This window comes from Haplochromis burtoni, unplaced genomic scaffold (genome assembly GCF_018398535.1).
Source record: "Haplochromis burtoni strain Fernald_Lab_line unplaced genomic scaffold, NCSU_Asbu1 Contig_66, whole genome shotgun sequence".
NCBI classification, from domain to species: Eukaryota; Metazoa; Chordata; class Actinopteri; order Cichliformes; family Cichlidae; genus Haplochromis; species Haplochromis burtoni.
This window is the reverse complement of record NW_024582427.1, coordinates 44,067-115,599: the sequence shown is the minus strand read 5'-3', so window position 1 is coordinate 115,599 and position 71,533 is coordinate 44,067. Positions and strand designations below refer to the sequence as shown.

The window sequence follows — 71,533 nt, the reverse complement described above, 5'->3', positions numbered from 1 at the left end:
CCCACTGCTGTAAATGGTTGCAGAGCTTATGATATACATGTGCCTTCTATTTTCTCTGGTTTTCTCAGCATTTTGTTGATGACTTCTTGGGATTTTCCATATGAAACAGATTCAATAACCATCAAGTGACCATATGTCATTTTTAAAACACAGGACTTCAGATCTGTACCAGTGATCGACCCTGCAATCTGACCTAAAGTGAGAAAGCGAGGCAAGCGCCCTAATTCACGAGGTAAAACAGATTGAATAGAGAGTGTGAAAAAATATGCTTGGAGGAAAAAGAAAATGAGTAGACATGAGCAGACATACACTTGGCTGCAAGCCTGACAGATGTGCACAGTCAGAAAACTGAAAGAAGATAACACTGACTGCAACGTATCTGTTACAAAACGTCTAGTGCACATGCTGCGCGTGAACAGCTGGGTTACAAAAATAAACATTGTAATTTTTCATACATATGTACTCACTTGGATATACTGAAGTACACATTTTTAAGCAAAAAAAAAAAAAATGAACGGAACTGCGATTCACTGATTTGAAGATGAATTACATGGAGCAAAGGGGATTCGCAACTGCAGCCTCCCTCGCATAGTTTCTTTAAAGAGTTCCCTTAAATAGAGACGGAAAACAGAAATGCGAAGGAGTTCTGCTGCTTTATTTAACCAGTTAGATTAGTGAAATTGCATGAAACGTTGGCTCCTTATCGTACCACCTCAGCCCCAGAGGTTCCTTCCCTTCCTGTCTCAGGAAGATTTCACTTAGCAAAGATTTTGGTGCAGGGGCACAGCAATCTATGCAGTGATCAGGGGAAGTGAATGGGTCAGTTAGACTTCCTTTGACCTCTGAGGCTTAAAGTGAAGGAAACACAACCCTTCGTCCCTAAGTCCCGCCCCATCGGCCCATCCGAGGGACATCACCAATGATTAGAGTCCAACGTGGTGAGATTACAACCTATTAGCACAGAGACAGATGACCAGCAGTAACCTCACTACAGTATTCTATTTAAAGACATCCTGCTCAGCTTTCTCTTATTCTTCAAATTCCCCTCCTTCTCTTTGTAGTGTCACTCGCGTCAGTGCACGGTATCGCTCTTCTTGCTCATGCTTTTCTTTTTTTTTCTTTAAAAATAAATAAATAAAAACAATTCATCAGTGCTTAATCATCCCAGAACACCACCTACCCTTGCTTAAAGTCACTCTCTTTTAGCCACTCATTCATATCTCTTTCTGCCCACACCTCATGACTTAAACCACAACTTTTTTCTGTCATGCTCAATAAGGAATACTTGCAGAGATGCTGTAATATCCGGTGCAGAAGAATGATCCTTTCCCCCACTCCTGCATCTCAGTCAAGGAGGGGTAGAGCAAGTATTGCTCATGCAAGAACATTTAAAGATATAAGGTGCAGAATAAATAAGTAATATGGATATACTGAGCAGAAGGGACTGGAATTTACAACATATACAGAATATGTTAAAAAAATGCAGCACTGTAATAAAAAAGAGAAATATCGAGCAAACAAAGCAGGCAGCAGATCTAAAAGCAGATGTGGTCTAGTCAGCGGCACTTACAAAGGCGTCGGGGAAGCCAGGCAGCCGGTGAGGTGTGATGTGTGTCTGTGTAGGTGGGTGTGTGTGCAGGTGATGTGTGTCAAGGGGTACCGGGCGGATATCACATTGCCCGGTGCAAACTAGTGATTACCTTGCCAGTGCCAACAGCCAGATTAAGCTGAGGCAAGCAAGAGGAGGGAAGCGAGAAGCGTTTTGGCCTCGTTTGAGCCTGGCTGGCTTCCGTATCACACCACCCTCAGCTCAACAGACGCTGCACACTCTCACCACACCCACCCACCCCTCCTCCCTGATGCTGTGTGTGTGTGTGTGTGTGTGTATGTGTGTGTGTCTCTCTTTCTGGCTCTCGCTGCCTAAACATGCAGACTCAACTCCTCCTTCAGTAAGTGGAAATGACACACACACACTGGCCTGGAATAGTGTCAAACAATACACACACGCGTACCCACCTATATGCAAAGAAACCTGTGCGCATTTAAACAAATCACACACACACACATCAACTGATGCTGCTCACAGTTTAATTTGACTATCAAAGTGAGAGAGAAAGCAGACTTTTAGATCTCAAGCTGGAGGGGTAGGATCATTAGCAAGTCACTGTGTGTCTGTGTGTGTATATATATGATTTTTAAAAAATAGAGCAACACCTTTTAACTGAAACTTCTTCCAGAAAGATGAAAACCCCCCAAAACAACACTTTTGCAAAAGTGTTAACCACAGTGTACATGCATAGTGTTGTGTTTTTACAGCCTTATTTTACAGTCTGTGAACTCCAGGCAAAGACAACCACCTTCACTCCTTTTTAGAGAGGGTGTTCTCCTTGCACACATACAGTTTTAGAGGAACGAGGAAACATAGGTATATTCTAAAACATGTTCTAAATGGCTGTTATTTTGTTTAAGAACACTTTCTTACTGACCAGCATGCAGCTGTAGATGCTCACAAATGTTTTTAAAGTCTTTAATCAGAAAGGGAGTTGATTCGTTTAAGGCTCATGACAGGCAATATCCAGTCAACAAAGATGGAGCATTTTAGAGTACGGTACAGTACTGCACCACTTAAAAAAACAAATGTATATGAGAAAGAGGGAGGCAGACAGCTGCACAGCACTTAATACTGAACCATCACCCATCATCCCACAATATGTGGAAGAGTGTGCACAGACTGCTGAAACAGCAAAAATCCATGCTGACATATGGCCCTGAGAACACCCAGACTGCCTAATTTTATTATTACTGTCTTCGGGGATATGTACTTAAGGTGTTGCATTTGTTTAATATATCTTCTATGCACCACTATATAAGGTCATGCTTGTTAGCAAATTTCCACCCACCGCTCCAAATAAAATGACCTTTCCTGGAATTCTCCTCACTCCTAGGATTCAGTGAAAGTGGTCAGTAACAAGCAGTTATTATTGCACAGCAGGAATTACTTAACCCTCAAGATTTGTCTTATAATATTGCCCAGTCATGCAGTTCTTCTTTAATTAGAGGAATTTCATTTCAGCATTTTCACAGTGCAACTTCCTTCATGTTGTAGTTTCTAATTTAAGAGGAAAAAGATTCTCGGTGTGAATAAAAAAAAAAAGAGCATGATGATGTACTGGATAGTCATCCAATTACAAGTCAGCAGTCCCCTGGTGTGCACAAGGCTTGTGTTACGTTAAACAGAGGAGCTGCTCTGCTTGGATACTAAAACACCATTGGCTGTTTCTTGGCAAAGGGCGGGGTGAAACCGCCCCTATCTATTTAATTAAATATTAAGGGAGGAAAAAGAATAGGCTTACACCATGTGTAGGGCTGCACTAGCTGTTGATTAAAATGCATTATTTATTCTAAGGAGCAGCAGGGCGTTGGGATGTGGTGACAGGTGAGAGGTGCATTGAGTGCTCCCAGGGGATCTTTATTTTCAAGCGAACAATTCATTTCATCTTAAATTTGGATCACAGACTCCAAGTGATTGCGTACAAAGCACATTCAAACCTGTAACTGCAACATGGAATATTAATGCGCACCAGTCAAAACGCCAGCTGTTACCACATGTTCGTCGCTGCGGTGCGACCTGTTCTTTGGAGGATTAATAACCTCCGCCTATTTGCCATTAAACCTACCGAGCTGGCACATAATCTACCGCCACAATCCTTTAATAACAAACAAACAAACAGCCTTCACTACCTGCAGTTTCTTTCATCATATGAGAATCCCTCAGTTTTTAACATCACAGCTCGAAACTGATGTTTTTTTAAGTACTTTATTTATTTTGATATTATTTATTCGGATGTCAAGCAATGGTGTCTCTGCTCAGCTCCAACACCCCTAAGAATCGGTGCGTAAAACCAGGGTGGGGGTCGTGTTGGTGAAAGCGAGCACGCCGTGCCCGGTAGTTTGCCGGTAGGCCGCAGGATTTCAGCACTGCTCGCTCATGGACAGCTCCGTCCAATCAGCGGCAGCCACTTGAAGCGCGTCATCGGTCTTCATCCTTCCTCATCCCCTCATCCTCCATCACGGAAGCATGGCGGACGACATCATGGGCGAAATGATGACTTTTAAAACCGGCTTTCTGCCCATCTGATGTGTTTGATATGAGATTATTGAAAGCGAGGTTGAAGTAGAGGCGCACAGCAGACGCGAGGGTGTGAATGGCCGGCTGTTGGGAGACGTGAGCTAACAGGGGGTGGGGTGGGGGTTTAAATGACGTGTGTCCGGGTTCTACGCACAATGTCATACGACCTTAGCGGCGGTCCAACCTTAAATGTACCCCTTTCATCTCTTCCAGCTTCCAGCCTTGTCTTTAATAGTTGGATTTAAGCGCAAAGCACACACTTTTACATTAAAACCCTGATACCCGGAACAGCCGCGCGGACCCAGCCGCATGGCAACCAGTCGTCCATCCCACTCCATACCTGATTAGAGGTAGCTAATGCCCACCTGAATGCATCCCTCGATGATGTTGGCCTGTTAATCTCGGAGTTCTTGACCAGAAATCCGAGCCCTGCGCTTCCTTGGAGCTAGAGCCCGCTAGGGTAAAATGCTAACGCCTGCCCCCGGGCTGACTTAACACACGTGTAGCCTGAGAAAATGAAAAAATGTCACCCGCGTCCTGCGGTGCAGGCAAACCGCCAAATGCAGCAATGGATCGCGACTAAAGATTCTTGCAGTGTCGTCTGTAAAAACTGAAATATTCAAGCACAGCCTCGGAAAAATAAAAAAGCCGGTAATGAATGAGACACGAATGCGCCTCGGCCCGCTGCGCGGCAGGTGCATCCGCTTTTTTTCTTGGCCTCCAGCCCAGCGACGCTAAATCGTTCAAATGAATCAAAATGACAAAGAGGCATTCACGACTCACCTAATATAATCCAGAGAGACCCAGAGACCAAAACGAATGCGAGCATGTCTTTCTCATTGAGTCAGCTGTCCCGGCGCAGGAGCGGTTCAGAACTGCAGCATCGACTGCAGCAAGTCGCCGACAATCTGGGAGATTAAGGAGGCAGAGAGGAGGAGGGGTGGGGGGGTTGACAATATAACTGAGACAGACCACAGTGGGGGAGCCGGGCAGGGGATGGCGATTTCCAGCAGCGTAAATTTCGCCTGAAAAAACTGAAAATGTTGACTGAGGAAATAAACCCCGACTCCCTATAGAAGCATCCTCGCTCTTAGTGGATTTCCCACCTTCACCCAGTTGGCTGCTGCGCAATGGCAGACTCCCCTGCTGAATATGAGGGGCTTGTAGGTCGTGCGGGAAGATCCGATCGACACCAAGGTTATTGGGGATGAACTATCCGTTCTCGCTGCATGCTCATACGCATTAAGTGGTCAGCTGCTTCTTTCATTTGTCGCAAAATAACTACGCAAGTGTCTAAAGCTGCATCTGCATGATGCATTTCGGTCATTCACATTTTTTAATTTCCCGATTAAATAAATTCAGCTAAAGCTTATATCTTTTTTCTCCCAGTGTTTATTTATTTATTTATTTATTTATTTTATATATTGATTTATTTCTAGGGGGGTATCATTTGGTACATCACGCCATCCCTGCAGCTGAGCACAGCTTTGACACAGAGTAACTTTGCATCAGGATCACGTGGTCCAAATAAGACACTCCCATTGAACTAAAGTAACCTTGAGAAAGGGCTGACAAAGAGATGATCAGACAGAGCGACAGAGAGACAGAGAGAGCACTTCTCGTGCTCTTTAAAATAATCGAATTGCTATCTTAAGCATCTTCATATGTAACTACACCACAGATTATTTTTGGAGGCTCTTACTTTTATTTGACCTTTTCTTTGTGTGTTTAGTTAAAACTGAAACCCTCATAAGTGTCTCTGGTAACATAGTGGCCTAAATGCTATTAATTCATCTTCACACATAACTCCTCAGTGAGCAGGCTGGTCACCACTGGAGTGACCAACAGGCTTATGGTGTTGCCATCATGTGACTGACCTTATTAAATGGGTCACTCCTCTCGACCAGTAATCTGTCACTCCCAGCAATGCCACCTTCTCCTTTTCTCTTCCTCCTGCGAAGAAGACACTGATGAGGCAAAGAGCAGGCGAGCCTTCAGAGGGAAAATTAGCCGGGTCCATTTATTCAAAGTGGATGAATGAACAAGCAGACCCACAAACAGAGGATGAAATCAAATTTAAGACTGTGAATGTCTTTTTAATCTCAGTGTGGTCTGTAAAAACGAATCATGTCACCTGTGGTGTGTCAGCTGCACGACACGAGGAGGACGAATGGAGTTTTTGGTGAGGTCACTGGAATTGAGTTTATTTATTTTGCAATGGGATCAAAGTACACATACGAGGAAAAAATAAGGGAAAAAACAGTTCAGTAGCTAAAAGATATCACTGCAAAATCATCAAAAGTTAGCATATACTATTATGGAATATAATTATATTATACTTACAGAAACATGGGGTGTACAAATATGTAGCCATGAAAATTGTATTTCTATTATTTATTTTCATAAATGTCAAAAGTTTTTAATTTGAAATTTGGATAGACAGGAAACGGGAAGTGTAGAAAACAGTGGGAAAAGCATGGCTACACCTTTTAGGCAATTTATGTTAAATGCAAAACAATCCTTCAGATGAGTCCTTCAGAAAGCAAAGGCTGTAAGTTCTATCAGTACCTTGTATGTCCAGAAATTAATAATAGTGTGTTTTGTGACATTTTTAGCTTGTAAGCTAATGATACAAGTGTATGTTTACCCGTTGCTAGCTTGTTGTCCGTTATATTAATACCAGATTGCATATCTATAGGATACTGATTTTGTATTCTACTGTGTTTTTGGATAACTATACTTATGTGCAGATAATATGATAGTCTATTAAGAGTTGTTTTATATGTCTTTCTAGTTTCACTCCAGTTCATTGATGTCAATTCATTATGTCATGTCATTAAAGGATCAAACACGCTCTCTTTCCTGGCTCTTGAAAAGGAGTTTGTCTGGCTGTTTATTAATGTTCACGCTCAAGGAGTTCAACACATAGTGAGAACAGTACATGGGGTGATTAGTAAGGAGTCAGAGGGAATAAAAAGCCGATATAGAGAGGGGAAAAGGCTCTCTAAAGGAATAGAAATCTTTATTTTAAGATTTAAAAAATCTTTCAGCCTCTCGTTCCATTATACGCACATATTTAACTTTACAGCAATAAAGTTAATAACTCCCTTTATTATTCTGCTGCGCTTTTAATCATCTGTTGCTTTATCAATAAGAGCAGAGGTGAACGTGTTTCTGCTGAATGACCAGATGGGATACTTTTATGTCATGTAATCAAGTGGAATTATAGAGTTTATGGATATTATTTCCTTTTATTGATACAACTGAGTCTGATGGGCCTGCATGCATTCATATTATTTAGTATCTTTTATTATCCTTCATCAGTCAGACAATTATTATTATTATTAGTAGCAGTATACAAGGTTACACAAAGCAACCAGCAGAATTGCCCAGATGCAGAATGGGGCAAAGATCATGGATGCTGGGATAGATAAACCAGAAATGATGTAAGTGGAGGGATAAATTAGGGGTGGGGGTGGGGCGGAGATCTTTTATGGCTCCAGAAGAAAACACACCAGAAGAAACCCTTGTTGGCAACCACACACAGGTAAAATGTTTCTTGTAGTTGGTCACCAGGTTTGCACACATCTCAGGAGAGATTTTGGCCCACTTCTTTTCTTCTTGGCTGCGGCCTGCAGACTTTTGTCAGATTTGCAAGTGTTAGCTGGCAAACTCATGTTGAGCAGGGTGACCTTGGAGTCACAGCTGCCTTCAGATCATTAGCATATCCCTGTAGTTTTGGACATCTTTCTCATTGTCATGCTCACCCCATGAAGCAAGACCTTGCATGGATCTCCGGACTGATAGTCATTTTATATTTCTTCCTTTTCCAAATGATCACAACAAGAAGCTTAGCATCTTGTCATCAAGCTTCTTGTTGAGCCCGTCATTCTGTCTCTCCATTAAAATGAAACTATTATAAAAATTAGACTGTTCTGTTTTTCCTTTTTGGAAATGAGAAAACGTAAAAATTCCACAGGGATTCAGATAATTATTGCCCCCCAATGTGACTCTTCATGAGTTGGCTTTGGAACCATATTTTGATGACACACACATAAATGGATGCATACAATGTAAAAACAATAATAGTCAACTGTAATGGGTAGAAAATGAGGCATAATGCAGGATAAAACATGGCTTATTTCCATAGTGGTACCTTATTGTTTTAGGGTTTTAGGCTTGGGAATGTTACATATTCTTTTTATATTTTAAATAATCTTATCATTCTAACTTTCTCTATTACCGTAATTTTTAGACTATAAAGCGCACTTAAAATCCTTTAATTTTTTTTAAATCAAAAATTGACAGTACACCTTATAACCCTGAGCTGCTTATGTATAAATTCTAGTTGTGTTTACTGACGTCAAACCGATTTTATGTGGTGCACGGTGCTCAAAAATCTATCAAAAAATGTTTTAGTATGACTTTGGTAAGCTAGGAAAGCGCACCGCTTGATGGATTGTTGGCGCATTAAGGCTACCATAGTCAGGAGCTTCGCGGAGTAATCTGGGTCCAAAACTCCGTCTGCTTCAGGTCCCAAAGTCAAGCGAACACTGTGGCATCACTGAGAGTTAAAAACTGTCTAAATTCTTTCATCTTTAATAAAATGATCAGTGTTGCTGCTTTACCAGGTTTAACTATGAAGTTTAACATCCAGGCATCCATGAAAACAGAATTTATTAAATTTAACAGAGTTAGAAGTTAGCAGGAAGTTAGTTCGCTAGTTTCCACCTAAGTATGATATAGCATGTTCTGACTGAGAGATTTGTGAAAAAATTAAAACGTACAGCTCTGCTATCACTTCCAACATAAATGAAGACAGAAAACTAAACAGCAGTGATGTTTGTAGGGTTACTGAAGTTGGGCTAGCTGGTATATATTAATGTGCTATGTGATCGCTAGCAACACAGCTGTGTTAGCATAACAAACACAGTGAAGCTGGAAGATGAACCCTAACCCTTTTCCACTCGATAAAAGTTAACACGAGAGTTCCCGATGGTACAAATGCAATCACATGGCAGGATGCTGTAAACAAACCAAACTTCAGTCAGTAGAGCAACTGAGATAATCCATCCACAATAGGAGGTTAGTCATTAATATACTGCAACAACATGGGAATAGAGCAGCTGTGAGAGAATTCAATATTAATGAATCGATGGTACAGAAGTGGAGGAAGCAAGAAGAATGAGTTGAGTAAAATCAGACTTTTCTGACTGTTTTTTTTCACTTAATGCGCCTTATAATCTGGTGAGCCTTATGCATGAAAACAGACGCGTTCATCGACGGTGTGCCTTATGGTCCGAAAAATACAGTAAGTGTCACTATATTTAAGAACACAGCACATGAGACAAAAAGTCCTTAAATTTGAGAAGCTGATAAGTTAGAAAATGTTTGCACTTTTGCTTAAATAATGAAGGAAATGAGCCTACTTATTCATTTTTTGCTAATGGTGGCAATCAGCTAATGAGGTATTTGGTTGGTCCTTTTACTTTAAGAATGTTTCTTCTTCTTCTTTTATCCTCTTCACAGTAGCTTTAAAAACACTTTTGCCTACTTAAATTTTTAATATTTTAAAATGGAGTATCTATTTTTTGTGCACAACATAACCTAAAATTCTTTACAATTCAGTGGGAAGTAACAGCTTCAACTGGTAGGTTCTTTTCAGATAAATGTTAGCATAACAAAAACCATTATTCACTTCAGTTTTATCTATATAGCACCATTTGCCAAAAAAAGTCGCCTCAAGATGCTTTATAAAGAGGCAAAGACCCTAAAATATTACAGAGATAAATGGCCTGTATTTATATAGCGCTTTACTAGTCCCTAAGGACCCCAAAGCGCTTTACATATCCAGTCATCCACCCATTCACACACTGGTAATGGCAAGCTACATTGTAGCCACAGCCACCCTGGGGCGCACTGACAGAGGCGAGGCTGCCGCACACTGGCGCCACCGGGCCCTCTGACCACCACCAGTAGGCAACGGGTGAAGTGTCTTGCCCAAGGACACAACGACCGAGACTGTCCAAGCCGGGGCTCGAACTGGCAACCTTCCAATTACAAGGCGAACTCCCAACTCTTGAGCCACAATCGCCCCACAAGAGAACCCCAATATCCAGACGTTCCCCTATGAGCAATCACTTGGTGACAGTGGGAAGGAAAAGCTCCCTTTAAACAGGAGAAAACCTTCAGTTGAACCAGGCTTAGTAAAGGGCAATCACCTGTCACAAACGGCTGGATTGAGGGGAATAAGAAGAGAGAGTATGAACTCAACTGTGGGAGCAAGAAGAGAAGAGAAGATTTAATTACATGCAGTGGTGGCATAAAAACACATGAGCAGTGAAAAGAGATGAGAGGAGAATTGCTCAGTGCTAATGAGCTAACTAATGGATAGTTCAGGGTCACCTGATTCAGCCCCAACCAGAAACTTTAAAATAAAAGAGTTTTATTCATAAAAGCAGAAAGGGGGGCTGCCTCCCAATTCTGGACTGAATTCTTGTCAGCGCTACTCTAAGGCAGGACATTCTAATTTTGGTAATACCATTCAGAAAGAAATGAAGAAGAATGAAGGAAGTCCTACATATTTGTTTGCACATTGAACAACATATCGTGATCAAAATTGGCTCCAAGGTTCCTCACAGTGCTGCTGGAGGCCAAGGCCATGCCATCCAGAGAAAGCATCTAGCTAGAAAACACGTTTCTATGTTTTTTACGGCTAACCTGAGCTTTATCACAATCAAGAGAACAGAATTATCAGCATTGAATGCTGCACTGGGGTCTAGCGGTACAAGCATAGAGACAAGTACAATGTTAGACACCAAAATAATATTATTACTGTCAATAAAAACCTCTAACTCTTGAGTTAAACTCTTCTAATAAACCATTGCTCTGCAAGTGATTTTAGAAACTAAAGGAAGGTTGGAAACAATGGACAAGGAGGGGCAAGCGGTCTAGGCAGGGTGGCACATACCTCTTCTGTGACGTATATGTGAAAATCACCGAAATGTAAATGAAGCAGGGCTGATTTTAGGATCAGAGCTTTGGGGGTGCTGAGCACCCAGAGAGCTGCCCAGCCAGGCAACATAAACTTTACTCGTCACGATGAGACTTCTTCCCTGTCTCTGTCAGTCCCTGCATCCTTAAATGTCTCCAGTTGTCCTGAGTTCCCTCTGAGTGTCTCCTTGGTGCATTTAAACCCCTGTTCCTCCCTGTCCTCATTGTCTGTTGTCTTCATCTCCGTTATTAGTCATCATAATTTTACCATCTCTGTGCAAGTCTGTAAATTTCTTTATTAAATCATAAGATTCTTAAATTCATCAAATCTCTCTGTGCCTGGGTCCTCGTCACAAAACATGACATCATTGTTTTGTACATTTTAACACAATTGAATCCCCACATTTGTGAAAGAAAAGCAAAACACTTTTTTAAAGTCTGTAACAAAACCATCAAATCAGATAAAGGTTATTTAAATGCTGCAAATGAAGAATGGATTGGATTAAAAAAATACATATCCTAACCTTAATTACTGGGGGAAAATGATGCTCATAGTAAATGAGAAGTAAACTGAGTGCATTTTTTGGACAGAGGTTCACTTTTAATGTGTATGTATAATACAGTACAGATATATAAAAATACACTCCAACTTTGCCTATGGTACAATGTATACAATGTATGAAAAGATCTTTACTGCAGATACTACTATGGCTCTGCAGATTTTTTTCTTTTATTTTAACCTATGTCGCCTCACCTTGAAGTTGGCAAATCTGTCTATCACTTTTGGTGGTCAAGTCTCTCAAGCAGTTTAACAGTTTCTGTTGTGCCTGTCACTATTCCCTGTCTGTTTTCTTACCTGGTTCTTCCTGACCTTGTACTTTCTCCTCACGTTCCCCTCTTTCCTCCTCTCTCCCTCTTTGGACTGACAATCACAATAGATTGTATTCAATTAGATGAAAAAATTACATTGATATGAAAAAAATATATTATTAAGATCACTAATAAAAAAAGTCCTTTCTCAGTGTACTTTCAACCAAAAGGCAAATAACCAAACCACATGTACATCTAATAAAAGATATAAATATTGAAACACTGATCCAACATTATCCTTTATTGATGGATCATTTGTTCTTACACTTGTACCTGAATGTGGCTCCTGGGTTTAATATTGGCACATGCACATATGACAAAATGACCAGCTTCTCTCATTCCATTTCAAACATGACAGTGGGAAGAACAGTAGGCTACGGACAATTATAAGTTTTAGATTTTAAATAGGCTGTATAAATTTCAATGGGAGCAACAGGGCGGTCAAATGTCGCTGATTTTACTACAGAGCAGGACGGATTGTAGGGTAGCAAATATCGTCGGAAAACACATTTTCAACACTGCAGGTTACCTGGGTGTAATGTTTTTCAGCTAAAAAGAAACATGGGGTGACTCCTACCTAACTATATAAAGAGTAACTGCAGGTTAAATGCAGCTAATATGTCCTGTTTTAAGCCAGGCACTTACACCTCTGCTCCGCTGCGTCTCAGCCACCATCGCTCTGGCACCAAGGGTGCTAGAGCCAGAGTAGGGGAGAGGTGAGCTGGAACAAACCATTTTTTTTGGGGGGTGGTATCTATACTTTTGTTGTTAAAATGTTACGTCTCAACCAAGTACTTTATGCTTTTTACATTTTTAGTAGTGTGTCACACAAACAGCAAATATTGTCAGAAAAGTAAGAAATCTTTGGGGGTGCTTTGATTCATTTTGATTTTAGCCCATTACCAAAAATGGGCTAAAATCGCCCCTGAAATGAAGTCAACAAAATATCCACAAAAACACTTTAAAACTGTTTATTGTATCTCTTCAAAGAAAACAAAGGCTATAAGAGGCTTTTGGACAAACCAGCAATTCATTTTTATCAGTATTATTTACCAGTAAGAGTTTGGAGGGGGGGGCTCTCTACAGCAGGGGGGTAGTTGCCCCCCCCCCTTGCCCCCCTATAGATCCGCCCCTGGTTGGAAATCAGTCTGGAGTTGGCTATGATAGTTGAATTAAGTAAAGAATTTTAAAGCAATGGTTTGTTTACAGCCACTTTAAAAACCTGTGGTACATAACCTATACAGAAGATTATCACATAGAATACACTGCAAAAAAAAAAAAAGAAGTCTAGTGGGGCTCCCCTGTCATGTTTCTGAAAATGATCAAGTTCAGATAAAAGCAGCTCAACATGAGAGTTGCCTCCCAACACAATTTCTAAAAATGTTTAGTTCATGTAACTGTTGGAGGCCCTGAAAGGCAAAACGTTTGACTATTTCACAAAAAGGGAAGGAGTAAAGTCTGAACAATGAATCCAGTGTGTCGCTAAAGACAGCTTTTCTTTCTTCCTGTCATATGACTCACAGCCCTCAAATTTTGAAACATTTTAGGATGACTTGATATCAAAAATAGGAATTCCTAGGAATTTACAGAATATACAACATTTGAAGCAGTAATATTGGGGACACCTTTGAAAGTACACTGTATTGGCAACAGAGCAAAGGCTCCGAGTACTGCTTGCATCACTTCTTATTCATTGATTTATTTTTATACTTAAACTATAATTTGAAATTCCAATTCAACTGTTGAATGCCTACAAAGTCTGATGTAACATGTTTCTTTCAAGCAGTACAGCAACTGGCCTGATGGGGGTGCTAAACTCTATAAAGCTCCACTGCGTGAAACAGATTCAGGAGGCCTGTTTGGGTGAAACTTGAGTAGTTGACCTGAGGGCTGAATTTTAGGCCGGTCTTGGAAAGCCAACATGCTTCCTCATGTCTGCTGGTATAGAAACTCATCCTCCCTTACCAAATAGTGGCAAGATATCTTTATATTATTTTTCTCCCCCACTTTAATTGCCTTCTATTATATACCTATAATACTTTAATTTTCAGGTGCTAAGTAAAGTATACAGGTGTTATCCCACTAAAAAGAACTGCGATCTGCATGTCCTTTGGAAGGTGACAATTGGGAGTAGTTGACATGAAGATTACTCATGTGAGAAAAGAAGCAGAAGAAAACAATCACCTGAGACAGAACAGTCTTCACAGTTAAGTCTTTTGACTGCAGTCAAAAGACAAGCAAACTGGATTTGCCGGTGAAACAAACACAATTATAAAAGCTGAAGAAAAACTTGCACCTTCAGTTTAACGTTTTGGCTAAAGTTGAAGGAAGGCTTTGAATCGCTCCAGTGTAGGTAAGCTGTCAAAAGGTGAGTCTAAGGCGAGATTGGTGACTAAATTACATTTTCTTGCTGCATGTAGGTGACCTTAATGTCCAGACTAGCTCGGGGTAAGCACAGAGTGCAATAGATTTTAGAGGAATTTGGTCAGTTGGGAGTGAAATCACATTGGATGCAGTTTGAAACAGACAGTCAAGTGTTTTAATAAGTCACTGGTGTTCGCTGAAAGCCTGTTTCAGAATTAAGGTGAGGTATAGGGGCTAGGTTGATGAACCAGGTAACTGTCATGTTGTAGTTATGTATTTTCAGGTATAATGGATTTTAAATAAGAACACACACACACACACACACACACACACACATATATGCGGGTTAGAAAAATTGGTTCACATCAATTGCATAATAACGCTGCACAATTTTAAAGATCCTTAAAAACTTAACATTATTATTTTTTTGAAATTTGTTTTTAAAGTGATTCTCTTAACTAAACTATGATGATGCTGGAGCTGGTTTTGTTTCATGCCAGCTGCAGTGAATTCCTATAATTCACCTGTTTCTTTGCACACTGGCACACAGGCTGCCTGCCAAAAAAGAGAGAAGAAGAATCGGTGGGAAAAACGGGATGACTTTCCCTTTTCCAATCCAGATCTCTGTATTCGTTTGGGAAATCCCACAGACCCCCGCTACCGGTGAAAACTCCGCGGGAAAAACTCCCTGCAATTCCCTCGCGGGTACGCGCAGGCGAGCGTCACGTAAAGCATGCGCGAGCACGCGAACTCGCCACACCACACGGGAAGCCCCTAAATGGACAGATACATTATCTGAGACAAAGCTTCATGTTTGGGGTTTCCCAATTTTCCTCCAAGTGAACTCACCCCGTTACATAAAAAGACCTGTGGGTGCAGTTACGCTATCAGGTGCAGTTACGCTATTTTTAAGCACCGAAATTCAGGATACAGGATACTAATGGTCATATTTCTATTCACTCTGCCAAATTTCCCTCCAAGTGAACTCACACGATTATAACTACAATGACCTTCAGCGTGTATTTGATGCAATCAAGCTAAGAGACTGAGTCGATATTTACGACACACGATATGAATGATTGCCATATTTCTATTCACCCCCGCAGTTTTGTGCCCGTTGTTTCATTACGTTGAATTTCGCGAATGCTTGATATTGCTGCGAGCGCGCGCCCATGCAGGATGTGTTGTGTAAAACGCTCCGCAGGTCCTGTATTTGCAGATAAACAGCTGCTGCTGCTTCCGCATCGTCCGATGCCGCTCTCTTTTCCCGCTGTCAAGGCAGTACAAGAGTTCAGTCTGCATGACCCATATCCATGCGCCCAGCAAGCCGGTATCACACTGCCCCCAGCGGCCATTGAAAATTGCTACACCATTTCTTGTAAATGCCTGAATTCTCAGGCAGGTCGCTGTTTATACTAAAGGGTTGGTCCCATGCACATGTTTGTCATGCCAGACTGTGGGGGAGACTTTTGGCTTGTGGAAGACGAATGCGTGCGCGCGTGCTTTGGAAATGAATGCACGCGCTCTCAGACTTTAATAGTGTTAACTTTGCACAACCTCCAAAGCAAAATTATTATAAGAATGCGTTATTATGATCACTATAATCGAAATACGGTGCATAACAGGTTGCGATAATATAACAAGTCGGCTGTTAGGGTTTAATGTCAAATCTTAATGTGAGTTAAATATAATTTGCCACTTGCAAATATTTGCACTATTTGCGCAAAGCACTATCTGTAAGTTGAATAGCTTACAAAGGAGGGAGCGGGGAAAGAAACTCGAGTGACACATGAGTTGGGTCATTTAGTTTGATGATCTAGTCTACGTGCAGCAATCAACTGTATTCCACGCGTGTTGTTTTTTAACTTCCTTCTAGCTCTCAACAGCGTGATTTCTCGGAAATCCTTTGCTACTTGCTGAAGCAAAGGATCACAGCGCATGCTCCAAACACACTGTAAAAAATGTCAGTCCTATTATAAGAGGACTTTCAGTCAATTCAATAATAAACCTTCAAATTGTATTTTTTTTAGTTATAACAGGGTGGTAATGCGCAAATATGCAGATATGACATTAATAAAGTAGCTACTGTAAACAACTACAAGGTTATCGTCAAATAACCAATACATTTTCAAAGGCTTGATAAACACACCTCTCACTTTTTTTTTTTTACTGAGGACATTTTTTATAGCACCAAGCCTCCTGCCGGGGAATACCCGCCACTGGAGTGGCTGTGTATAAATTCTGCACCCGAAGCTGTCGGTACTCACTTGTACTCAGAAAACGTTTACAAGTGGAACACTTAAAGACGAGAAGAAGCTTTTCTTAAACCAACGGGATTATTGTTGCATTTTTTTCCTCCTGGAATCACAAAGCAAATTAATCTGTAAGTATAGTGATACCAATTTAACATCCCTGCTCTATTTTTTAAAAGCTAAATGATGTTATTGGGATGATTTCTTTGAAAAAAATATTATCTATTATTACTTTAGGAGTCTCTCTTTCTCTCACGCTGTGTGTTTGAGAATGAGCATTGAATTAAATAACATGCAAATAGATGCAAAGTTTTTAATGCACATTTCAAACTCGAATTTTTTAATTCTGTGACATTTTTGCCAAGCCTGTGTTGAGTTGCGCTCGTTTGCTCTAAGGAATTAAGAAACCTTTTTTAGGGGGGGAATATTCGCTTACCATTCTAGATTTTTAAACTTTTGCGCTACAGGATTAATAAAATAACTGCATAACTGCATGAGTTATTTTTAGTTATTTTTTCTTCTTGTTCCTTCCAACCTTTCTAAACTAACGTTGACTCCTACACGTAAACACCTCCCTGAGCGCGCTGATTGCCCTGGCCATGAACTCTTCTGTCCCGCGCAGCAAAGAAGCAGTAGTAAATCTAAGCCGGGGCTGAGATGCGGGAGTTTATTTCCTCTTACCGCTGCGCTTCACACGCTGCATTACGGCATTTCTCTAAACTTTCTTCTGCTGCTGCATCTTTTTAGGCAAACATGCCAGTGTCAAGGATGAGAATGAGGCCATGGCTGGAGAAGATGATCGAATCCAATACAGTTTGGGGTCTGGCTTGGATTGACAAGGTGAGAAGCTTTCTTATCCTATTATAATACAGTGAACTGGTTCATGTAAATAGGAACTGCCTGCAAATAAGTAATGATAATTCAGAGTACAGGAATAGATATTTGGAAATCTATTTGTTGTAGGATTGATGCCTCTCCCCATGAGACAGGGAAGTGATTTCTGCAAAGCTGCACATGTTTTTATTGATGTTGTCCCCTTGCTGTGCATACAGTATTAGCGTGTTACAAACATTGACCTGGTTTGAAGCACTAGCTTGGGATGGGTCTTAGTGTTGCAGTGTTACTTTGAGGCGTGCTATAGTTAAAGCCACTTCACAGCTATGCCTGTGGCACTTCAAACAGGTGAAAATAGGCACGATGAGGTAGCTGAACGGAAGCTTGGTTTCTGCTTGGGAGATAACACATTACATTCTCTCAGTAAGCGCAATTACCCACGATCCAACTTAATATATATAAATTTTTTTATATTTCCCAGGAGAAAACAATGTTTTCCATCCCCTGGAAGCATGCAGCTCGACATGGCTGGGAGGTGGACAAAGACGCATGTCTGTTCAAAGAGTGGGCCAAACACACAGGTGAGAAAGCCTGAATAAGCCTGCCACCTGTTCAGAACAACTCTTCTTTACAGGATGAGGAAGTGTACTAAACTAGCATGTGCCAATGCATTTTACAGGGAAATATTCAGAGGGCCAAGTTTGTGACCCCAAGACATGGAAAGCCAACTTCCGCTGTGCAATGAACTCACTGCCTGACATTGAGGAGGTGAAAGACAAAAGCATTAACAAAGGCCACCAAGCTATGCGCGTCTTCAGGATGCTGCCTGCTAGTCAAAAATCTAAAGGTGAGAAAACTGACAGGAAATGAACGTTTGTTCTTTTTGGTGAATTAACATTGCGCTCAGTATCTTCAATTCATGTGCTCTACAGTCTCAGTGGTAAAGAAAGTAAGTGACCAAAATGTTTTTCTTTCCTCTGCACAGATAAACGGACTAAATCAAGGGAATCGAAGGGAAGGAAGAAGGTAAATGCTATCACTGTTACTATAGCTCTAGTGACACTTGTTTTTAAATAGCATACTCAAAATATTCCTCATTTACACTGATCTAGATACTGAATGTATAGCTTTGTAAAATAATGCTACTTCGTAGCTGTGCAGGAAACAGACATACACATATGGATTTGAATGTCTCGATTTTCATTTCAAACATCTCACTTAATTTCTCTTTGATTTGTTCTTGCAGAATTCAGTGGTTAAGATGGAAGAGAGGGAAGACAGCTACAGTGACACTCAGTCTCCCATCCCTGCACTGGTGCCAGAAAGCACACAAGAAAACAGAGTTGACAGCACAGTGCAGACAGAACAGCCAGGTGAGCAAGTTTGAAAAATCTGTACTGAAAATGTTCAGATAAACATTGCGTTTGAATCTAAAAGTCAAAGTGTACTCAATACGTTTGTTTGCCATTTTTGCAGATTACTTCTTTCCAACTGAGGTTCCTGATTGGTCTTCAACAGTTGAGATTGGCCCTGACTCCTTCATCAACAGATTTCAGGTTTCACCTGATCACAGCTCCGGTAAGACAACAACACATAGCTCATACTTGCTAGTAAATGACTTTGGCTTAGCTTGGAATAATTCAACTTAAATAGAAACTTAAATACTCATGTTCCTTTCTGTTTTTCTCCCCTTCTCATCGCTGTGATCGTGCAGACTACGACTGTCCAGAAGATATTATTGAGGTAAGCATAACCTACAGGTCTTACCCTAGTTAGAAAGCAACATTTCATTGACAGGAATACCCATGTTTGTCTTATTCTGCTTGGTTTGGCTCATGCAATAATACCCAAAACACTAATAAGCATGTTTTGTGTTGAAAAACTAGTTGGGCCAAATATAGCCATACTCAATCCAGTGTTACTCTTTCAGATTTGCAGAAAACTGGAGAAAGAAACTTCACACTGGATGACAACAAGCAGTTTAGACGACAGGGGGTTCCTGTGCAATGAACCATGCACCAGTCCAGGGAGCCAGTGGAGTGAGTCTTCATCAGGTAAATGTTGCTAGTTGGAAGCTGTCATGTAGCTGCTGCTTAAACACCACAGTCCATGCCAGCAATTTAAGAATTTAATTGTAGAATTTAGTCAACATCAATGAATATGGTTAGATTTTGTTGTAGATTACATTAGCAATCAAAATAATGCTACCAGTTTTAAGTCACATGACTTGGTTTAACTGACCTTGGATTTCGCTCTTTGTTTTGCAGTCGACGATGTAGACGACACACGGCCACAGTACACAACTCTTGCAGACATCCCAAATTCCACAGATGAATTCTGGAACAGCTTTTGCCAACAGATCCCACTTTTGCTTTAAAAAAGTAAAGGACATGACAGGACAATTCTTTTACACTGGACTTTTAAGAAGCTCCTGAAATCTTCTCCCATCAGAGCTCTCCTCTCAGCTAAATCATCCCTTCGCTAGGACACCATCCCACCATCCAGACTTCTACTGTGTGTTTGATGTTTGGAAGCAGTTTGCAGAGCCACCCTCATCGCTCTCATCCCATATGTGAAGTTGTGAACAGAAGTTATAAAGCGCACTGCTGTGTAAAAGGAATTCACATGCTCAACATTGTTTATAGTTTTGGCTGGTTCAAGGCACCATGCTGCTCGTTTTTTTCTCTGTTAAGCTCAGGCATGGTAATTCCATTATCTTAAACAACCTCTGACAATTACAAGATAGTTGTCATTAACCTCATCTTGCAGATATGCTCGCACTCAGTGCTTGTGAAAGTTAGTTAATGTACAGTGTAAAAAAAAATCACATATTTTTTTCTTTGTTTTTCCGTTATATGTACCAGTGAATTATATGCATCTTTACATCTTGTCGACAAACAGCCCAACAACAGGTGAAAGCTTTTCTATATTGTAAATAGTAATGTGTGCGCGTGTTTTTTTAATAAAATAAACAAAATATGAAACATATAAAAGAATTTTTGTTTTTTCATTCCTATAGCAAGTGGTTTTAAATGGTCTCCTGTTATGAAACTGATCATTTGTAGGTCATGTTTGTGTAAAAAAACATCTATTTGTAACATCTCTTTGAGCAAGTTAATAAACTTAAATTAGAACTAGCAACAATAAACTCTAAAATATTTTGAAGAATTCTAATCACGCTGGTCTAAATGATCACAGCATGCAGTTAATGATGTATTTCTTCAATTTAAATCATTGAGTCTCAAGAGCAGAAAAAAAAGTTGTGGTATGTGGTACTGTGAATAGTTGCATCAGTTTTTTTTCTTCCTCATCTCGGGTTCCCCCGATAATCCCCAGACAGTTTGAGGAAATAGTGTCATTGCAAAATATACCCACATGCACGCTATACATACTCTAAACTGGCTCGTTGACAAGGAGCTGTTACTGCAGGAGACCCCACAAATGGGATTCTTTAATTTTATCTCGTGTATGTTTTCAGGTTAGTCCAGACTGTTGAAGTAGACTCGTCAAACATCCTTAGAGATGAAAACGAGATAATAGCCATGCTTTTCTTTGGGACCTGAAAAGCCTTGCTTTACAGTAAATCATGTGACTTCATTTGAGGCAGGTGAAGGGTTTTCAATGAGAAAGCTCATTTGTTTAAACATAAAAACTATGGAATAAGCTTTGAAGTGTTTACGTTTTAAATTAAAAATTACTTTCAAATGTACACTTAATGTGTTCAAACTGTTTTTGTAGTCATTGACTTTTCTGTGGATAATAATGAGATTTTCTCAGCTCCTGCTTTCAATCCAGTTTCCAGATTTAATAGAGGTTATGTAGGTTATGTCAAAGGGAAAAAAAGAGTAATTTAGTCTTTATGTGTATTGTAAATTACTTCATGTCATTTATTATGTGCATACGTTTTTTTTTTTATATATAAATAATGCTTTGATCTTTTTTCTTGATGAAGGCTCTTGTGACGTGATTACTCTCTTTTCCCGAGGCACAACGAACACAAAAGGAATTCAAAACATTGTGTTTACAGCTTAAGCATCAATAATCACGCCTTTCAAATGATTCACTGAGGTTTCATCCAAACAACTGAAGGAATACCTGCACAATTATTCACTTTTCGGCAGAGAGGCAGAGACAGCTATATCCACAAACGGCATCTCACAAGTCACAATATGAAAAACTGAATCTCACAAGACTCCAGTATGTGTTTTTATTCCACTTTATTACAAAAAATGTATAAATGAACATTTATGTTAACACTCACCTGCTTCTAATGTGCAATCAATTAGAAACAATTACAGGTGATTCCAAAATCTACAGTTATCTTAAAAGCTTCTGACAGGTTTTCCAGAATGTACCCCACCTCTCACCCTGTGACAGCTGCTATGGCCTCCAGCGTGCTGATAAACGTATAAAAGTGTAGTTCAATGGGAGTTCGGAAATACAACAATGTTTCCTTAGTCCTTTGAAATCAAACACCTGTGAAAATGACCTGCAGCTGTTAGTGCAGTTACCGACATTAATGACTAGATAAAGTATAGGAAATTATAATATAGTATAATATAATAAAAAAAGCACAAAATAACTTTATGTAGTGATGCTGTCCAAAACATAGTAGAAGAACATGATTGGCTTCACTGAAACAAAGCAGCTTTGAGTTACACGTTAGCGAGGTCTTTTGCATACAGCTTTTTCTGTCATTTTAAAAAAAAATGGCTACACGCGAGGTGTCACGCAACAACTCGACTACATAATAAACAAATAATCATTAACTAATCCAAAAGAGGTCAGGTTGATGACACCCCCCAATGACAGCTGCTCATGCATAACACCTTTTGTTCGGTTTACGATGTTGTAGTTCATGAGTTTTTGCGAGTACGAAGTCCCGCGACAATACGGCATCAGCAGCAGAAGTTTAAACACATTGTGTTTTAAACAGTCAAAAGCTACACCATGAAGATACAAAGAGGGTGTGAGAGCTTCTGTGGTTTCAAACCCGAGACTGGAATACCATCTGGGAAATAAACCACACACACACATACACGCAAAAAAAGATGTGAAACTATAAGCACAGACTGCAGACTTCATTTTTCTGTATGTTGAAATGAACATATATTTTTCTAGACATGTCTTTGTCTGTTTCCTTCTTTGCTGAAGGCATAGTTCCTTTGTCGATAGACAACCATCAGACTCTGTCCTTCCTTTGTCTGATCTTCGATGTAGAGGTGAACCATGCCAGGGCTACTTTTGATCCACTGAAGATCATCCTTTGAAAAACACCAAGACCAAAACAAAACAAAGAAAACGAACAAACAAAAAGGAGGAGAGAGAGAACAAAGAATAATGATTAAATACAATTCCAGCTTATCTTAAGGCAAACGTCCAACATAAATGGCATACATTGACTCTATTTAACTTAATGTATAAACACCGACAACACAAAGAATCTTTTCCATGTTGCCAGTTATGTCATGCAGGTACTATTCATGTTAAATCATGTCCACGTGAATTTAACTGCTGTCGTTGTGTTCAGTCTCTAAATGATGAAAAGATGATTTGAACCAGCAGGAATAGCAAAAAAGAAATAATGGCATCTGCTTAGTACCAACATAAACCTTGTAATGGCAAAACAAACACTTAGAGGTCAAAGATGGCGCAATGACAAGTCAAGGCAAATAAGAAAAAGCATTTAGCAAGAGGCAGATATGGTGTAAGTAATGCGTTGTTATGCATTTGAACCTAGATTTTCTGCTGGGACTCCTGACACTATTAGCTCCCCGGTACAACAAAGAACAGTATCTATGTTGCATTCAGTCCAATTTACACAAGCTGGTAAGCTAAATTGCCTTTGCAATTAGTTAGCATTTAACCAACAAACGTCAGGGTCAAGTGCAAGATTTGTACCCTTTTTATTCAGGTTTCCTACCCACAAAATTTCCAGTTTCGGTGCAGACACATAATTTAAGGAATCACTTTATAATGTATCAAGAACTGAAAGGTTTCAGTAAGAAAGTGGTGAATCTAATGCTGATTATACAGGCAAAAAGTTACACATTATTACAGTGTAGAGACCTGTTTAGAGTGGACTAATTATCATTAGTTGAATATTATTTCCAAACTGTGAATGTACCAAATATTCTTTTATTTATTTACAAAACTGAGCTGAATAGGTGCTGATTTTATCAGGACACCCATGCTGAACATCAAGTTTGCTGCTTTCGAAGCACACAAACAAGACGCACTACCTTCTAACAAACGCAAACCTACACCACAGCAGCTCACTCTCTGGGCAGTATTTACTTTTAAGGGGATTTATTTGTATTTTCTATATATTATTTTGTCCCCTTTGTTCTTTTAATACACATTTTAACAAAGTGTAAAGTGTTTATTTGTTATTTGACTAGTTGAAACCCATTTCATATATACTAGACATAATTTGAGCATAATTATTTTTTTTATTTATGCAGATAGAGTATGTGTGAAGCATACATTGCATTGTTTGGTAACATTTGTTTAAATGATTAGTAATAAATATGAAGTGAAAAAAGTTTGGAACATGTTTATTTTGTTTAAAATATATACTTATTCAGGAACATTGTACATGCATTAGTTAAACGGTTATAACATTCTTTTGGAAGGATGTTGCTGCTTCATTTCACAAACCCTGCGTATCTCTGTTAACATGAGCGTCTATCTCTACATCTCGGGTATATCCCGGAAAGTACGGGTAAATATGAAGCTTATCTTCTGAAAGTCATGTTGGCTTTTTACTAACATAATTAAATATCAGCAAATGACTTAATCGATCTCTCTACAAAAATATTTGGGTGAAAGGCAATGGAAAAAAATGGCGTTCTTATCTTGCCAGTATGACAGATCATTAACGACTCTTACTTGTTATATACGAGCGTAACTACATAATTCACTTCGTGCTATCGCAACACATGACCTCTTGTTTGTTCTGCTAGTTCTTATATACTTTGTTTACGTAATAAAAGTGGAAAATGTAAAACTTTCTGTCAATTGTTGACCAAAACATCATGTTGACCTTGATGATCTTGTTGAATATAAGACAAATCTTAATGGATTGTTAACATGACCCCAGTCTAAACATAGATTTACCAGAATTAATTGAAAGTGCATCGTGCATACAAAGAGGAAAAAAACAGTAGTGAATCACCAGGTGGGAAGGTTGTGCATTTTTAGTTTAGTTCCTGTTACATGACACCATTGTGATTTTGTCTAAAGCATGCGGTTCTCTTTATTGTCTGCAGTTCTTAAATAAATGCATTTTCTCTTTGTTATCCCTTTAGAAAAGCTTAAATATGTCACAGAAGCACAGTCAGTTTCAATAAAATGTTGATACCTCTGACTGTCAAGGGTATGGAAGCTTGTTTCTGCCACTGAAAAACATTTTTTCAATACATAAGACCAAATTAAGCTTATTATGTCAAAATTTTGACGTCTGAGAAAATGACTCAAAATTGAAGAGCTAACTTGAAATTTTTGTGATCTAACCTTAAATTTTGACACACGGATGGCAAAAATGCTTTTATTCAAGACAACTCTAGAAGCACCAGATGGCAGATATTTTAATTAGTTAATTTAATTGGTTTAATTTTAACAATTTTAGGAGCACTGTGGCACAGTGATGATTCAGACCAGTGAAAGGCAGCTGAAGGAGAAGTGATGGTTTTGACATAAAGCTGAAAAAAATTGCTTGTGACTGTTCGAATGAATGTGTGGAATCATTGGATAAATATGAGAGTTCAGGAGAAACTTCAGCCTAATCTAAAACCTGGCTGATTTATTACAAAGTATATAAAGTCTGTGTGTAAAAAGTGACCAATAAGATGCGCAAAAAATGAACACAACTCATGTTTCGCTTCTGTTTTAAGCTGCACAAATGTAGACAAAGTTAATACAACATTAATCTAACATACATCAGATTGAGGCCACAAACTCTGTCTGTTGAAAAAAGCAAACTGGTGCCATGGCTGGCTGTAATACCCTAAAATTTCAGGCGATGACTCACTGGCAACCATAAGAGCCACATCAGGTGCAAAATAAGATAAATAAGCTGTTTGGTCCACCTTTGGAGAGCACATTGGAAATGTGCTTGCCAAGAGAAAATGGTTTGTGTTGGGATGTTAAAAAAAAGATTAACACTAAAATGTGCTTAAAATTCCGATCACGTGCTAAAGAAATATAGGCGTTAACACTGTCCCACGGCCAGGAAAGGGTGTAGCACTCAGGGAGGGATGCAGACGATGCAAAACTGTTCCTCCCTACATAGATGACACGGCCATGAAGAGATCTAACATGCAAAAACCGCAAGAGAGGGCCGAGGGGGGAGGGGACTGTATGTGTTGGTAATACACTTGGTGAATCTCTGGTGCTTTCCACCTAACAAGTATAACCATTAGACTTGTTTTGTGCTAATTTTAATGATGCTTCATCCTGAACCACTTTTGAGTGAAGCTCAACCAAAGTTGTTTTTTCTCTTTTCTTTCTTTTTTTTTTTTAACGACACAGATGTGTTTGTGAAGTTACTTCCTCAAAGCACTTGTAGACACATGCATACCACAATAACCAGCAGGGTAAAATCAAGCTGGCTTGGCATTTCCCTAGGATTTTCAGTCTTGTGACAAAGACTAATATCACTCAAACATTAACAGTTATTAATATTACAGCGAAGCAGCAGTTGTTGTGAAATCAATAAAAATAAACCAATTCTTAGCAGGTTCTAATATGATTTAACTGAAACCTCAGATGAACTAAAAAGCATGCAGCATAACATGCTGTCATGCCAAAATGCAGAAGCAGTGTGTGAAAAACTAGAACTGTAGAACCAAAGAGGGCAAGTTGCAGCCCGGTGCTGCTAGTCAAATGCGCTTGATTAATTAATTAAAGTTGTGGCATTTTGCTGGTCTGGAGTATTCAGGTGTGTTTCAAGATATCAAAAAGGAAAGACGTCAATGTTTAAGTTTGTGACAGTTAATTTAACAAAGGCTGAACAAGTATGGCTTGTTTGGAAAGGCTGCCAGGCGAAACCGCCTTATCTGAAAAAAGAACCTGGGAGCACAGCTGAAGTTTGCAAAGCTGCATCTGAACAAACATTTTTTGGATAGATGAGACCAACGTGGAGATGTTTGGCGCTAATGTACAGTGCCACAGTTGGAAAATACAAAGCTTATCAGCAGAAAAACACTTCATAGCACACTTCACGAGGGGTGATAATTTGGGTTTGGTTTGCAGGCACAGAAATTGGCCACGTTGCAGTCCGTGATTCTGTAGGCAAATGTTAGGCAAACAGCAAAAGTCTGGCCGAAAACTGGGTCATAAAACAGGAAAATGGTCCCAAGCACATCATCAAATCCACAATGTGAGAGATGAGAAAGAAAATAATCAAGATGTTGCATTGCTTCAGGTAAAATTCAGACGTTGGTTGGACTGCTTAGTTTTCCACACACTGCGTCTGCACATTGACTTCGCTGTTGTGAAACAATGGCATGATGTAATATGTCATGTCTTGTTGTTAATCTGAGTTTGTTTTTAATATTATTTAAATTTGATAAGGACCTGATGAATTTTTACGGTCCCCTGATTGACTCCTGAATTTAAAAGGGTGTCCATTCTTTTTACTATGACTGTATAGTAAGAGTAAAAGCCAGATATTTTGAATTAGTTTCACAAGTACAGTAGAAAATAGAATAGAAAATAGAATACGTAATATTCTAATTTTAGAAAATTTAATGTTATGGCAATAATGAACACAAGGAAACGCAAACACAGGAAGTCCCATTGCACAAGCATGACAACTCACTGTCTGATAGTGAATTATATGAAACAATTATTTATATCCAGGTTTGCTCGATTGCAGCAAATTCTCCAAGATTTTTTAGTGGTCGATAAACAAACTCTAGCTGTCCCAGCTCAAAGTTTTTAGGAGACTGTCTTGCATATAGGGTTCGTAAAAAAACAAATAAGAGACACTGTCCCTGTTATCCCTGTTTCAGAAGGATATACGACGACAGCGTGCAGAAACTTGTTTTGTCATCTATAACCCGTTGTGAGGAATTTAGGCAATGTTTGATCATTATCTCTTTTTCTCTCACTGATTACTGCTTTTCCAGTTTTGTAGTGTTCATATTCTTATGAATATAGATAAATATATGTGTGACGTTTTGTCTTTCTTTTCAATAATCTGCTTAATACACATAAAAATAAGTAAATAGAAAGATTGGCAAAATGTTTTTTTAGGCTCAGGATGGAAGACAATCTGAAAAATATTTCCTAATTAATGCCAGAATCTGTGCTGTACCACTCACACACCGAGGCTCAGAAAGCTTGTGGTGTATTTGAGTAAAATGAGACCAGGAAATAAATGATCTTATTCTGCTTAAAAGACTTTTATGATGGTTAAGATGGTTTGACCACAAGTCGTGTGCAAACATTGTAGGTTATCCAGGTTATTGACATTTTCCTAGTACTTTTCCCCTGTGGGTGTGGGTGAAATCAGTAATATCCTCCCAACCAAATTCATAACTTGGAGGCACATATAAGTTTTTTCACCACCGCTCATAACATAAAGCTGCAAACTGGAGCAGATAAATGAAGCCAATGTAGACTTAGTCAAAATCACAGCTGCTCAGATGGTCATTTGAAGCTCGCTCTAAAAATAACCCACCCTTATGTTAAAACTTAATAGGAGCAGAATAGAACTTTTAATAAATATTTACACTGGCCATAGAGACTAAAACATTTTTTTATGTTTAATCACTATAGCCCTACAGGTGGTGAATGCTTATATAAATTACATAAATTGTAGTGGTGTTTTAAATTATGGATACAGAGCAAATATAAAACCTGAAGATTTTTGATGTGGCCCTTGAGGCCTGGCGTTCCCCATCCCTGGCGTAACTACTGGGGGTGCACTAGACTCCTTGTTTAAGTATCATGCCAGATACCATGAATCAAAGCGTGAATTATTGATGCTTGTAATGTTGGTGCCTTTAAGAGCATTTCTACTTCTTATTTTTTAAAAATAAATGGCTTGAGGTGAGATTTTTTTGTGCTGAATGAACTACCATTCTTTAAAGACATGCTAAAACGTATTTGTTCCATTCAACAGTTTGGGTGAACATCCGTTAGGTGATGACTGTCTACACAGCTGATGGTAAATACATTATAATGATAAGGAACCCCCATAATGTCACTAACTGTATTATATTTTCTGGATTACATTTGCATGACCTCACAGAAAAATTACTAAAAGAAATTTAAAACTTATTCTTATCAACAGATCAACCAGTGCTGCTGAATGTGCCACTGAACCAACTGTTGTGGCTGCTTAGACAGCTAAAAGTCTACACTGTTACAGAGAGAAATAACATTATAGAAGCATGTTCACCAGCTTTGTCCATGGCCACTCTCAGAGCTGTGATTACATCAAACCATACAGATGCACCTAACAGCTCTGACTGTTTTGATTGTGGGTGTGACCCAGCAGCTAAACAGTGTAACACTGACTGCATGTAGCAGTTGTGTGGGTGCACTGCTGGCTGAGTGTAATACAATATGTTGTTTACACTGATAAAACGGCATGTGAAATTTATTGCAAAGGATGCAGAAATAATCCAGAATAAACCTCCAAACTATGGCCTTTTGTGGGTTCTGTAGAATTATACTACACAAAAACAGCATTAGCATTACTAATACTGCAGTTTAAGCCATCTTGTGTTGGTTTCCTTTGATTGCACAATACAGCCTTTTCCATAATTCTCGTATTCTGGTTCCAAATTTATCAAAAGATAAATAAAATAATTCCTAATAAAAAAAAACAAACAAAGAGCAAATCATAAGTAAATAGGGCTTGACTGTATCAACAGGAGGTAAAGTGCTGCAGTGTTTGCAGCTTTTTATACTCCACCTATTAAGTCACTCTTTGCCCTGTGTTTGTTACTTTCTAACAGGAAACTGCGTCATTCAACAGTCAGTCAGCTTTCTTCCCTCACCGTCTAGGTTGAATGTCTTAGTTTTCATTTTTTATTTTTTTTTTCCAATTCTCATTACACCGTGCCTCTGAAAATCTGCTGTTGGAGCTATTCAGACATGTAATGATGAGCTCCATGCATATTTTGCTTAATTAACTGCCCCAGTTCTGTTATCTTTTCTTTCAAATCATCAGCCGTGATTCATATGAAAGACATAGTGATTTGACTCACAGACATAATACGGAGTTTCTGTAAAGGACGAATGTTTTGAACATTCTTTGCGTCAAACAACCCACACCGTACACAAAAGAATTTGCAGAGTTGCCTCAGGGAAAAGTCGTGTGTTTTTTCTCATAATCTGGATCAAGTTGTTACGTAAAAATTAGTCAAGTTTTGTATTCACATAATCACGCCGCAATAGAGCTTCTTTTCATTGTGAGAATTAGGTTACTGTAGCCGTTGAGGAAGTCCAACATTAGCATCTGCGGTTGCTGCACAGTTGTTATTTGATCCACCTCTCAGCAGTGTAGATTCTCACCAGAAAACATAATGTTTGGTCTCATAAAGACTACTGTAACTGCTGTAAAATCACCAGCATGCTTTGCAGAAAATAGAGGTTGCATGTTGCAGATAGATGAATTCTACTTCTGTATTGCTTTGATTTAAAATGACAGTGATTTTGTACAAATAGCTACATACATGTACACTCAATAGTGATTAGCCTACTAATGAAATCATTCACTTGCGTTTTACTCCACCCTGTACTGTGCATGTTCTGCATTATAAAAAAAGGCGCTAGATTAGAATGAGTTATAAGTTTATTTATTTAAACCAGGAAGTGAAACTCTTGAGAGCAAGAATCTATCTTGCACGTGTTCCACTATGGGAAGAACAGGCAAAAAGCACGAAAGTTTTAAAATCATGACCCTTTTGCTGTTATGCAACAGTGTTGATCATGACCCACCTTACTGCCAGTGTGCACAGAATTTGCCCTTGTTAATCACATTTTTAGAAATATTAGAAATAATAAATGAACTTTTAACTAAACAGGGGTGTGGTACTCCTGGATTAATTAAATCTTTAGTACCTGAAGCCTGAAGACAAAAGGAGAAAAGCCAAACATCTGTAACACGGAACGAACCAGAGCGGGTGGATTTTCAGGTTTGACGATGTCAGCTTGTGCGGTTTAAAGTCAGGATTAAGCTCTCTGGCGGGACGAATGCGTAACATGCATACCAGCCCGAAGAGAAAACACAAATGGATGATGGTAGAACCGTCATAAAAGCTGAAATGATTGACATCATGGCATTTGCAATTAAAGGTGTTCTTGCATGAGTTCAGTTACTTTGGCAGAAATTGAATTCCCCAACAACGACAAAGTGTTTCTTGGGAACAAACTGCTCTTATTAATGTGCAAATGTAAAAATGTAGGTCACTGATGCTTTAAACTAGAACACACTCGTTACACAAGTGGCTTTGGTTCTTTAACAAAAAAGATGCAAATTAAAGGAAATAGTCATCGCTGATCGGACATCTTGAGCTACAGGCTGGACTGTGTGCCAGTGTAGTGTCTGATTTTTAAAAGGCCGTCACCTCTCGCTCCCAGTCGGTGTCTTTTCAATTTGGGTTTCAACTCTTAGTAAGACTTTGAAGCCAACAAAAGAAACAAGTTTTCAGCAGTTAAGCATTAGTTTCACAGTGAGTCAAACTGGAAGGCTCTGCTGTCTCATTACATGATACTGATAAGTCACACACATTCCAAAACAATCACCACTCATACTTGGAGTATCCTCTGGAAACATTTGCTCCACCTAATTTTTGTATGAAACCAGTGAAACAAGATGCAGGACTAAAATAATTTTAAGGTGCTCGATTTCAGCTCTATGTAGGCTTTGGAGTGTTTGTTACATTAACCCAAACAAACCATATTCTCGGCAGCAGAACTGCTTACAATACATAATCTAGAAGACAATTTGGAGGAACTATATTGACATAACTTCTGTATCCCAGCACTCGTTTGGCAGAAGTTGTTACTTTCATTCTGAGCAGCTGAAAACAATAGCAGGAAGCAGAAGGAGTAGATGGCCAACTGGTGGGCTTATCGTTGTGATCCATGCTCCATGTTTTAACATCCGCTCCTAGAAAATAGCTTGGTAGAATAGATTTTGTTTTCATCATGCACTGGATTAAGATTATTTTTTAGATGATTTAATGTTCTGGTGTTGGATTAGAGAAATCAGAGCTAAAAGGTATTTCCTGACACTTTCGGGACACAGAGCTAATAAAAACTGAGCGTGTGTAGTTATGGAAGTATAATCCCCATTTGGCATCACTGGGTTAAGAATGGACTTGAGTTGATCCTAACCGTTTATGTATATAGACTACTTTGGCTGCTCATTACCATAAACATCTAATCAGCCAATCACATAGCAACAGCTGTTTGCCCATTGCAATGCGCATGTAGACATTGTAAAGATTGGGATCTAGTGGGTTTTCCTCACACAACCGTCTCTCCAGTTGAATGGTCCAAAAAAGAGAACATACTCAGTGAATGTCAGAGGTCAAAGGTGAGAGGATAATGACCAGACTGCTTCACATTGAAAGGAAGGCAACAGTCACTCAATTAAACACTCATCACAACCAAGCTATGCATTGGAGCACAGGTGTCCTGCAGGATTTAGATCAACATGTCTTGAAGTTCTTCAGATGCCTGGCAGTGAACTAATCATATGATTCAGGTGTGTCGACCCAGGGTGAGATCTAAAACCTGGAGTTCGACACCCCTGCAATAGAGCAACACCAAACCTTGATACAGATTTGTTACAGCAGCAGAAGACCACACTGTGTGGATCTCCTGTCAGTTAAGAGCAGAAATCTGAGGCTACAATTCATACAGGCTCGCCAAAATTTCAAAACAATTCATGAAAATGTGTCTGATGAATCCAGATTTGTTCTGCAACATTGGGCTGGTAGGGTCAGAACTTAAACTACGAAAGCATGGATTGTCCTGTCTTGTATCAGTGGTTTGCGCTGCTTTGTGATGGCACAAAGCTCATAATCATCTCAAACTGTTTTTTTGAACATGATGTTCCCTGGCATTCAAATAGCCTCATCAGATCTCAGTCCAATAAAACACCTTTGGGAGTGGTGGACCAGGAAATTTGCATGTGCTGCTGACAGATTTGCAGCAACTGTGTGATCTTGTAACCAGTACCAGTATCTGTTGAATCTATGTGATGACGATTTAAGGCACCTTTGAAGACAACATGGGGTCCAACCTGGTACAGGCAAGGTCCCAAATACACATTGGATAAAGAGGCTCATATATGTCAAACTACATTTAGTAATATGAGCTAAATGTAATTAGCTCATATTACTAATTATCTGATTCCAAGACAATTTTGAAGTAATTTAATTTGCCAACCAAATTGTAGGCTCAAAGAGAAATAAAAAAAATAAAATTAAAACACAGCCGCTTCATCTACTGTTGTCTAACATAACTAGAGACCATATGTTGTGAATAACATTTGGCAACAACAAGCAACAAAGGAAAAAGTAACTGCTGGTGATGTAAAGCGGACACATTGAAGTTAATTATAAATATTTAGTGGGCTACTTAGATGTCTGGACTGCAGAATTTGTCCCGGTAGCGATGCCTGTTTAAAGATTACCAAAGTGCCTGACCTGACCTGCTTGAACAGTTGTGAACTCTACACAGCAAATTCAAAAGTGTTAAATTTTTTGGTGTTAATAGTCTCCTTGCAAAAGTAGAGTTAATTAATTTTACTCTAAGCAGAGTCACATTCTTTTAATGTAACTCTGAGGTGTAAAATGATAGTAGTTAAAATCGAGTGTTAAAAATGAGTGTTTCTCTGTCAAATCTGGAGGTGTTACAATGGAAACATTAACTCTTGACCTCTTAACTCTGAACTCCTACAGGGGCTATGACACCAACAGAGTAAATTCACAGACTCCGCCCCCAGCACGGCTCCAATCGAAGCTGAAGTGAAGCCGTTTCAGAACATTTTGCTCTACATATTTGAGTTGTTTGCCATGCTTGGTAAGTCATTTTTTCAAAGATTGTTTCAATTATTATTATGAGCTTTTACAGTTGAGACAAAGCTGTGTGAAAGGCATTAGCCATGTTGCTCGCTGATAGCATAATATTCTGTTTTAGCTAGCTGAAAGGTATTGTTTGCGGGCAAATACCACAGCCTTGAAAAAAAGCTTGCATGTGAATTTTCAGTCAAACTTTTGGTCAAATACACCTAAAACAATGTCTAGAATGTGAAATGTTGGTATAATGGTGCTACTTGAAGCCTGAAAACGATCGCCCATAAAAAAAAAAAAAAAACGAGCAAACAGCAGTAGCTGACGACATCATGGCCACCTGCCTAGCATTGTGCTGACTGGATTCTACGGTAGCATTTAGATCCCTCCAGAGTTTTGTGCACACGGTTTAGGTAAAAATTAAAAGGTTGAGGCTTTACATTTACTTCAGCATTACCTGTTGCCTGTGTCCTTGTCTTTTGGGAAAATACTTTACACAAGTAATGGCTCAAAGAGGATTCCTTTTTTTTTTTTACTGTGCTGCAATTGTTTACTGGATTATTTGTGCCATTAATTAGTGTCAACTAATTTTTATTCGATCTCCGCACAGGATATGCTTGTGAAGATGGAATATGGGGGAGAGCAGAAGTGCGTTGAAGTTCCACAAAGGGATGAATGAAGGACATGCATATTGTATTGAAGAAATAAGTGATGAGAATGCTGTTATTTGCATTTACCATGTCAGACCTTTTGATAAACAAAATTCTAATGAAAGTGAGAACATGTATACTGTTACATCTTTCAGAAAATGTTTTGAAATTGTGGTGCACAGTTCAGAATAAATGTTTTTCAAAAACCATTGCATCTTTTTAGTAAATGTTTATTTCCAAAAGAAATTTCTAGAAGTTCAGAACAGTAAAATTCCCGCTTTTTAGAATGAATTAGAAGATAACTCTTACGTAGTTAAACTAAAATACTCTTTGAGAGTTAATATATAAACTCTTAACACCAAGTGTTAAATTATCAACTCCAGACAGATTTGGTGTTTAACACTAAATCAGAGTTAACGTACCAACTCTCCAAAAAGAGTTAAATTAACACTCTCTGGTGTGGACCCATATAGACACTTTAATAGTGTTGAAATCAAATCCGACAGTGTTAATTTGGACATGCTGGATTTGCTGTGTAGTATCTTGCGTTTCACACCTTTTAACAGCACAGATAGTGACTGATGTATTTGTCTTAAAAGGTTCATTCAAGCCTGTATGCTGAAGTACAGACTACTGTGTAACTTTGGGCTCAAAGCAGACTCAAAGTACCTAATGCTGGTTGCTCTTTAGACTGTTTAGATTGTAGCAACTACCCCAGATTCTTACTGTCTGTGAGCTACAGAGACAAGTGGTGCTGCATTTTGCTCAGATAAATATTTGGTTTTTGTTATTAACTGTTTTCCCTTTGATGCAATTTCTTTTCTTCCACCATTTTCAGTTAACATGTTTTCATCCTGTCACATGAATCCTCAGTTTTTATTGATTTAATATGTTGTAAACTTGTCTCATTGACTTGACGGATAGTTTTATTCTCTGTTCTTCTATGTATGCATGTATGTGCATATGTGGGTGACCTCCAATGTTTTGAAATGCACCTAAAATAAACAATATTTCTAATTATTACTATTGTTACTATTATTACTATGCAAAATAGAGTTTTGTTAACCAACTGCAAAAATGCACAATTAACATAGTAAACTTTTTAAAAGTTTCTCAAAGTACACTTGCTAAGATCACGAAGCACGTTTTGGGATCAGATCATGATAATGTGATGCCAAAACATGTAGGTTTCTCCCTAACCTAATTCAAAACCTCCAAAGTGGTTCAATACATCAATATGTACATGAAGATAAACTGATGAATGAACGTTCACCTATAAAATGTTTATTATTACTTTGTTTATTGTCTCCTTTGTCTTTTTTATTGCCTTTCTTCTCTCTTTACATTTCCTTTACCTAACTGCTAGTTGACCTTCCCGAGCTTGGCTCTGCTGCAGGTTTCATTCTATTAAAACATAATGTTTTAATGCCTCGATACATGCAGTCGTTTGATTTCAATCTTTATTATTCTAAGATGTTTACCGTAAAATAAAGATAATAATAACAAAGTGCCCCGAGATAACTGCTGCAAATTGGTGACGTATGAAAAAAAACTGAACTTTGGTAGTTGGTCACATATGCAGAGGAAGAAAGACTGCTCTAACTGAGACTGATTTATGCACGCTGTGGGTATGCCGGTGTCTGTGAGTGAGTGGATGTGGGTGTGTGTCTGATAGAGATAAGGAGAGGGAATGAAAGAGCGACTGTGTGTTACAGAGAGTGAAATATTGGTCGGCTGATTTACTGGAAACACCAGAACTGCCTGTGGTTTCATTCAAACAAAAGATGATTGCAGTAAACCTTCAGGATACAACACCCTATAAAACGAAATACGAGCCATATCATCTCCCAGAGTTTAATCTAAATCAGACAAGGCTTTACATTTTTATAATATCCAGTTTAACCTTTAACCAATCAAGTGGGTCAAGTGGGATCACAACAGACTGGAAAAAGAAGTGCATGTATACTTCACCTATATCAGCTACGGCTAGTAAAAAGTTGCTAAAAACTGCTGCTTTAAATAAGGATATTATTAAACGATTACAGCTACTGAGCAGAAAAACGTATCGCTAACTTCTGCAATTCTGTTTTAAAAACATATATATTATTAGTGTATATTTTTGAGGTAAATCAAAGACTAGGTGGTGCACAGCCATGGTGGTGAGCAGGTGGCCTCTGTCATGTCACAGGAAGAAGGCTGTGGGTTTACACTTGCTAGCCGGTTGTTCCCATTTTGTGTGATGGTTGTAGGTGTATTGTAAGCAATGTAAGGTGCAAAGCTGTACTCTACCTCTTGCCAAGTGTTAAATGGGATAAAGCTCGGTGTGACAGAGTTTACAGACAAATATGAGTGCTCTACACATTTATGAGGTGCCAAATAGCAAAAAAACCCCAAAAACCTCTTAAACTCTGAATCTGTCTTCTGTGCATCCTTGGCCTCAACACCATGCACGGATAAAAAAAGGTGCAGGTGTTTAAAAGAAATTTGCATTTACCTGGACGTTGAACCAAATGATCCTCACACAGATACGATTGCATACATAAAGACTACTGGTGCATCTCAGAAAAATTAGAATATCATGAAAAATGTTTGATCAAGAAAGGGAACCTTCCTTGTATTTAGTAAGTATTATATGTAAAGTGAAAGATTTCAGGTAGGGGTTTTTTTGGCTTCTGTTTTAATTTTAATGATTAAGTTGTATAACTAATAAAAATCACAAAGTCATAAAAGTCACAAATATGGTACCCATGAATATTAGAATATTGTGTGTACAAGTAAATTACTGTTCAAACAGTATAAATACTGTGCATCACTCAGTCTAGTCCAGTTGAGGCAACCACAATCACGGGGAAAACTGCTGACTTGACAGTTCTCCAGAAGATGATCATCTACACCATCCATAAAGATTATAAGTCCCAGAAGTAAGTCTATTTATATAGCACTTATAAAAAACAAGTGTTACACAGTATAAACTATAACAATTAAAACCATATAATTGGATAAAACAATGTAAAAAACAATCCTGCACAGGTAGGTCCTCTTTTTTAAAGCTATCAACAGTGTCCACATATCTTCATTCCAATGGAGGCGAGTTCCACAATTTGGGAGCCACATCCTCAAAAACACAGCCCCTACCTGGGCCGAGTTACCGGCAACAAGCGCTGATCAGCTGTCCTAGCACTTAAGAATGGATGTAGTAGATGTGGGGAGGCATCTGACCATGAAGAGCGCTGAAAGTAATCACTGAAATGCTAAACTTACCCTAATTTTAAGGGGAGCCAGTGTAAAGAAGACAGAATTGGAGTTACATGGGACCTTTTGGAGGACCTCGTGAGCAGCTTTCAGTAGCATTCTGGACTTTTTGCAGTCGATCTCGGGACGATCTTGGCACGGATAACAGCCGACAACAAACGGCAATAATGAAGGAGTCATAATACAAACCAGTGTACAATCACTTCCATTTCACACTGAGGCACAATACATTTATGTCTGCCATGTTTCTCAAATGACAAACAAGTTTGTACAAGACGGTCAATGTATTTAGCAAAAAAAAAAACACCAAGTTGTCAGAGGCACAGATAAGAACTTCATTTCTTTCAGGCATGTAAAGACAAGACACTTATCTCCCATCCAGTTCTTTATAACATTAACGTACTCCTAGGGGGCAGGTAGTTTGGCACTATTCTGGGGTTTGAATGACACATACAACTGAATATCATTTGCGTAACAAAAGCAGCAACAAAAGGGTCGTTGCTGAAAAAAGTCTGCTAAGGTGCATCGTTGATTTGCAAAATAGAAATGTGTTCATTTAACATGAAAATCTGTTGGTTGAATTCAATTTAATCAATTTTATCATGGCAATGTGTGGCGTGATTAAATAGTGACTAAGGTTGATGTCAGCGCATGAAGAGCCACCATCATTTCTAATAAAAAGGAAATCCTGAGCCAGAGACAATGCCAAAAGCTACCTAAACAGAAGAGGAACTGGACTGTTGGTCAGCGGTTCTAAGTCCTCTTTTCAGGTGAGAGTATGTTTTGTATGTAATTTGAAAATCAAGTTCCTAGAGTGAGGAGAAAGGGCGGAGAAGCATGTCGCAATTCAGGTGTGAAGCTTCCCCACTCTGTGATAATTTGGGGTGCTATATCATCTGCTGGTGTTGGTGGTGGTTCGTCCACTGTTTTATCAATCCACAAGTCAAAGCATCCATCTACCAGGAGACTCTAGAGCACTTTATTCTTCCATCTGATTCCCTATCCAGCAGTACTTAGCACCTCCCTACAGAGTCAAAACCATGACCAAGGGTAGCTGTTGATGTTATTACTGCACTTGACTGGCTAGCCAACTCACCTGACTAACCCACAGAGAATCTGTGAAGTGTTGTCAAGAGTAAGCCGGAAACACCCAGCTCAAAAATATGCAAAAGCTAAAGGCTGGTATGAAAACAACCCGGACTTCAAAAACATCTTAACCTAGCCTCCATGCCACATCACATTGAAGCTGATGCCATTTCTAAGGTTGAATGAAGGTTCAATTGGATGGCATTCAAAATTAAATAAAAAAGCTTCCATCATGGTCTTCATTCATGTCAATGCTTGTTTACATATTTAATAATATTTCTCAGTGCCGCAGTCTTTTGAACAAAGCGGTAAAAAAGGAAAGTCTTTCTTCATCTCTATTTCCATCTTTGCATTAAAATTCAAACACGTTCATGCGTTAATATGAAATATTCCTGTTTTTAATTATTGATGACCAACTTTAACTTTTTTGTTTTTTGCAGATTTACACCCCTTATGCTTACTAGTCATAGCTATAGTTATTTAACACAATTAATTACACATGATTGCACTTATAATAACCCAACAATATGATACATAAGACGATAATAAAGGTGAGTTAGTTGCATTTCAATAATTTTAGCATGGTTAATTTAAGTATTAAAGGTACTAATACTCTCCAAATTCTCACAGGTTACATTTTCAAAGATGCAAAGTTTGCACTGGAGTACTTTTTATATGCCAATATTTCTAATTTCTAATTTCTAATAATTTATATTGTTTCTTAGTTTTTTTCTTTTCTTTCTTCACTTTTATCTAATCCCAAACAGTCAGGGTAGAAGGACTGTCTTCACGAGTCTGGTTTGAATAAACGTTTCTTTCCCTTACTGTTGCCGGGGACTTGCACAAAATGGATTTTTGGATTATTTGAGTCTTTTTCCACGCAGCTAGGTCTTACTTACAAAGTGCCTTAAATAAAATAAAATAAAATTCAATTTAATTATACATAACACAGAGAGAGAAGTCACGCAAGCAGTCATATTCAGTAGAATCACATCCTGTTTGACTGTCATACCTTTGTAAACAGGAGTTACCTGTATGCCAAAAAAGTTGACGATGTGCAAAAGCAATCAAGTGTGCATGTGGGTGTAAAGGAGTGGGAGCATTGTAGGCGTGGGTGACAGAGATAAAGAGATTTGGATGGAGTGAGGAAGGGTAAGACAGTGTGATAAGCCAAGGCTGTTTTTGGCTGTCTTCTGGCCACATATTGGTTCGATGCTTTATAAGCTTCTGTGTGTGTATGTGTGTATGTGTGTGTATGCACATACATGTTGTTTTTGGTTGGGAGGGAGCTAAATGAGTGAAAGAAATGAGACAAAGGAGAAGGCAATTTACTAGAGTTAGCTCATTTACTGGAAAGACCAAAATCCTTTCTGTTGCTTTTCTCTGTCTCTTGTTCTCTCACACAGACACACAAAGGAAGTGGATGTCATTTAGTGGCAGGATGATATAGCGCCCATATTTTACCACATTATGTTGCAAAATAAATGCTGCTCTGCCCAGTCAACAGGTGGATGTTAATCAATAGTCACATGTGGTTACCATAAGTGAAAAACATCCTGATGACTTCTTTTCTTAGGAGTGCAACTCACAATCAACAGTGCACTAAAAATAGTGATGTTAAATCACAACTCAAACAAGTCATCTATCATGCATGACTTATCTTTTTGAGACTACCATCATCTAAAGGCTTACTATGCCATGTGGGTCTTCTCAATAAAGTTATATATATGCCTTCTACAAGAAAATGCATGTTTTTCTGCAATCGTTTCTGATAAAGTCACACAGATAAACAGAAACAGTGCTGTGCTAAACAAAACAAGAGCAAAATGTGGTTTATTTTGTTAGTTAACTTAAAATGTTAAAGGCCTAGGAGCAGTGACAGCTGGTGATCTCCAGAGGAGCAATACCTTCTTCCTGTAACAGCCCAACCTGCATCATCACAGATTTTGTGTGTGTAATGCCATTAAGATGACATGCAAACAGAGAAAAAAATATCTTTTGTTTTATGAGCCAGGGAATGCTGTTATTATCCAGCCTGCCGAGCTGCTTTAACAAACACGTATGTGCATTATAGTGATTGGCACGGTAAAGCTGAAAAACAATCTATGCGGATGTAACAGGGTGTAAACCGTCTTGGACAATTTTGGCATTCCTGAGCATCAGGACACGACAGCTCCCAAGGAATGTGTTGCTTAAGAAGTCAAAGTGTCTTCCTCTATATTCCTCGAGAACATAATATCTTCCGCACACTTTTGGATCCATTAGACACATTTACCACCGCCCCAGTGACTGAATGAACTTTTTCCCTATTTTTGCAATCCACTTTCCAATGTCTCCAGAACCTTTTCGTGATATCAAATCTACTGCTGATAAAACATAATAGTAGTAAAAAAATTTTTAAAAAATGTGTCAACATGAGAATGAGGTCAAGAATACTTTGATGTGATGTACCAACTTTGAGGTCTTGGTGTAAGCAATATACACTCTTTATTTGTGTTCGAGCCTGTGTGTACAATAAATATCCCATTTACCCGAAATCACCCATCATTCGAAATGTCTTTGTGCTGCCGTGCCATCTGCTGTGGGTGTGGTCACAGGTGAACAAAGTTGTTGCTATGAAGCCAAACAGCAACAACAAAGACAGCAAACAGGGTTAAAGATAAACATGAAGGTTTAAAAAACAAACCTCATAGTTTTGTTTGTTTGGACATAGCAGACATATGTGTTAGTCTTTGTCCTGGATGCTGTTAATGTTAGCCTCAGGCTGGATACCTGAGGCTAACATTAACAACTGTGAGTTAATCCCTCCAAATATATTTTTTAAAATATGTATTTCCTTAATGTCAGCCAACAGTAGCGTGACATTAAAGAAATACACTTTATCATACTCTGAAAGCATAGCAAATTTATGGCAAGTACAACTTTTTATTTCTGGGTGTGCTGCAAGAGAACCTCTACACATGCAGTTACACATATGTGATTAAACAAACCCCAATAACTGAACCCAAAACTGCCATCTGTGACAGATGTCAAGTAATTCCAGAGCTAAAAGTTGAAAATATGCACTGGATAATTCATATAAATGGTCAGATAAGCGAAATAAAAGTGGACGAACACCCAATGCAATAAAAAAAAAAGCACCTGCTGAGTCAAGCCCTTTTCATGGTCTGTGTCAGCCTCAATGTGACCTGCTCTAAACTGGAGGCTCGATTTCTCTTAAATCACGTGACTTGAGAGAAGCAGACGCTTTGCATTTTTGTCCTCTGGCCAGTAGATGGTGCTGCTCAGAGAGAAGGCGAGGCATTTCTAATAAATCCGCCTGGAGTTGGGAAGTCAGGCTTCACCTTTCATGCTTTCATTTGAACTGTGGTTTAGCCGCAGTGGAATGTTTTTTTTTTTTGTTGCTTTTTTTTTTGCTTTTTTTGCACCAGGCTTTAAACTTTCAGCTTTGTAAGAAGAAGCCACAGAAACCACAGCATCAAAACAAAAACTCATCTCAAAGCATTTTTTGCAGGAGAGTTGCTTTTTGGGGGGAACTGAATGCTATTTTTTCCTCTTTCTTTCTTTCTTCTTCTTCTTTTAAATAAACCACTTCTTTTATGAATTATCATCTTTAGTGATGATGAGAGGAGCTCACGGACTCAAGTTTACTCTCTGCTCATCAGATATGGGTAACATTATACTTGCAAACGACCCTCTGCATTTGAGTGCCCGACATCCTTGCATCACTACACACTAGCTTAGTGGTCTATAAGATATCACAGAAAAATGACACAAAACAGAAGGAGGGTATGATTTTTCTATCATTCCATTACAGCAAACTAAAAAAAGCAATTAAAAAACCCACATAAGAAACAGTGCAAAACAAACTCTACCCGAGTGAGTTACTGGCATATTTGAGATTGCGGTCCTTATCTCATAGGAGGAGATGTATCACCAAATGTTGAGACCTGAGAGTTGGTACACATGTATTTTTTACTGTAAGAATCATAGTATTTATGACTCTTTGCACACGCAATGCCAGTTAGCAAGATCATAAATGATTAGATAACATGTTGTTTGTGGTTTAGTACTTCTAGGTGAATGCCACCCACTCACTGCCAGCTGTTTGTAAGTCGTGCAGTCATGGTTTTACTAAACGAGTAATGATCAGTGTAAACCCTTGAATTTGTGACCATACTGGGATTTAAAATCATGGCATGCAACACACTCACTCATTTGTGGTGTGTCTCTGAGTTAAGGTGTCATACCACTTAGCAGTGCACATGAACATCAAAGAGAACTTAAAACTTCTAGGGTTCAAAAAGTCACTCAATACTGGCATTTTCTTGGGTTAAGCATGCTGCACGTTCACAGTTAAATAATGGCTAAACTTTTGGATTGTTACCACAGTGACTTATTCAGTCCTCCTAGGTGTCACAAACTTAAAATGGAACCCCCCCCCCCAATGGCTGCATGTTATCTACATGAATTATCTGATGACAAGTGTTGAAGGAAGCATTCCACTTCAAATCAGATTATATGGAAACCAGACAAAAGCATACCTAAAGCTTAAGTATTTTTATGCCGTGACGCTGATACACATAGTCTGCTTAAGTTAAAGTGTTGTATTTTGCCGCGTTAAATATATTTTGCCTACTTTGAATGCTTTTGGAAGGCTTTCAGAGCAGAGGGTTTGCCTGGTGATAGCATGGAGAAGTTTTTTTCATCTTATGTTTTTGCTACAAGAGTTCCTGTAACTCTGTTATGTAAAGGTCGCTTCTGGCAGGCTGGGTTCAAAGTAGCACATCTATCGCTGCTGTAGTTCAGTCATTTCCTGTTTTTAATGTAGGACACTCATCATGCTGCTCTGCAGACTGATTGTAATAAAACAAAGAAAACTGTATGCTCTAAGACTGCTTTTATGTGGCGAATTGTTGCCTTGTACATATGTTAGCAGACATGCAAAATATAAACGTCAGATGATTAGCAAACAAGGGCAAGTACTCAGCTCATCATTAACACTCAAACCACAAAACTTCCTTTTCTCATGCCATAAGCAGAACACAGTCACCAAAGCCATTTTAACTAGGTCTCCAGTGCCACCTACTGGTTATTAGTGATGTTGTGGTTCTTTAAGTCTTGACCAATGGTGACATCTGGTGTTCATTTATTAAACTGCATGTTTGGCCTGTGAGGTTGATGAGTGGCACAAACAAACAAACATTTTGAGACTTTTTAGTCAAATTGATAAAATTTTTTCTAAATGTACTAAGAATTTAAAATAAATGTATCAGCATGTTTTGGTATGCTTTAGTGCTAATAAGTGTTGGAATACAAATATAAATGGAATGTTATGTTTATAGAAAACATAGCCTATCAAAATAATTAAAGGAAAATAATTGGAATTCCGATGTTTTGTGCATTTATGTGTCAGCAGTTACTTTGTGGCAAACCTCATGGGGGGATATACACTTTTTTTGGCTTGTAGCTTTTCTTCCAAGAAATGATTAAAAATATAAAAAAACGTTTTCTGTTTTAATTCTTTTCATTTGTCTGCATCACAGTCATTAAAGGTCCAAGTTATAAAATCGATGTAATGGATTAAAAAGTAGAGTGGTACAGTGCGGCAGTTATTTGCACTTTTATGCCACAGCAAGGTGTTCAAATCTACTGGCCTTGGTCAACCCAAGCATGTTAAGTTGACTGGTGATTCTAAACTGGGTGCTGGTGTTAATGGTGCTCTGTCTCTCTCTGTGTTAGCGAGTTATACAGCCAACCTGTCAAGGCTATACCCCATTTCTTCCCTTTTTACTGCTGGCATAAACTTCAGCTGCACCCGGACGCTGAACTGGATAAGTGGGAAAAAATGGATGGACGGTGTAGAAAGTGCCAAAAGTGTCAAATACTCAAGTAAAAATACTTCAGAGTAAAATACTTCTATACCTGGAAGTAAGACGGTAGTACTATTTTGAAGCTTTCAAAACTTTTGTAAGTGATAGAATTAATCTAAGTAAGTAAATACAATGTCATGAAAGTTCCTGTGTAAGTCCAGAAGGGAAAAGCACTCAAATGGTATGCCACCTAACTAAAAAAAAAAAATCATCCATCAACTCTGGGGCTGAAGCTCAGCACGAGAGACAGGGTACACTGTGGACAGGTTGGCAGTCTGTCGCAGGGCTAAACAATCCAGGAAAAAAATAATAATCAGCGAATAACAATCTATTTTCCACTTTTAGACTGCAAGAGCTCTTCAGCTAGCAATCTATGAATTTTAAACCAAAAAACAAACAAAAGATTATATCTCTATTTTCCACATTTCCTGGCCAAGCTACATAGCCCTGTAGTGGAGCGAGCAGCCAAAATATTAAACTCACTCTGTTATGTACAAGTTACAAAAAGACTCAGTTATAACTGTGTTATAATTCAGTGCAGCATCCTAGTTTGTTTTGACAGCAGTCTGTAAGTGTCTGGGAACTGTAGAGACCAGCTGCTGGACTTCTGCGAGAGGAATTCTTGCCTGTTTTGGGACTCTAGTTGCTCAACTGTCCAGGGTCTTTGTAATACTTTTCATTTCATAATGGTCCAAATGTTTTCAGTTGGTGAAAGGCCAGGGCTGCAGGCAGGTCAGTTCAGTAAACAGATTTTTCCACAAAGTCATACTATTGTGATAAAAAAAATACTTCATCTGGAAGGGAGTATATGTTGCTCTAAAAGCTCTAAAATATACCTTTCAGCACAGCTGGGGCCTTACAAGGCATACAAGCTGCCAATTTCATGTATCCACATACCATCAGTTATGCATTCAATGTTACATTTTGTATTAAACGTGGGACATTGTCTAGCTTTAGACATATGATATATTTTCTGTGTTCTATTGTGGATAAAATATAGGTTAATGAGATTTGCAAATCATTACAATCTGTTTTTATGTTTTACAGCATCCTATTTTGTTGATTTTCTGTATATGTATATGTGAGTTTTTCACATAGTGCCAAAAACGGTGTGCTTTAGTAAACAATATATGCAAAAGCTTTGTTTCATAGCCTTAAATCCTCGACCACTTCGTCTACGCAAAATATTTTATCTAATATGAGATGAAATACACAGTTGTGTATATCAAGGGTGTAGATTTGGTTTTGGCATTGGTGGGGACGGATGATTCAACCACCGAACACTGCCCCGTTTCTTTTCTTCTTTTTCCTTATCGTCTTTGCGTCTTGATAAAAAAAGGAGAAATATACTTGCCTACATATGCTATTTTACATGCTTTTAAACCATTTAAAATTTCAATTCATAGTTTTATATGTGAATTAGTTCAGTTCATTTTTATTTTAAACATGTACATTCACAATCATTACAAAATATCATTCCATTTTTTTGTTTGAAAAGGAGTAGACAGAAGTATACACTTATTTGTCCCGACCCCTCTCATTAATTTAATTTAATTTTAGTCTTAAATTAAACAAAAATATGAATATTAATTATATAATGTAAAATTACTATTAAACAAACGACTAAGTATTTTAGACTTTAGTTTACTTCAGCCATATTCCATATAAATCAGGTATCATACAAAAATAAAATTAGCTTCAAATACAGTAATGACCCACCAAGTCATCATCCAATTTCACCTGTGATCTTGTGTCACCATTGCTCTCTGAGCTTTGTGTTGGTTCTTCTGTCACCTGACAAATAGGACATACATGACAATAAGAATAAAATGTGTAGCTGCTTCAGTGTTTCTGTCAATTTGTGCAAAAATATTTTCTTATATCTATGTTGTTCCTTTTTCTGCCATCCTCCTCTCCTCCTTGCAGGTCCTTGCAGCGCAGGCTTGCCGCTGCTAAAACTAAACAGAGGTCCCTGAAAGGCACAGCCAATCACATTGGCCATATTTGTCACATGAGGTAGGACTCCAGGAGAGAACGTAATTTAACTCTTTCTGCACCGCTAGGTGAATGAGACGTTGACAGATCGTTTTTTTTTCTTTCTGTCGGTTTTGTTTTTCTTTACTCGAAGCGATCAAATTATTGGTGGGGACAATTCAATAATCGCTGGATACTGGTGGGGACATGTCCCTTCCGTCCATGCCAAATCTACGCCCTTGGTATATATTATTGTTATATTGTTATTGTATATATTGTTCTTAATTATTTGTAACAGTTTTTTTTTATTACAAAACAGTAGAAATTCGCATAAATCTAAACACTATGCTTAAATTAATAAGCGTAAGTTAAACACATTGAATATTTTTTGACATATTACAAAACGAATAAAAAAATGAAATAGTTGACTATGGCGACAACTAGCGGTTAAATATATATAGTACAGCTGTACAAAAAGTATTATCTAAATAGGGGATTGCCTGAGAGCAGCCATTTAAACAGTCACAGCTATAGAAGATTTACAATACAAACCCAGAGGTTTTTTCCTTGGAAACTGAAAGAAACCTATGAGATATTCTTAATATATTGCTAAAAAACCCTTTAAGATTAGCAGTGTAATGAAGGAATAGTTTGATTCTGCGGTTTTGCTACTTATTAAGGGCCTAGGAAGCAATTTTCCGTCTTTCCGAGAATCTAAAGAGTCATACTGAAAACAGATGTATGTGTCAGTCAAGATGTACATAAAAGGCACAAATGTTTTCATTTAGGCCTTTGTGGATTAAAATATTAAAGTGGAATTAAATACTGAGCACAGTCAATAGTAACGAATAAATACTCTTTAAGATTCATCACCGAGGGGAAAAGATGGGGCTGGAAAAAATAGTTCACTTTCTGTCTGTGAAGCATGACGATCCCTACCTTTTGGTGGTCATTTATTCATGTTTTGTTTTCTGTGCATATCGCGTTTCTTTATAATTTTCTAATGAATAGCACGCCAAGAATTGACAGAGAAAGTTGCATTGATTTCCGATTTCATATCTGTTAAGTGATGTAAGCTCCAGCTATTCCAGTTACATCAAGGCTGTAATGAAAAAACAGAACTGCCATATGGGGCGAAATGATGCGAGTATGCAGATTAAAAGAAAAAACTCACCTCAACATGTGCCTCCATCAATATATTCCGCATAAAAGATGAAAAAAAAAATCCATCCATATATGAATTAAAGCTCGAGTGGATTTGAGCAAAGAATGAAGCAGTTAGCTTGTGTGTTCGGTTTCACTTTTACTTTGCTCGGCCCTTCAGGCACAATTCCTACGCAAGACTTACCAGTAACTCCCATTTGCGGTCAGTTTTGTTCTTGCAGCTTCCCGAATCCAGCTTCTTATATACAAACAGTCCAGTCGATATTAATGATTTTTACGTTTTGTAATAAAATGTAAAACAATTACACTGGTTTACATTTAAATCGTGCCGTCGCATCTGAATTGAAAGCGAAATGCTGGCGGACTTTCCCCGGAAACTGATGACGCTTCATTTTTTTTTTAAAACGCTTATTTAAAAAACGCATAAAACTCTAGCTAACACCGCGGCCTTTTAAAAGACGCGCACAAAATAATTAATTAGCAGTTAACTAATTATTGCATGTCAACGTTGAAATGTGTCAACAAAAATATGTACAAGCATCTTACATCACACACTGTGTCCTCACACAGCCCCACGTAGCCTAAAGGCGTCTCATTGTCGCAGTAATAATAGCCTACTGCTGCGACACCAAGGTTTCCTGGATCTTTTGTTTTTGTTCGTTGCCTCCAAGCGCTGGTGAAAGCACGCACATTTTTTATGTCTTATTCAGAGATATGTATTATCTGATTATAGTGAGGGTGAATTAAAATGATACTTTATTAAATATCCATGTCCCTGTTCACACTGCTCTTACCCGTGGAACCTAAATTATTAAAAATAGTAAAATAGACTCATCTTAGTCTAGGTGGCGTTGTCTTTAGGTAGCAAAAAAATTCAACCAGTTATCCCACCCATTTACCACAATTAAATAGTTCGTACAGGGTCCAGAGAGACAGAATATTAGCACTATTTTTCTGTCATCACAAAAACGGAATTGAAAGAAAGGTCATACAGAAGTTGGGGAAACTATTTATTACATCACAGAAAGCTCAGCTTTTTTGTGCAGATGTAAAACGCAGTGAATAATAATAATAATAATAATAATAATAATAATAATAATAATAATAATAATAATAATAATAATAATTATTATTATTATTATTATTATTATTTTTTTTAAAAAGGATACACCAGTGATGCTTTGTGTTCATTTCATCTCCTCCTGCATTACCAGGTCTACCCAGCAGAAGTCCTCCAAGTCACCTCTCCTCTCTGCCTAGCTCAGGTTCAGCTGTCTAAATACAGCTTTTCAGAATCAGAATCAGAATCAGAATCAGAAAGGGTTTTATTGCCAAATGTTGAGCAGGTTTACAACATCAGGAAATTGCTGCGGTGCTTCAGTGCAAACATACTGTCATAAAAATATAAAAATAAGAATAAGAATTAAAAGTGCTAAGTGGGTAGATATATACATGATATATACATGAGTGCAGGTGGTGATCAGTGCCAAACATGGAATGATGCAGTGACACAGCGTAGGGTCATGTGTTAGTGGTGGGAACAGTCATACGGTTATTGTTCATGTGTCCGACAGCAGAGGGGAAGAAACTGTTCTTATGGCGAGAGGTTCTGGTGCGAATGGACCGGAGCCTCCTGCCTGAGGGGAGCAGGTCAAACAGACTGTGTCCAGGGTGAGAAGGGTCAGCTGAGATCCGAGCTGCACGCCGCAATGTCCTGGAGGTGTACAGGTCCTGCAGAGATGGGAGTCTGCGGCCAATCACCTTCTCAGCAGAGCGCACAACACGCTGCAGTCTCTGTTTGTCCCTGATAGTGGCTCCAGCGTACCACACGATGATGGAGGAGGTGAGGATGGACTCGATGATTGCAGTGCACCACAACAGCACCTTAAGTAATGTTTTACCCACCAGAGCAGTCAGTTGTACAGTAGGAGGATTTAAGCCATGGCAAAAGACATTTTAGAGTGATTAAAATCAGGCAACTCAAAGGATAGAAGCAGCTGGAAGAATTTCAGTAGGTGAATAGTGTTATCTGTCAGCAATACTACATTGCATTTAAGCATTGCTTTAAATAAGGTTTGTGCACATTCATCTATGCAGAGCTGTCCCTGAGATCCAGAAACACCATTTTAATCAGGTCGAGGTCTGGACATTGACCCTGTAATTGCAACACCTTCATTCTTTTGATGTGTTACTAAATAGAAGAAGCTTTCTCCTGGGCCTCCACATGAGGGAGTAATGCAGTGATGATTCTAAGGGCTTTATATATGTATACTAAATCATTTTTTCTGTATCAGTTGACTTGTTTCCAGGACAAATAAAGAGATTGAACCTTTGGCTCAGGCTTGGCTGTCCCCATACTGACACTCCTAACACGCAACACCACTGATATCTGAAGAAGGTGGGGAGTTCTTTTATGTCAAAAATGTGTGTAACTGTAGAAACCACACCGCCAGGAAATGTATTTTAATTCTAAACTATTTATTTTGTAATAACACGTTACCATTATTTGCCACATAGACAGAGGATTTTGGAGAAGTGTGCATTGTGCTGCATATTCTGCACGCTGCCTGTTGCAGGTGGTGAGAGATGTATTTGAAGTCCATTGGGACTCAGGATGGAGACATATCTGAATGCTCCACACCAGCAAATTTCCTAAATTTCTAGAGGTGGCTACATCTGCTGATGACAAGAAACATCACAATAACACAAGTAAGCTAAACAAACAAATACAGTACCGTTACAAAATAGTTCAAAATAAAAGACATAAAAGACAAAAATACTGAAAAGAAGGTTTAAAATGTATAACATGCTGTTTAACTGCAGAACGTCATGCTGCTTCATGATGTTCTGCAGCAATTGAATATCTGAAAAACAAAAAACAACAAACAAACCAAAAAATAAAAACATAGAGAAGCCAAACTATAATTTAGATTCTTTGAGCTGGCAAACAGATGGAGTCGCTTCATTTTCAGCCTCCTTTTCCTTTTCTCCTTTTCTCCTGCTAGAACAACAAGGTGTCATTTAGCAACAGTGGGGCATTAAATTTTTAACTGTGACAAAAATAGGTATTAAACATAAAGATTGTAGATATATTAATACCTAAACTTACCTGCATATCTGTGGCATTTGTGATATAGTCTCTGGCAAGATTTTTCCATTTGTTTCAGGCAACAACAAACATAAGACAGCACCACATATTGCTAGAACTCCCATTAGTATGTAGGGGAGTGCCTTGAATTCTTGTCCTGCAAATAGAAAATGCAAAATAAAATGGTAAGGACATCAAAACAAAAACAGACTATCTGTTGCTAGTAAAATAAAAAGAAGAAGAAATAAGCAAAAGTTATTTTTTTTCTTGTTAAAGAACATAAACCTTGACCTTTTAATACAACTTCAAGTCTGAAAAACAAAAACATCAATAAATACATAAATAAATAGAATGTAAACAAAATTATGAACTGAAAAATGTGCTTAATTTTCCAGAGTTCCAGCTGAACTGGTAGCATTGTTAAGCAGACAAATTGGAGAGAATAAGGGCAAAACTTTGGGATTTTGTACTATAAGTTGTTAAGACTTTTTCTCTGTATTATTGTGGAGTCTTTGCCTTACAATTGAGACAACTGTTGTTGTGAAATGAATTGAATGGAATTGGAAAGACAGAATAGTATTGACAGTAGCATTACTATGTAATAAAAGGTTAACTAAGCCAGCTAACTTTAAATACTTTGTTAAAAATAATCCTGGTAAAAGCCAAATGCCTGAAGAAGTAAAACAAACAAAAAAATCCTACCTAAGTAAATAATAAATGGGGAGATGATGGTCCCAATCCGTGCAGCCATGGAGCAAATCCCCATTGCTGTGTTTCTGATAACTGTGGGGAACAGCTCTGATGTGACAGCATACACCACACAGAATGCTGATGTGATGCCAAACTTTCCCAACATCTCAAGAAAAACAGCCACACCTGGTAAACCTATGGAAGTAAAAAACATTTAACATTACAGCACAACCTAAAAAGTCAAAAGAGATGCACATAACTAAGTATTCTTTCTAACTTCCTCATGTAGCTAAATATACCTTACTTAATCATTCGAGCTGTGCTAGTGCTAAATATTCATGAGCAGTCAATTAATATGCACTTTTAAACAATGCAGCCATGCTAAAGAGACTGCACTTAAGGCCTTTACACACAATACATTAGATCGGTCCAAATATTTTGTACGTTAAAATATCTGTTCTAATTCTCACCGACTGCAGAACTTCACTTGACGATTTGCCAGGATTTAGTTTAATGAACAAAAAACTTTTTTTCAGTTCCAAATAAATAGCTCTGACCAGTCAGGCCACTGCATCTGGCAACAGGTGCAATTGTAACTTAAAACGGACACTGTTACCGAGTATACAAATACTAAAAAAATACCATTTTACATCAGACGAACAGCTACAGTAGCAACTGCTCCGGGTCAATGGCCCTCTGAAATTATTTCTCTGCCTCCTCAGATGTAGTTCCAACTCTGTCAACAAGTGCTAAAACTGCTCAACTGCCCTATTTTGTCTCAGTACATTTTCTGGTGAAAATGCATTTGGAAAATTTAGAACTTTGTGTTTCTTTTTGCACGCGCTCAGTGTGTAATGCTCTTTAGACCCATGTCCGATTTGGTCACAGCGGAAGCTAAAAGTATTCAACTTGGTCAAATAACACGTCACATGCATTCTGAATACATTTTTATTTTATCAAGGTAAGTAAATGGGGTTTTGTTCCTGTTACATTTTTTGAGGACAAAGTGCAAACATTTGTTCATCCACAGTGTGAACTCATTAACAAGTGACTTGCTTGTAACACTTTAATCATTACCTATTGGAATGAGGTGGACACAGAGGATCATGACACCTCCGAGAAAGAGCGTGGAAGACTGGCAGAAGCGCCTGGAGCAGTACTTAAGCAGTACCAAGGCAATTATGTAAGCTGGAACTTCTACGACAGCAGACAAGAAGCTGTTTATGTAAGGGTCACCGTTCAGGTTGGAAGTGTTGAGGACTAAAGCATAGTAGCTGATGGTGATGATGATCCTGCACAGAAATTCAAAGCAAAACTTAATTTGACATAAAAAGCAATTATTTTGGTTTAAATCTTTTAATCTCCTAAATCATATGAGCAAATTCTAGATTTACCACAGAAGTGAACATATCAGTGTAATAGAGAATATATTGCAGCTTTTCACAATGACCAAAATGTTTTGCTTCTCCTCCTTCATTGTGAGTGCATCTTCAATCTGTGGCAAAAAATAGACAAAGTGGTACTTTGGTTAAACTTTGGATCCTGGACCTGCAGACTTCTGCATATGTGCTATAAAGCCATATAATGAATTTGTATAAAAAAAATAGGCTAACTTGAAATGCAAACCTAAGCCAAGAGACAAGCATAATCATGGTGCAAATGTCAAAGGTTTTAGTTTTATTCTAACCTAAGACACATTTCTCAAAACACATTCTGATTTAAAATCACCAACTTGCTGATGCACTTACCTCAGCTTGTGTAAAAATTGCCTGTGGCGGCTCTACTTTGTTCAGCTTTGCAGCGTGCTTCAGGATTGCTTCAGCCTCGTTTACTCTTCCTTGAGAGATCAGCCAGCGAGGAGACTCTGGGACTATCCTGAGCAGACAAACACAGTGGCAACATAATATTTTCAGAGAAACACAAACTTGATCATTAATCTGATAGTAAAGCAAGACATTGACGACATCCCTGCCAAAACATCTTGTTGAGTTAGCTGTTTGTTGGTTGAGGTTGAATAGTCGTTTTTGTTTAGGAACGATCCTAAAGTAGTGAAATGACCCAGTATCTGAATGGCAGCCATGACAAGAGCTGATTGATCTGTATAAATGTTCAGGAAAAGTGCTTCAGTGATTTCACTATTTGCGCATCTAGTGTAGAATATGCTGGACTATCCTTCACAAAAAGAAAGGAGATGATCATGTCCCACAGTTGAAGGCAGCACACCATTCATAAAAAACAAAACAAGTGATCAACATGACTGACAAGGAATTCAGATCACGTTGCAAATTTTGGGTCTGTTTACCATATAAGGCTGTAAATTTCTAATATGCTGACATGTTTTGGAGTCAGAGTTTAGCAAACTAACCGGAGAAACATCCGGCTGGCCTGGGCTACAGCTTGGAGGATGTTTTCAGTTGAGTTGATATTTTACTTATTGGCCTTTCAAGATGAAAATTAGCTATTAGCTAAATCTGGTAAAATGAACCTTTTCTCTTAGGGGATTAATGTTTTTGACAAGTTAAGTGGAAAAATGAAACAAAGAGTATGCAACATTTTTTCTATAAATTAGACAGTTTTAATACTGGCAATGAAAATATACACTGTTCCAAACATATGGTTTATAACAGTGAAAATGACAGTGTTACCCCCTACTGTATTTAACCTTAAACAAACAAACTATGAAGTAAAAGCTGGTGTTTTGCTATCTTGAACTATAAATTAATGTATTACCCTTCAATAAGAAATTATATCTTTTTCTTGAGTTGAAAACAACTTTCAGGACACAAGCCATAATGCAACAAATGAAAAAGTCTCACCACCACAGAGGGACGTAGATCAATCCACAGGCAGCCATTGGAATCAGCAGCAACCGCCATTCCCGGAGGAAGTAGGCTGCTCCAGGCATTGCCATGTACCCCAGTGCTGAGCCCATAAAAACTCCAAGAGAACAAAACGCCACTCTGGTTTTTGGGCTTAGAATTTCTGAACCTGTAAATGTCAAAAACAACATTTTGGAAAAGTTGTAATATCGTTATAATGAAAGTTCTGAAACTGAGCATTAGTGCAGTCTGTCTTACTGTCTTACTTATCAAATCAGATAAACCATTACGGTCTGGCATGAAACACAATGTAGTTTTTGAGGTTGTAACAAGAGCTGTGCATAAGTGATACATAGTATGTCTATATAACAGTTAGGAATTATGTTTGCTTATTTCTTGATTTCTTTATTCTTTCATTTAGGGCTTCCTAAATTTTATTGTACATCCAAGCAATTGACTTGTACTTCATGCACAGACAAAATTACTTAATGTCTGTGCAGCATAAAAAATCTCATTCCTTATTAGGAAAACATACCTAGCACAAATGCAATGATGTAGTTGGAGAATCCCCCAGCACCCACCAAAAAGAAAATGAAGGTGAAAATCTCCCAGCTCGGGGAGAATATCTGTGCTGTGATTGATACAGTTTGAAGCAGCATCATGATAAAGAGTATTGGTCTCCTTCCGTATCTGTAAGGAAACACAGTCTAGTAGACTAGATCAACACAAATACTGTTCAAACATTGTTGTGTGGAGTACAGACCTGTCGGACACCAGACCTGAGATCAACGCTCCCAGTAGCACACCAACATAATAAATGGAGCTGGTGAGTGGAAGTTTGTATGCATTCTCACAAACCAAGTCCCACTGCAAAATCAGTACATCGTTTTCACTCACTTACAATTTGTGGTATACATCTGCAAATCTGTCAACTAATAAAGAAATGACAGGTGACTCAGATCACAATTTAAATTAGTGGTAGGTTTTAAATCTAAGGTAATATGGTGATAAGTTCTGAAATCCCACTGTAGGCAACGGGGTCCTGCATGGGCTACATCTTGGAGGATGTTTTCATGATATGCTGATATTTTACTGACTGGAATTCTCAGTAACTAGTTGAAGACAAGAATAGAATAAGAACTCACAGCATCTATGACTTCTGAATATGTAAAGTAAGAGTAACTCTCCCACAGGTAGAACAACTTTTATTTTTTAATAGTTCCAGGTAATTGTTTGTGCAACAACACCAATAACTTCATTAATTTTTCATAATAACTATCAGTTAGTCTCCCCAGTTCGGGGAGAATTTAATCACACGTACAATTTGTAAAACACCTACTTTTAACTCATATACACATATACTGATAGAAAGTGAGAAAAAATCAGTTTATGTTTGGATAGTTATTGTTTTAGTCTTTTTATTTGCATGATGTAGAGGAAACATTGTGGTTTGATGTTGTTTTGATGCTTGAATGCTTTGCAATCACTGGGGAAAACAAGGAACTGTCAAACTTTATAAAAAATGTAAGTCAAAATCCTCACCTGTGGCATGAGAGAGATGTTTGAATAAGATGAAAAGGACTAATAAACTAAAGAGCATTAATCTTAAATCCATTGTAACTGTAATGCAACTTTAATTGACAGTAACATTAAAAACATGATGCAGGATGCTGCTGGTTGCTGAGTAAATTCAAGTGTTTGTGTGACTTCTTTCAGTTAGCATAATTCTTGAAACAGTCATCTTTAAGCAAGATTATATTTTAACAAGCATTTGTGTTTGTTTTTTTACGGCACTAATGTACAAATAATTACTTGCTCGACTTCTAGTTGCTGCTTAATTTCCCATTAATAATAATATCACACACCATGAACCCTGTGTATAAGAGTAGAAAATTAAAGTTTGGCATTTTGACCTGTTGTTGTTGTACCTGGTGGGCTGCCATAGTTTAGCAGTTTACATGAATTAGTTTTACTTTGCGTAATATCTTAATCATGTCATGGAAAAGTCTATGTAAAACTATCTTGTCTGAAATTCTTCACATCCAGCTCCATGCCAGGCATTTGACTTAAAAGCACATCTGGTAACACTGATAAGACTTTCTAGTTACTAGATTGGCAGATCAATGCTATACCTTGTGCATGCATGTTCTAGATAAAATCTATGATGCTAAATAAAATCATGACAAATTTCTCACCTCGGTAACAATAGTTGACTGGTAGATGCTTTTGCTGTGTAACCACCCATCTATACAACTCTCCCAAGGTATTTCACTAACGTTCACATCGACATTTGGGATAATATTGTTCTGAGAGTAGTTCCTGACCACATCCAAGTTAAGCCTTGAACAGGAACTCCGCTTTGCATTGCCACTAACAGTTTCCAATGGGATTGTCACGTTTTTCCACATCTCGCTGATGTTGTAGTTTTCAGGAATATAGCATTCGTGAGATGGAATAGCACCTATGAATACTATATAGCCACCAATAAATCCATTTGGGAGAATGCTTATGGCCAGTGCTAAAAAAATCCTGAGCTGAAAGGGTCCCCAAGATCCAAGAAAAGCTGTGATGGTGTCATAGTCTCTGATTTTTACCATATTCGTTACTTCACCAAAATCCTTCATACTTAAAAGAGTCAGTGCTGAATAGCCAGAAGATCGGATGAGCACTATTGGTCTAAGAGATTTCAGAGGTTGTGAACTGTAAAGCTGAGCTCAGGTTTTATATGCCTCACCTGATATGGGAGGTTACACAGTTACATAAAGTTTTTTTTACAACACTATTTGAGCTTTAGCACATGTTTTGTTGTGCTAAACAAGTGAATATCCTGTAGCTGAGGAGACTAGCACATTATGACCACAGTTACACAAGATTTTGAAAAGTATTTTATTTAGATTTTAATATTTTCAATGACTTTGATGTTTTCTTCACAGTAGTTTAGGTAAATTAGACATACCAAATACTGTGCACAGAATAAAATTTCAAAACAAAAACAAGTAAAATAGAACTTTTGAAATAGAACAGATACCATGACTTAATAAATTGGATTATTTCAGAATATTTCAGAATTATTTATTTTCATTACAAAGAGAATATTGCAAAGGTTTGAGGTGGGACCTTATCTTTGAATGCCCAAAAACCTGTGAACCATGTAACCAGGTTTATTGTCCACTACCTGGGCGGGTACATGCTGATGGGCCAGCATGCAAAAAGGGCTGGGAAACATAAAGTAGGCTGGATCTTAAAAGATGTTGGAAGCTTGAGATAGACAGCTGATGTGTTAATGATGCTGGGGATGTTGTAAAGAGAGAACCACAGTCTCCCCCTCCTGGACTGGAAGCAAAGACGGTTGACATCCCAATGAAGCTTCAAATGGTGAGGCGGTTAGTGAGCATACTTAACCTAAGGACCATGGGGCCTTCAGAAGGAGGGATTGAGGTAGTGATACAGCACAGGGCAGCTTTAAGCTCCCGATTAGCCCTTTCTTTTTGATTGTTGAACTAGAATCCTGAGAACAAGCTAACTTTTGTGCCTAGTACTTCACGCAAAAACAATATATAAATTGGGAATGTCTGTCTGTCTGAGAAAACGTGTGAGGGAATGCAGTTGGAATACAGAGGTGGCTGACAGGAGTGGTTGCAAAAGAGCTGAAGGCAGGAACGAGCCTTGCTTTTGAAACAAATTGAACAGGTTGCACATACTCTCTCTGTAGAGTGGGCTACCAAAGGTTAGCTAAGAGATGGTGCCACTTTAACCGGGGCACCAAGCAAATCTGATAATGTGCACCCAAGGCATCACTTGCATGTGAACGAAGGAAGGCGTGAATACATGGGTCGGGAACAGTAAGTAAAATCACAATGCAAGCCAAGAGTGAGTATGCTGTTTATTAAGTTAAGAAAATAGGGTCTTGGTGACATGATGATCTAGCAATGCATTTTTCTGAAGCATTACCTCTTGGGATGGCGTGGACACAGAGGATCAGGATGGAGGAGGAGAGCTGAAGACTCGGAGAAGGTTCTGGAGCATTACTGAAGCAGTACCAAGACACTTCTGTAAGCTGGAACCTCCCTCAGCAGATGAGAAGCAGCTTAAGTAATGGTTGACATGCTGGTTTGATGTGTTAGGGGTTGAAGTGTAGTAGTTAATGATGATGACAGCGATCCTGCTAAGACAGAGTACTCATAACGAATGAGTTACCCTAATTTAGTTATTTCAATTACAAAGCTTAGTTTTTTTTTTGAGGCAATGGGTTTTACCTTATTTTTTGAAGTTCTTGGAAATAATTAGATTTTACAGTGTAGAGACTTCAGAGTAAAATTGTAAGACTGGAAATGCAAAATACACAACCAAATATCAAACGAATTAGGTTCAGTTTCGAGACTTAAACAACCAAACGTTTGTACTGTATCTAGCTTATGCATATGACTAAAGTTTACATTTTCATCTCTTGGTTTTAATACTTTTCACATTATATGTGGAAACTGTACACATACCACAGAAATGTAATGTTTTTTTCTTCATAGACAACAAATCTTCAAGGTGTGGGGAGGAAAACAACAAGATGAAACTGTAGTTAAACTTTGGATCCTAGATCTGTAAATGAAACACGACTTCTGCACACATGGTACAAAGTGATATAATGAGTGACCTAACACAAACAGGCTAACCTGAAATGCAAACCTAAGCCAACAGACAACAGGAACTCGAGTCTCTTGGTGTAAGCAAGTCTTAACCAAATACTTTTCATATTCACCGGGAACAAAAATATTTATATTTAATATTTGTTTATAGAAATATTTGTTTAACCAAAAAAAAAAAAAAAAAAAAAAAGTCACAAAGCCCTCCTACAGCCTTTTCTAGCCTCTTCTGCTATATTACTTCCAGATGATAAAAAGGCCAAGCCGATGAAACTACATCATAATTAAATTATCTTTCATCTAGTTTTTAGAACCTTTGACCTTTTTAGCACCTTTGCAGATTGTGAAGATCACATATTCAAACAAACAACATATTTCCAAGACTCTTATTTTAGTTTGGGTCGAAATAGCCTCTGAGGGGCCTCTTACTTTATTCTTCTTAACAGCTTCTTCCAGAATGGCCTTTACGCTTCCCTGAGAGAGCAGCCAATGGGAAGACAACAATACTAACAATATAACTACAATATCTGACAATATCAATGTAACCAAACGATGACCTGGACACATCAAAGAAAAACTTAAATTGGATGTTAAAGTTTACTTTAAAATCACTTTAAAACAGTCACAAATTAAGCCATCACCATCGCTTATTAATTTCATATGATGGTGTTACCTTTATTTAGTAAATGGAAAAGGGACTGGATCTTATACAGTATTTCTGTTCTACTGGAGCATCAACGTGTTTTATACAACATGTCTCATTCATGCGTTGACACCCATTCAAACAAGCACTTTTTATTTTTTACAACTAAATGCTTTCTATTGAACATTAACATTTCAGATGCCAACTTGGGGTTCATTAACTTTCCCAAAGATGCTTTGACATCAAAACTTTGTGCTCAAACTACCAGCCTTCCAGTTACTGGATGACCAGTTCAACCTCCTGAGTTACAGCCACGACCATACACGTTGATTTTTTAAATATTATTCAACCATCTTGTTGCTGATTGACTTCAGTGTAACTGATTTGTTGCATCATCTAACCTTCTTAAGCATCAAGTCACAACCAGTTTCCCTGGAAAATATCTTGATGCTGCCTTGACAATTATAGTTTCTCTAAAGATAAGATAAGATAAGATAAGATAAGATAAGATAAGATAAGATAAGATAAGATAAGATAAGATAAGATAAGATAAGATAAGATAAGATAAGATAAGATAAGATAACCTTTATTAGTCCCACACGTGGGAAATTTGTTTTGTCACAGCAGGAAGTGGACAGTGCAAAAGTTATATAGCAAAAATTAGAATACAATAAGAATAAAATACTGTACACAACTGTACAGAATAGAATAAAATACTATATACAGTAGAATAAAATAGAATAAAATATACAATAGGATAAAAATAGAATACAAATGCTGTATACAACTGAGTAAAGGAGTGGGCCTTCTACTCCAAACAAACGACCTGAGTCTCCGCAGCAGGTACAGCCTGCTCTGCCCTTTCCTGGGCGTCTGAGTTATGAGTCCCCAGTCCAGTCTATTGTTCAGATGAACACCAAGGTACCTGTAGCTGTCCACAGCCTCAATGTCCATACCTTGGATGTTCAGTGGTTGCAGTGGAGGATGTTTGTGCCTGCGGAAGTCTACCACCAGTTCCTTGGTTTTACTGGCGTTGATCTGGAGGTAGTTCAGCTGGCACCAGTCCACAAAGTCTTGGGTCAGTCCTCTGTACTCCCTGTCGTCCCCATCAGTGATGAGGCCGACTATTGCAGAGTCATCAGAGAACTTCTGCAGGAAGCACTGGGTGGAATTGTGGGAGAAGTCTGCAGTGTAGATGGTGAAGAGGAACGGAGCCAGAACCGTTCCCTGTGGGGCCCCCGTACTGCAGACGACCCTGTCCGACACACAGCCCTGAGTCCTCACATACTGTGGTCGGTCGGTGAGGTAGTCCAGAATCCAGGTAGTGAGGTGATGGTCCACTCCTGAGTTCTCCAGCTTGTCCTTCAGAACCGAGGGAAGAATAGTGTTGAAGGCACTGGAGAAATCAAAGAACTGATTCTCACAGTGCTTCCAGCGGTCTCCAGGTGAGCGAGGGAACGATGTAAATGGTAAATGGCCTGTATTTGTATAGCGCTTTACTAGTCCCTAAGGACCCCAAAGCGCTTTACACATCCAGTCATCCACCCATTCACACACACATTCACACACTGGTGATGGCAAGCTACATTGTAGCCACAGCCACCCTGGGGCGCATTGACAGAGGCGAGGCTGCCGGACACTGGAGCCACCGGGCCCTCTGTAGGAGGTGAATGACGGCATCATCCGCTCCAATGCCAGGCTGGTAGGCAAACTGAAGTGGGTCCAGTGATGAGCTCACCAGGTGCCGAAGCTGAGCCAGGACCAGCCGCTCCAGGGTCTTCATCAGGTGGGATGTCAGAGCCACCGGCCCATAGCTGTTGAGGTCCTTGACGCATGAAGTCTTTGGCACTGGTACAACACAGGAGGTTTTCCTATCACATGTCCGGCATGACCTGCCCGAAACCGGAAGTGACGTCATTTTGCGGAAATGTAGTTTTTTACCATCGTGGCCTTATGAGCCTATACTTGTGTTTTTAAAAGTTATGTTTGACTTTATGACTTTCTGTGTCGTTTCTGGGATGCTAGGACTCATATTGCACTGCTGGAAATATTTTATTTTGATGCATATGCTGTTATTTTGCAAATTTGCACTATAATATATTTTTTTTTTCCTGCAGTATATGAAAATTGGTGTATCTCAAAAATAAAACTATGAAGACACTTAAAATAAATTTCCTTTGGTGGGAAACTAGTTTGTGCAACTTTTTTGTATTTACAGTTTTGAGGGATAAGCCTCTTAAATTTCTCTAACTAGAAATATATGTTAAAAAATCAAAAACGATTTTCAATTTTTTTGTAGTTTATTGCACTTTTTTGCAATTTATGTAATTACTATGCACTTAATGCAGACATATTATTAAAATTTGGGCTATAATGGTTGTATTGATGTATAGCAACTTGAAATGTGCTCCAAAAATGGCTCCACAGCATGTAAAAATATAATATAAGCTCTGGCGGACTTGGTTCTATGGTAGGTCTTAAAGGGTTAAGTTAGAATTTCTAGTTATTAGATCAGTAATGTACTTTGTGCAATCATTCAATTACATAAAATTAAAGGTGCCAAAAAAATCTGTTCAGGAGGATACTGATGGCCAGTTGCGAAGGTGTCATGATTTTTATGCTGTCCATTTTGTGACTAAATTTCTTAACATTTAAAGCAAAACGTTTTCTTAGTACTTAGAGCTCAGAATTTATATATAGCTCATTTAATCTAGGAGGTCAGATAGTTATGTAAAGTGTCATTTTTTAGGTCTCTTCTATTTGTGTTTCATACAGGTTTTTAATACATTTTACATAATGACAGCTGAGACATTTCCAAAGCTAAAGCTAAAGCTAGAGCTTCAAAAGCTTAATGTGGGACAGCAACTCAAGAGGAATTTATCTTGATACAGTTATGACAGAATTCACTAAATAGGCTTGGAGCATATGACAGCTTAGAGAGACACCATTGTTAACAGCACTGCTTGGTTCCATCTCCCGTTAACCTCTGATTTCTTCACTGCATTTTATAGCAATTCATAATCACAGTATTGTAGAACAAGTGGTATGTATCAATATGTGGTTTATATTTCTCATTTCAAAACAGCTTGAAGTGGCCCAACAAATTAATAGAGAGCATATATTTAAAAATAAACAAACAACATTTAACAACAAATATTCAATGACAATTTATTTGAAAAAACAGTAAAACAAACATGTAATCTATTAACATCTTGTGCATTGATTCAGTCAAAGATTTGTAACACTTAAATGGTTTCAAGTCTCCCCATTTCAATATTGGGGGTTGGGGTATCCCAGAACTCCTTGCTCTGTCTTCTCTTAAACAAACAAGATATTACAAGTTAATTAGTAAGCTTCAGATATGCTGGCAGGTGAAGTTTGCTACCTTTGGACATAATCAAGCAAACTGCTAGCCATTTCCAGATTTTATGTTAACTAAGCTTAAGACCTGCTGACTGTACCCTTTTCTTTATTAGTATGGTAGCATGATGCTTTTTATTACAGTAAATCAAACTTTTCACTGGCAGTAAAAACAATAAAATAGACAATGATGTTAAATGTGGTATTAGCTGTTAAAACACAAAACCAGAACTGTGCGCTAATAGGGTTCAAATGTTAATTTTTTATTTGAATTTTGTGACCATTCAATTCCATAAAAAATGAATAATGTTTTTATTTTCAATATGTCTAAATACTTATAGGAATTCTTGAATTCACAATCTTAGCATGCTTGTGGGATTTTATTTTGGGATTTCAGATGGTCACTTTCACGCAAAAGACGCTTAACATCAAATAAACTAAAGAGAAAGAGCTTGCCCATCAGAATGGGCCTCACATGGTATGGGTGGGTTAACTATTGCTGCATTTGTTATGCATTTCTTCTTCTTTTGGTCCACTGCAAAGCCTGAAATTACAAAAAAAGTGAAAAAAAGAGAAAAATGTTATTTTCTATTTCTTCACATTTGAAGGTATGTAGCATAAAAAAAAATATTGCCCTTTTACAACATGCACATCACCTTATCAGGAAGTCAATCAATCTAAGTGTTCTCAGAAATTATGCATTGACAAATACTAAAATCAATTTCTGATGTGTTCTACAGCCCACATGTGAGACATTTAGCACTTTGATCATATCTGATGCGTGAACTGCCCTCACCCCTGACATTTTTGCATCTGCTCCACGGTTTCCGGAAGATCTTTATGAAGGGTCTCCGGAAGGAAGAGGTTAACCACAGAGGAAGCAATTGTGAGACTTCCCATTAAAATATAAGGCAGAACTTTATTATACGTACCTAGAAATAATAAAGGAACAAAAGTCAACTTTAGAAAATGGCATACTTTTAGATACCTAAATGTATAACCTCATGAAATGTTAAGCATCTACAAATCTATGTTTACTTCAAGTTTACATGAGATGCTGCAAGACATACTTTTACCTGACTATTTAATATTTTTACATACCACTGCTGTTTTTCTGCGCTGGTTTTTTAGGTACCTACGCTATATCATTGTATGACTAAGCCAATGCAGTGTCTGTGTGAGATATCTAACATCTGTGTACCTAAAAAAATGACATAAGGTGCTGTGATACTGCCAACACGTGCAGCTGAGGAGCACATCCCCATGCCAATATTCCTGAGTACTGTGGGGTAAATCTCAGCAGTGTAGATGTACACGATGCTGAAGGCCATAGTGAAGCCAAACTTTCCAGTCATTTCTAATGCCAGAGCAACATTGTGAAGGGCTGAGGAGAGAAGAAATAGAGAGAGACTTAATTGTTTTTTGGTTTCATGATATTAGAGCTTTGCTTTGTAAGAAGGGAAACCTTACTGTCAGGGATGAACTGGATGAGCAGAAGAACTCCTCCTCCAATGATAAGGAACAATGAAAGGAGCACTCTTCTGGGACATGTTTTTAGCAGCCACGTGGAGACTATGTAAGCGGGGACTTCGGTTGTAGCAGACAAAAAACAATTCACAAATGGGTTGCCACTGAGGTTGGAGGTGTTCAGCGATAAACCAAAATACCCAATGTTTATTGCCATCCTGAAAATACAAAAAGAAAGGTACAGTGTCATTATTTACCAATATTTGTGTTATTATATAAAGGTCAAGTCAGGCATCTGTTCACATTGACTATTTTTGCTGAATTACAAAAACCTAAAATGTCAGAAAAAGGTGAAAGCAACCATAAAACATACCATAAAAGGAGACACATCAGTGTGATACATCTCAGATTCTTGGATTTCAGAACATCAAGCATGGTGTATGTCTTGGAAAGAGGCAATTCCTGGGTGTTAAATGGAGACAGAATATAATTTATGTCATTTGAACTTCTACTTTTGTACATAGACTATTGACAGTATATCATAAGCAGATTATATGTGGGCTTTGTCCAAGGAAAAAGCATTATGTGGATATGAATGGGTGAGATTGTACTGTATTTTAATCTTATAGTAATCTGAGGAATGATTCTTAATTCCAAACACTAGCACTAGATTTCTATTCAAGAAAGCAACCTATAATAAAACATTAAGAAAGAGAAATGATGAAATAGTGCATTCAACCATCACAGTTATCTGAAATTTTAACATGTGGTAGCCTCAAGGAAGCTGTCCACATGGCTTTTACTCAGGTTTTTACTCAGGCTATGGAGAATGACAATAAAATAAACAGACATGTACGGGAAGAGGAAACCTCCAGCAAGACAAAACACAAACTTCCCCAGCTTCCCTCTCCATGGGGCAAAAAAATGTAAATGACTAAAATATTCAATGTGGCCTCTAGAGTCACATTTTTACATTTAGTCTGTGAATATTAAAACTACCAGCGTACACCTGTCAGCCACAACATTGAAACCACCTATGTAGCATTGTGCAGGTGCCCCTCATGCCAATAAAACAGCTCTGACCCTTGAAGGCCTGAATGTGATGTCTGGCACTGGGACATTAACGGTGGATCCTTTGGGTTCCAGGGTTGGACATCTGTAGATCTGGCTTGTTCCGCTGCATCCCACATATCTGATCGGACTCAGATCTGGGTCAACACTTTGGGCTCTTTGTGGTACCCCCCTAAGCAGGTTTGGCAGTGTGGCATGGTGCACTGTCCTGCAGAGGGAGGCCGGTGCCATCAGAGAGTGTTGCTACGATGTGGGGAGTGGGTCTGCAACAGCATTTAGGTGGGTGATACATGTTAAAGTAACATGCACAAGAATGCCAAGACCCAAGGTTTTTCCGGCAAAATAATGCATTGGAATGAGAAGACAAATGCTATTTGTTTCATCTGTCAGTGGTTTTAATGTTGTGGCTCATTCTGTATGTCAAATTTCCAGAAATGTAACCCTAAATTTGTTTTTCCATTTTTAGAAAATACTAGATATGGACCTGAATGTTAGACAAATTAATACTAATATTAATAACAATGAATGAACCTCACCTCAGATTCTTTAAAGATTACAGGTGGTGCCTGAACTTTATTTTTACTTGCAGCTTCTCTGACAATGGCCTCGGCCTCTTTGACTCTCCCCTGAGTCATCAGCCATCGAGGAGACTCTGGGATAAACCTGCCCAACCAACATAGTTTTAGAGTCTATTTTCTTCACAGTTATTGACAGTGTTATTGACTTTGCATTTATGCATGAATATTGGAATAAAAAATCACTGGATATCATAAAAAACATACCACCACAGAGGAAAGTTTATCAGAGAGGTTGTTGACAGAACTGCAACCAGAGTCCTCCATTCTCTGATGCCGTATGCAATCCAAGGAAGTGTCATGTACCCAATGCAGTAGAAAAGGAAGGCTCCGAGAGTTGTGAACAGCACACGCATAGTTTTACTCAAAACCTCAGTTCCTATCCAAGATGAAATCATAAATCGTTAGTGACAAGCTTGTTACTGAAGGCAGACAGAGGAATCATAGCAAACACATGTTTAAATTATACTTCAAACCTAGAACAAATGCAGAAATGTAGAGGGATATCTGAGAGGCTCCAACCCAGAGGTACATGATGCAGAACATCCTCCACGAATGAGAAAAGGACTGAAGCAGGACGGAGAGACACTGGACCCCAAGAGACATAAAAACAACCTTCTTCCTTCCAAACCTGATTAGAAAGGAATCGTATATATCGCAGATATTTATTCACAGATACAGAGCATTTATAAATGCATGTGGTTTGTTTTCGTTTGGTGAGGAAATGCAATCAAATAGCTACAGTTAAGGTTTAAAAAAACAAACAAACATCACAGCTAAATGAACAAACCCTCTTTGGAAATGAACCGAAATTGGAAACATTAGAAACTGAATAAGGAAATAAAAATTTATGTTAAATACAAAACTATATTAGCCTGTGTGTTAGCACCATCCCTCTTATAACAGCAGATGGGGCTGCTGTCATTAATTCCACTATATAGTGTGGCTATAGGTTTTTTTTTTAACTATTCCGAAATCAGTGTCATTTGCCAGCTATTTATTTTTCAGACACTACTGTAATCAGCACTGTATGAACAGACTTGATTTAGAGAAACTAACAGACTTGGAGTATATAGTAAATGACAGAAAATGTCTTATAATTAAGTCAATGTAGGTATAATTATACAGGGTGGATTCAGGGTAAGTAGAAAAAGGATAATTAGGAGTAAAATACCTGTCTGAAAGCTGTCCTGAGACTAGGGACCCAATGAGATATCCCACAAATAGACTCGAGGATGCAAATGGAACTTTCCATTGGTTGTCACAAACAAGGTCCCACTGTAAAAGATGCGAATTACATAATAAAAAGACAGCTTAAAGCTTTCAAAACTGGAATTTCATGTTAGTAATCATAATAATATAGTACTGACCTCAGTGACTATAGTGGATTGGTAGATTTCTTTGCTGTAATTCCATCCATCTAAACATCCCTCCTGCTCCAGGGTTGTCAGGTTAACTTCTCTTCCAGGAATATATCCTTGTGCAGAAAGATTTCTAACCACGTCTATCTTATATCTGCTGCACTGGCTCTGAACTTCCTCACCATCCACTATCGTAAAGGGAATGATGGCATCTCTCCACTCCTCGGTCAGGTTGACGTCTGGAATCAAACAGTGGTGTTTCGGAGCTGCTCCAACAAAGACAATGTAAAGCCCGTTGAATCCGGTTGACACAAAAACAACATTTAGGAGAAAGAATGTGGTCCAGAAGTAAGGACCGCTCTGTCCAAGAAATGCTGTATCGTCATCATAATCTCCCATTCTTTATATATAAGTATATTACAAAAAATACCTCCCTGCTCTGAAGGGAAAAAGGCAAAGTCTTGTAAAATTCTTCAGAGCTGGCTTTCTTCTTAAACTCTTCAGCTTAGTGTCAGAGTGTTAGAGCTGAGCTCTTTGTCAGGCAGAGTGAGCCGGTCTCTTGGTGGGACGGAGTTAAACTTTAAATTTAAGTGCTGAGTTTTAAACCTCCTTTCTAAAGGATAAATTTTCATCGCAATGTGAAACTTCTTGTTGATCCTCTATTCTTATAAGCAGTCAAGGCAGAAAATGAATCGAATATTAAAGAATGACAGACAGCTCATGCGGTAATTTGATTGGATTTGATTTACTGTAAGTAAGAATAACCAGAAGCTTCATAGTTACCCAGCCCCCTCACCCAGCCCCCTCACTACTGTGGAAATTTCCTCTAAACAACATTCCACTCTATTAAATACTCCCAAGAAGTCCACGTGCCTGTACTCTAAATGTTGCTAAGAAGAATTAGGTCTCTCACTGGACTATTTTAAGAAACTCTGTTAAAGCAGACATGACTTCATGTAGATTAAAGATTTTTTGTGTGCACCTATTGATCATGCTTTTGTAAATTTACTACAGATTTTTATATTTAGCCACTTTTACATCATGTACATGGTTTGGAGACTGATTGGGGTCCTGTATTGCAGCTTAAGTTCAATTGCATTTTTAATAAGACATAAAATATATAAATGAATAAATAAATAAATTCCTCTTTATAAATAAATAAAGAGGAATGATTAAAGTAAAAAATTACAAAACCTACAGGCAAAATCTTTATACTCTAAGAACAAAAACCCAGATCGTGCAGAGAGTGCTTTTTCTTTTTAAACAATTTTTAGTGATTAATTTTGTATGTTTTTAGCTCATCTAAGAATTGCACCACCTGCATTATCGTAATTAATTTTAGAGCTAAAGCTGCTGATATCCATCTAATGTACACTCACTACTGACAAACCGCTGATGATCAAACTCTAAGTGTTTTCTTTTACTGTGAACATGGCATGGTTGGTGGTGCCAAAGAGGCTGATCTGAGTATTTCAGAAACCGTTGATCTATTGGGATTTTCCCATGCAAACATCTCCAGGGTTTACAGAGAATTGCTGTCTTTATGACGATAATGTATCCATCATCTGGTGGCTGCTTCCAGCAGGATAACACGCTCAAAGCTCAAATCATTTCAAACTGGCTTCACCGTACTCAAGTGGCCTCCAGTGTCACCAGATCACAATCCAATAGAGCACCTTTGAGATGTTGTTGAATAGGACGTGTATTATGGTTGTGCAGCCAACGATTCTGCAGCCAAGGCATGACAGCATTTTAATATGCAACAAGAACTCTGAGAAATGTTTTCAGCATGTTGTTGAGTCAATGCATTTAGAAATTAGGTCAGTAATGGGCGCAAAACGTGGTCCAGACGAGTATTTGCAAGGTGTATATGACAAAGTTGTTAGTGAGTGTCTATGTACCCTTCAGAGGCTCTTATATTGCTTTAGATAAGAGATCTTAAACCTATCTTTGTTCATAGGCCACACACAACCCAGTTTGATCCTTAACGGGTCAGACTGTTAAAACTGCTGTATAACCTGTATGAATACAAGTCGGCACCTCGTCTCAAACTTGCGAATACCCTATGTCACGAAAAATTCAAGTTACGAAGGCGCTGAACGGCAATATCCTTGCCGTGGCACGGAACCAACATCCTTATTATTTTTCAGCAGCGAGTCTGAATATTAACAATGATATAGACTTTGAGTTTGGATGAAAATATAGCCAATATAATATGTGCATCCATCAGACAGCTTGCCAGTCTTAATAGGACTGCACGATCCTATTGGACAAATCATTACTGACTGTGAAGTTCATTGAAAAACACTTTGTTTAGTCCCCCAGTGGGTTGAACTGGATCTTTTGATTGGCTGTCTCTGAACCAAATGCTGTATATTTGACATGCATAGAAACCAAACTAAGATGTGAAACAATATATTGTGAAGACAGTAAATAAAGTACAAGAAAATAATAATGAATATTCCAGCTGGGCCAGTCTTCAATTTCTTAACCACTTACTCAATTCAGGCCACATAAGAAAGGTTGTTTGGTCTTTATTCATTATACAGTGGAACCCCGACTTAAAAAATTAATTCGTTCCCGAGGGTCTTTCGTAAGTCGAAAATTTTCGTAAGTCGAAGCACCCATCGCGCCTTTTGAGTGAGGCGATGCTGAACAATAGGCTATAGGCTAATTGCTAACTAGAACAACAATACGTCGTTCAAGTGGAACAGCGAAGCGCAATTACGAAAGCCAAGGGGTTGTCACATGATTCGGAAGGCATCGTGGGGATTGTAGGCTTAGCCAATCAGAGCCAGCAGATTTTATTACACGGGCAGAAATATTGCCGTTCAGCGCCTTCATAACTTGAATTTTTCGTGACATGGGGTATTCGTAAGTCGGGGTTTCACTGTATACATAAAAAGAGATCAAAAGTATACAGATAAATCGTTTCCCAAAGTGAAAATACTCATCTATAGATGAAAATTTAAAGCTGAAATTATTTACTGTCTACAGACAAGTTTCCTTCTAAGTGCATAACAACATTTAAAAACATATCAAGTTGTAACAATCACGTGAGAGTCCAGCAGCAGGTGGAATAAAGAGTCTTGCTTAACAGCTCTAACAAAGGGATTTACAGCTCCTCAGGTCACACATGTTGAAAAGACCACATAGATTATACAGCAACATGCATTTGAAACATTGCAATGAACAGTTATGTTTCTACTTAATAAAACCTGGAAAACACAAACACTTATGCAACATCAAATAAGGCTTTTAAAACATGTATCATGTATAATGGTAAATATACTGCTGCCTTTTTCTAATCTAATTCATAAACAATTAATGTCACCAATGTTATTGAAGAGCATGTGTCACCAGTGTCAGCCTGCATGATTTCCTTGTTAATGCTTGGGTGAAAAACAGTTTTTTCCTTGTCTTTTTTTTTTTTTTTTTTTTACAAAAAATGCGTAAAGCAGGGTACACAATCATTAACCCAAGCTTTACCGGCAAGCAGGTTTTCATTGAGGAGATCATGTTTTACACAATCAGTAAATGCAGAGGCTGGGATTACATGCATGTGACACTTCTTTCATGATAATGGTTTGTATAAAGATTAGATATGGCGGTAAGACTATCCTACTCTTTGAGCAGAGGGAAAATTACAAGAGCTCTCTCCCCCCCCCCCCCCCCCCCCTCTCATTTACCCTCTATCTAGCTGTAATTTTTTTTCATTTAATTTTAATAATTGACAGACATTCTGATACACGGTGTTCATTCTTCATTGGTTTTTGGTACTAATGTAGAACAATGTGTACAATTTAAGCTGGAATGTAAGTGAGTGGTGGCTGGAACCGTATTTGCTGAGTGGTATCCACCTTCTATAAGTCTGTTACCTAAAATGTTGAACAAGGGTCATAATGCTTACGTAATCAATCATGTTTAGGAAATTATGAGTGTTCGACTTCATGGTCTTTTTGTGGCAGTTCGATTCAGGAGAAAGACACAGTACAACAAAAAAGGTGTCTGGTCTTTGGGGAGGGAAGACTTTAGGGAACTATAACCAAAGAGAATACCGCGCATCGTTATCTGGCCTTGGACTAAAGATAATTTCTCATACGTGTCATTACGATAATTAAAGAGTCCAGAGTGCATTCTGTATGGCAAGACTAAAGTAAGGAATTTGGAAACACAACTTCCAGTGCAGGGGTAAGACGTTGTCCTTTCTGGACTGTCCCTAATGATGGACTTTTCCGTCACAGTGATTTGCTTGCTCTTTGAAACAGCTGTCTTAGCAGATAAATCCAATGCACATTTTATTGTTGTACCTCAGGAAAAAAGCTTTGGCTGATGTAA

General features: G+C 38.3%; 5 protein-coding genes and 1 long non-coding RNA gene across 10 annotated transcripts in view; 2 read left to right on the top strand and 4 right to left on the bottom strand.

The window, feature by feature from the left end:
- The window catches only part of acsl6 (acyl-CoA synthetase long chain family member 6), a 35,877-nt gene extending 29,566 nt beyond the window's left edge, over positions 1-6,311 (bottom strand). Inside the window, exons 1-2 of one of the 3 annotated variants that reach the window (XM_014333798.2) lie at positions 6,264-6,311; positions 6,007-6,082 (exon numbers count right to left, since the gene is read on the bottom strand). Coding sequence is in view for 1 of the 3 variants with exons in the window: in XM_005923081.3 (XP_005923143.1) it covers positions 4,913-4,958 (46 nt within the window). In the remaining 2 variants the exon portion in view is untranslated. Of the gene's footprint in view, positions 1-1,570; positions 1,830-4,912; positions 5,447-6,006; positions 6,083-6,263 lie in introns of those variants that run through there. The other 2 variants (XM_005923081.3, XM_014333799.2) reach the window with 2 other exon arrangements.
- A 10,273-nt stretch (positions 6,312-16,584) lies between these two features.
- Positions 16,585-20,430, top strand: irf1b (interferon regulatory factor 1b). Of its 2 annotated transcripts, XM_014333796.2 has the most exons (10): positions 16,585-16,739; positions 17,356-17,448; positions 17,924-18,023; positions 18,122-18,289; positions 18,428-18,468; positions 18,689-18,815; positions 18,919-19,020; positions 19,157-19,185; positions 19,373-19,496; positions 19,710-20,430. In XM_014333796.2, the coding sequence occupies exons 2-10, from the start codon at positions 17,362-17,364 to the stop codon at positions 19,817-19,819; spliced, it is 888 nt and encodes a 295-aa protein (XP_014189282.1). In that variant the 5' UTR covers positions 16,585-16,739; positions 17,356-17,361; the 3' UTR covers positions 19,820-20,430. The 2 variants fall into 2 exon arrangements, with proteins under 2 accessions (XP_014189282.1, XP_014189283.1); XM_014333797.2 differs by lacking the exon at positions 19,373-19,496 and having other exon boundaries at positions 19,710-19,816.
- Positions 20,431-21,816: 1,386 nt separating this feature from the next.
- LOC121814609 lies at positions 21,817-48,065 on the bottom strand. The gene is made up of 2 exons (XR_006054469.1): positions 47,495-48,065; positions 21,817-22,706 (listed from the first exon to the last, which is right to left on the bottom strand). It is a non-coding gene; the product is annotated as an uncharacterized LOC121814609 (long non-coding RNA).
- A 1,261-nt stretch (positions 48,066-49,326) lies between these two features.
- Positions 49,327-56,757, bottom strand: slc22a4 (solute carrier family 22 member 4). 2 transcript variants are annotated; one of them, XM_005923078.2, is made up of 10 exons: positions 56,277-56,757; positions 54,845-54,948; positions 54,617-54,771; positions 54,079-54,250; positions 53,011-53,137; positions 52,657-52,757; positions 52,340-52,554; positions 51,275-51,457; positions 50,594-50,729; positions 49,327-50,485 (listed from the first exon to the last, which is right to left on the bottom strand). In XM_005923078.2, exons 1-10 carry the CDS (start codon positions 56,703-56,705, stop codon positions 50,404-50,406), a joined length of 1,704 nt encoding a protein of 567 aa, XP_005923140.1. In that variant the 5' UTR covers positions 56,706-56,757; the 3' UTR covers positions 49,327-50,403. The 2 variants fall into 2 exon arrangements, with proteins under 2 accessions (XP_005923140.1, XP_005923141.1); XM_005923079.2 differs by having other exon boundaries at positions 49,327-50,482.
- A 5,778-nt stretch (positions 56,758-62,535) lies between these two features.
- slc22a5 (solute carrier family 22 member 5) lies at positions 62,536-67,952 on the bottom strand. Its single transcript, XM_005923077.2, has 10 exons — positions 67,205-67,952; positions 67,009-67,112; positions 66,311-66,465; positions 66,042-66,213; positions 65,796-65,922; positions 64,562-64,650; positions 64,192-64,406; positions 63,923-64,105; positions 63,518-63,653; positions 62,536-63,265 (listed from the first exon to the last, which is right to left on the bottom strand). Exons 1-10 carry the CDS (start codon positions 67,592-67,594, stop codon positions 63,211-63,213), a joined length of 1,626 nt encoding a protein of 541 aa, XP_005923139.1. The 5' UTR covers positions 67,595-67,952; the 3' UTR covers positions 62,536-63,210.
- Positions 67,953-71,188: 3,236 nt separating this feature from the next.
- The window catches only part of LOC102310741 (solute carrier family 22 member 5), a 10,597-nt gene continuing 10,252 nt past the window's right edge, over positions 71,189-71,533 (top strand). Inside the window, exon 1 of the mRNA XM_005923076.3 lies at positions 71,189-71,533. This exon is cut by the window's right edge and continues 914 nt beyond it. The gene's annotated coding sequence lies outside the window, so the exon portion shown is untranslated.

Bases quoted from the DNA above. Each gene is read 5' to 3' on its own strand.
- irf1b (XM_014333796.2), top strand. From the start codon at position 17,362: ATGCCAGTGTCAAGGATGAGAATGAGGCCATGGCTGGAGAAGATGATC. The intron at 18,024-18,121 runs GTGAGAAAGCCT...TGCATTTTACAG, and splicing joins AGAGTGGGCCAAACACACAG to GGAAATATTCAGAGGGCCAA. The intron at 19,497-19,709 runs GTAAATGTTGCT...TTTGTTTTGCAG, and splicing joins GTGGAGTGAGTCTTCATCAG to TCGACGATGTAGACGACACA.
- slc22a4 (XM_005923078.2), bottom strand. From the start codon at position 56,705: ATGAAGGATTTTGGTGAAGTAACGAATATGGTAAAAATCAGAGACTAT. The intron at 54,772-54,844 runs GTCTGTACTCCA...GTTTCCTTACAG, and splicing joins TCAGGTCTGGTGTCCGACAG to ATACGGAAGGAGACCAATAC. The intron at 52,555-52,656 runs GTAAATCTAGAA...ATTTCTGTGCAG, and splicing joins CTGATATGTTCACTTCTGTG to GATCATCATCACCATCAGCT.
- slc22a5 (XM_005923077.2), bottom strand. From the start codon at position 67,594: ATGGGAGATTATGATGACGATACAGCATTTCTTGGACAGAGCGGTCCT. The intron at 64,651-65,795 runs GTGAGGTTCATT...TTTAACACCCAG, and splicing joins TAATCTTTAAAGAATCTGAG to GAATTGCCTCTTTCCAAGAC. The intron at 64,407-64,561 runs GTATGTTTTATG...TTGTATTTTCAG, and splicing joins CTGATGTGTCTCCTTTTATG to GATGGCAATAAACATTGGGT.